This window comes from Capricornis sumatraensis, chromosome 12 (assembly GCF_032405125.1).
Source record: "Capricornis sumatraensis isolate serow.1 chromosome 12, serow.2, whole genome shotgun sequence".
NCBI classification, from domain to species: Eukaryota; Metazoa; Chordata; class Mammalia; order Artiodactyla; family Bovidae; genus Capricornis; species Capricornis sumatraensis.
In genome coordinates, this window is record NC_091080.1 from 21,394,371 (window position 1) to 21,455,318 (window position 60,948).

The 60,948-nt window shown below is 42.1% G+C and overlaps 2 protein-coding genes across 2 annotated transcripts; both read right to left on the minus strand.

Annotated features, from left to right (window-relative positions):
* Positions 1–359: 359 nt before the first annotated feature.
* On the minus strand, positions 360–2,417 carry LOC138089264 (kelch repeat and BTB domain-containing protein 7). Its single transcript, XM_068984695.1, has one exon. It carries the CDS (start codon positions 2,403–2,405, stop codon positions 360–362), a length of 2,046 nt encoding a protein of 681 aa, XP_068840796.1. The 5' UTR covers positions 2,406–2,417.
* A 17,793-nt stretch (positions 2,418–20,210) lies between these two features.
* On the minus strand, positions 20,211–60,179 carry MTRF1 (mitochondrial translation release factor 1). The gene is made up of 10 exons (XM_068984547.1): positions 60,147–60,179; positions 57,257–57,682; positions 52,010–52,101; positions 50,159–50,240; positions 48,625–48,732; positions 41,961–42,133; positions 38,400–38,517; positions 33,524–33,660; positions 26,834–26,932; positions 20,211–20,818 (listed from the first exon to the last, which is right to left on the minus strand). Exons 2-10 carry the CDS (start codon positions 57,672–57,674, stop codon positions 20,705–20,707), a joined length of 1,341 nt encoding a protein of 446 aa, XP_068840648.1. The 5' UTR covers positions 57,675–57,682; positions 60,147–60,179; the 3' UTR covers positions 20,211–20,704.
* Between the last annotated feature and the right edge of the window lie 769 nt (positions 60,180–60,948).

Consider the following 60,948-nt stretch of genomic DNA (forward strand, 5'->3'; position numbering starts at 1 on the left):
GAACAGAAGACTAAATTAGATAATCAAAATATAAACCGTGTAATTAATGAGAACAATTCACTAGTGCAACAAATTCTTGAACACAGAAAAAAACAAGCAAGCATTCTAATCAATTACATGGTTCATTTTTTTGGGGGGGTGGGGGCATATTTTAATCTCAACTTTCAGCACAGTAAATTATATAGCTGATTTCATGGACTGTTTACATTTTATAACATTACATTAGCAATTCAAACATTACCCTTTCTAAACCAAATATGCAATCCTAATCAAAGTTTTCTTTTTTCCCCAGAAAAAGGAAAGGACATCTTTTTAAGATATATTCATAGCAATAGAAACATCTTAGTATTTCAAAATATTTACAAAGAACCCTGCTGCTGATCCTGTGCATTTCGCTGAGGGGCTACCTGTACCCAGACTTCATCATCAGAAAAAGAACTTGAACTTCCTGACTCAGAGTCCAGTTCACTGAACCCATCTAAGTCCCATTCAGTACTAGACTCACTCCGTGCATCATCTTCCTCAGTGATGAAACTCTGACCAGGTTCAAGGCAGGAAGGATAAACACGAGCACAGAGGCAAATAAAGCCAGAGTCAAACTGCAGAAGACCTAACATGGTCCCTATATTAATCCACTGGTCTTCCCTTGTATCATATTCATACACAGTTACCCGGTTTTTTTTCCACTGAGGGGTTGTAGAAGTGATGAGGAGCAACTTTTGGCCATGATTGACAATCTGGTAGTTGTGGGTCTCCGAGTCCAGGGGAATATTGCTGATACGCCTCCATTCTCCCCGGGCTGGGTTATACACCTTCATGACTGGGATGTCACAGATGCAGTAGATCTCATCATTGAAGACACAGGCTTCCTGAAAGTCACTCCGTTTAAGAGAGGCACAGTTCAGCCACATATTATGGCTAGGATCATAGCAGAGCATGCGCTTACTGTTCACAGCATAAAGATAGTTCTGAACCACTATGAGTTCAAAGGAATAGAAGGAATGTGGTACAGGAGCCACTAAGGCCCACTGGTTCCTCTGAACACTGTAGCACTCCACTTCCTTTAATTTCACTCCAGTAATGGGGTCACGCCCACCCAGGATGTAGATGTAGCCATTGAGGTATGCCACGTCCATGCCCTCTCGGCAGAGCAGGCGGTCAGCAAGCTGCTGCCAACTATTCTGGGCTGGTTTATACACCCAGAGATCCTTCCTGGGCTGGGCAGCTAGATAGATGTCATGGTCTGGAGAGACACAGACAGCTGAAGAGGTGACAGTCTTAGTGTGAGCCAAACTGGTCAAAGGTGATGGCATTGTGTAAATGTCCCCCGAGTATGGGTCATAGCACAGAAAGGGATCTCTGGGATGGCCAAAGAAGATGACCATCTCCTTGGCACACATACCCAGCCTCTGGGGTGGATTTTCTGCTATGGACACAACAGAGCTACTGCTGCTGCTCTCTGGCTTGGGCACCAGAGACTTGCACAACATGTCACCATATCGCATCTGCAGGGCCCCTTCAACAAGGTCCAGACAGTACTTCTTTACAATGGGCTTGGTCAGCAGCTCTTCCACGTAGCCCCGATCTTCGTCAGAGAAGTGGGTCCAGCGGACACACTTGAAGACTTCTGCAGCGCTGGGACCCCGCTCCTTGGGAGCCGCCTCCAACCACTGCACCGCCACGTGACACACGGTCCGCTCACTCTCGATGTCTAGACTGTCCAGGCGCAGGACAGCTAGCAGCTGGGCCAGGGTCAGATCTGCCAGGGACTCTTCCCGAATCGAACCCATGCGGCTGAGCTGCTTGAAGTTGTGGGCTATAAAGGACTGGGCCTGTGATCGCAGCTTGTGATGGTCGAAGGCGTCGGCGAACTTGAGGATGGCCGTGCAGTTGGCCAGGTCAAGGCGGCGGGCTAGGAAGGAGGCACAGGCTTCCCGCACGTACTCCAGCTGCAGCATGTCGGAGGCCGCGTAAAGGCGCTGCACGTTGGCCTCACTTAATGACACGCGACCGGTGTAGCAGTAATCGACCAGCACCTCGAAGGACTCGGCGTCCACGTCGTGCATGGTCACGTTCGTCTGATGGCTCTCGTACATGCCGCCGGTGAACATGCTCTTGAAGTAGGGACACGCGGCCGCCAGCACGTTACGGTTGCAAGAAAAAAGGCGGCCCGTGCCAGGCCCGCTGCCGGGGGTGACCACCTCGATGGTCACATCGCAGAGCAGCCGCGCGTCGTAGAAGGACTTGAGCTGGGCCAGCAGGGCTGCAGAATGGCCCGTGTCCTTCAGCTCCTCCGGGCCCGTGAAAAAAGCCGAAACTGAGGGCTTGGAAATCCTCTTGGGACGCCTCCCGCCGCGGGGACTGGCGAGGCGGCGAGAGCGCGGAGCTTCTTCCCGGGACTGCATGGTGAAGAGGGCGGCGGGGAGAGAAGGACGAGAACCGGGCTCTGGCGCCTCCTCGCTCTCTTTTCGCTGACGCCGAGACCGCTGTGTCCCTGAAAAGACTGCCGCGCTGATTTAAGTCAGCCCCGCTCCGCGGTGCCGCCTCCCTTTATCGCGTAGACAGTGCCTGACTCACCCGGTTCCAGTTCCACGCCCTTTCTCCGCCTCAGCTCGCCCTCACAGGACCTACAAACTGGAACCAAGCGGTCCGCCACCGCCGCGCTGGCAATACCGGTAGGTGCCCAGGAGAACTACGGCTCCCAGGTTGCCTTTCGCGCCTCGAGGCATGCCGGGACCCCGCGGACTCTGCGGCTTAGGCTGCCTCACAGGAGCCGCTGTGCATGTTGGGATCAGTAGTTCCAGTAATATCGCGAGGCTTCTGGGGGTCTACTGCTTTAACTAACAGAATCAGCAAGTGTTTATTCCAGATTTGATGGTTTAGAGCTGTGGGTTTGAAGTCTAGAGTGGAAGTCCCGTTTTAATATTCATCAGTTGTGTAAATTTTCTGTCAGAACTTTTCCCTGTCTGGAAACTGGGGATAATAGTATTTCATAGGATTCTGGGAGAATGGAATGATCTAAATTTCATAGGACATAGGATGCTTCAATAAATACTTGTTGATTAGATCAATAATTGTTTACACTGTGACTAAAATACAAATATTGAGTAACTGTTGGCTTTTCATTTAGAATTTATGAAAAATGAGGCATCCACTTATTCGAAACCATGAGCAATTTCTACAAAGAAAACTTTGTGTTTACTGTTGCTTCTTGTAAGGCTCGGAGAACCGCGCTCTGAAAGGAACATTCAGGGACAGCCTCTAGTGGACTGACCAAGTTTATTATCCATTTACGCAGTTTTATAATTCTCAGGGACTAGAGCATAAGGCAGACTTGCACGTAACCATTCCAGATAAACATTACAGCATTCAAGCATAAAATACAGTTCCCACCACCTAAGACATAACATGACTTTGGCAAAACTCTAAAGGGAGTCTTATCGTGAAACAACAGTCCTTGCTCCCAGGAAACAGGTGGTCATAAGGAAGCCTTTGAATGCTTCAAGGCCGGGCGTACTGACCCTTCCTCATCCGTTCCCAGCCTCAGGCACTCGATGAATGCTCATAACCCTCCGTTATGCTCGTTCCAGCTCCCAACCTTCGTCATAAGTGGAGCAAATACATTTTCCGTGTCTGCTCAAAGCCTTCCAGCTCCTCCTTATTTCCTCCCTTTTTCCTTAAGAGCAAGGACTGCTGCAGCCACAGTTACTCCTGTTTTTTGGGCGGAGGTGACTCGGGCACATAACGTTCGGAATCCTACAAGAACAATAACAAACAGTAAACAGATCAACGCATAAGTAGCCATCGTATGGGGTACCCAATTTTTTGGATTTAGAAAGGAGGTACTAGTGGAAGAAGTCAGTGTTATATAACACAGGGGGAATGCTGCTGAAGGTAGATGTGATTTGTTGCTTCAATTTTTCTATATCTAGACTAATGTTTGATTTTGAACCTAAAAGATGTAACTTTATTTGCTCCCAAGGATATTCAGTGGCATTGTAGGGCATATTGGTCAAACAGAAAGTAGTGAAATTCCAGTGACACCGCAATTCAATTGTACCTGTAAAGCATGCAGATCATCCCCCGCATACATAAGGGCGGCTTGTAAGTCATCTAAGCGTGTTTGAATTTGCTGATCTATCTGAGCTTGCCGGGCCCAGAGATCATGAGAGTCCTTTTTTCCCGGCAAATCATGATTCTGAATAGAATTGTACAATGCCATTCCGGAAACTGTACCAACGGTTCCAACTGAAATAATACCCACTATAGCAGCTATGATCCAGCCCAGAAAGCATTTGCTTCTTTTTGGGGATTCTCTCAGAACAAAAGACAACAACATGAAACCTGACCAGGGTTCAGAGATCTGGACTGGAACCCACAAGTCAGTCCTTTGCCAGACTAAAAAAACACTGTCTTTAGTAACATTAATTGGCACACTATGATTTAAACAAGTATACAAACGACATTCAGTACAGGACAGAATTGAGCCATTACTCCTAAATTGTCCAATAGCAAAAAGATAGGGCGCATTTACACAAGCACTAACATAACCAGTATAATTATACTCAATAGTATAATTTTGTGGGATGGAAACATGTGCATAAGCATATGAGACACTAAACCGGGACAAGCAAGCAGGAATTTTCCAAAGATGCCAGTGTTCAGGCCCTAGGACAGGACTGATTATCTGGGGTCTGGGAAGTGAAAGACCTCCATTGTACCAGTTCAAAAGTTCATCACGTCGATGCCAGAGTCCTGTTTGTGTTCTGTTAAAATGTGATGCTGAAACATTATACCATTGGCATGTGTTATTATTTTCTGGAGATTCTGAGCAATTCACAAAGAGTCCATGAGGCTCCCAGTCTACAAAAGTCATGTTGGCGTGAACAGAGACTTTTCCAAACCTTCCTCTACAGTTGGACCAGTCCATTCCCGGCACAGACGATTTTTTCTTCCAAAATACATTGTCACAAGGAGGCTCAGAAGGCCTAAATAGATAGTGAGTGAAGTTGGCTATTTGTCCACGGTAGGTAGTCTCTGTCCAGATGAGAACAAAGGTCACGGTAGCAAACATTCCAAGACGGAAAGAGCCATTTGAGAAAGAGTAAGCCCACCATTGTGGATACAGACAGAGACACAAAGGGAGGGCACCAAAACAGATGGGGAGCACTGGATGTATTTGTTAAATTAACTGTTTTTCCTTCTTCTTTTACTCGTGGTTCTAGATCTGACCAGTGGGCAGGAAAATGTAAGCTATCATTTGTGAAAACCACAGGAGATGATTCTGTCCAATCCACCACTTATAAGAGGTGGGTTGGAGATATAAGCCCAATAGGCGTAATTACCACTTACCCCAGAAGCGCAGGTTAAAATGGCCATCATAGCCAGCAACAGTTTTTCCGGTGTTACCTCACTGTTGGTCATCAATAGAGTATCCTCAGCTCGTCTTGACAGATTTTTCATTTGCGCCCAGGTTGGAAAAGGCACATTATGCCAGGGACGTTTCATTTTCTTGCTGTCGTTCAATGTCATCTGTTGCAGTTTCTGTTTTATTGCTGTTACCGGTCGGGGGGTGTGGAGCAAGGCCTGTCCGTCTTCTGACTTTTCTGAGTGGGACCCACTGTTCGGTTCCATCATCTAAAATGACAAGACAATATCCCTTTCCTAGGAACTTAAGTGTCCCTGGCAGCCATTGATCAAGGCATTTAACCCAAATGGCAGTTTGTTCAGGCATACGCGAGGGTGAATCAGAAAAATGTCGCTCTGCTCGTGTTTCCTCACTGTGTAGAGGCAAATTAAAATAATTGATTGTTAGAAGGGCTATAGGTAAGATGGCTTTAGGTCCATAGGGGTCCCTTAGTTTATTCCCCCTGTTTTGTTTATGAAGAACGAGCTTGAGTGTACAGTGGGCCCGTTCAATGATGGCTTGGCCTTGAGGGTTGTACGGGATGCCAGTAAGATGGCAAATACCCCAGTGATGCATGAAATCATGAAAAGCATTGGCTGTAAAAGCAGGACCATTGTCCGTTTTAATGGAGGCAGGGATCCCCATCACTGAAAAACTCTGCAGAAGAGCTGTGGTGGCAGCTTTAGCGGTCTCAGTGGTGGAAGGAACTGCCCAGATGAAGCCAGAAAAGGTACCTATGACTACAAGTAACACTTTAAAAGGGGGCAGTTTGTAATGTGTACAATCAGCTTGCCATAATTCATTTGCTTGTAAGCCTCTAGGATTAGTTCCTTGGGGACTAGTGGGTAAATGAAAGGGGGCACATGTAGTACAGTCCGGAACAATTTTTCTAGCCATTTGTAACGGTATCTTATACTGAACGTGTAATCTATTAGCATTGGTATGGAAGAGCTGATGTTCCTGTTCGGGGGAAGAAAATATAGGGGCAATGAGGCGATCTGCCAAATCATTGCCTTGATTGAGGGGTCCTGGTAAATGGGAATGAGCATGAATGTGAGTAATGAAGAAGGGATGGAGTCTAGTGAGCCGTTACAAAGGATGGAAAAAGATGTGCTACATAGCGAGAATCAGTTAAAACATTCAATGGGGTTTTTATTAGAGTAAGTAAACATTATAAAGCAAATAATTCTGTTTTTTGAATGGATTGATAGGGACTTTTAATTTTTTTTTCCTTCAGGTTGGGACCTATTATGGCTGCCCATCCTGCCTTATTTCCATCTATGAAATAGTTAGGTGCATTTGTGAGAGGATGTTCAGAAATAATATTATTGATGGTAAAGGAAGTATTTTGCAAGAAATTCCATAATTTTCCTTTAGGTGGGTTGGCCAACAATTCCCCTGAATAGTCGGCAAGGGCTATCTGAATGGTAGTGGACACCTGAAGAGCATTGTCAATTTCTGTTTTTGCCAAAGGTAGGTAAATCTTAGTAGGATCATATCCAGTTATAGCGCGTAAACAAGAGCGTGCAAGGAAAATGATTTTCCCTATCAAGTCTATATAGGAAACAATGCATTTAGTCTGTTTGGAATGGATATACCCATTCAATGGGGTGATTATCCTGCACTATAATGGCAGTAGGAGATATCTTAGTACCAAAGACATATATCTGAAAAGGGGAATTGTAATTAATACGGTAAACAAATGCTTGTTGAATTCTATGTTCTACCAATTGTAATTCTTTCTCAGCCTCAGGAGTAAGTTGTCAGGGACTATTTAAATCAGAGGAACCTTCTAATAATTTGAATAAATTTTGTAAAGCATATGTGGGAATCCCCAAAGTAGGTTGTAGCCAATTAATATCCCCAAGAAGTTTCTGGAAATCATTAAGTGTTTGTAAATTACCCTGTCTGATAGTTTCTGTGGCTTTACAGTGGAGCGGTCCATAAGGTATCTAAGATATTTAAAAGGGGAGTGGTGTTGCAATTTATCTTCTGCTATTAGCAGTCCATGATTAGTTAAATTTGTTATGACCTCATTACCTAATAAACTCAGTTGAGATTCTGAGGGAGAAGCCAATAAAATGTCATCCATATAATGAATGACATGTGCTTCAGGAAATTGCTGTCTGATGGGTTGCAAAATTTTATCAACAACGAGTTGACAGACCGTGGGGGAGTTCATCATACCTTGGGGTAGGACCTTCCATTGATACTGTTGAACGGGAGATTGATTATTAATAGAAGGTATTGAGAAGGCAAAGCGTTGCCTGTCATCTGGATGTAAGGGTATAGTGAAAAAATCTTTTAAGTCAATAATCATAACAGCCTAGTCCTTAGGAACCATAGCAGGACTCGGGAGTCCTGGCTATAATGCTCCCATAGGAATCATTATAGTGTTGATATTCCTTAAATCTGTTAGCATTCTCCATTTACCTGATTTCGTTTTAATGACAAAAACTGGTGAATTTCACAGTGATTGAGTAGTTTCTGTTCTATTTTGTTGTAGTAGTTCAGCCACCAAAGTATGCAAAGCGGACAGTTTCTCTTTTGATAGGGGCCACTGAGCTGTCCAGATAGGTTTATCAGACTTCCATTCTAACTTCAGTGGCTTTATCTCAGTGACCCCTAAGAAAAAGTTTCATTCAATTGTATAGTCGCTTGAGCTTGTTGTAGAAAGTCTCTTCCCCACAAATTTAATGGTAATGGGGCAGTGTATGGTTTAATGTAAGCGACTAATTGATCAGGGCCCAGGGCTTGTAAGTAAGATGAACTAACATAAGTTTGGGCTGCATCTGCAGTTCTTACTCCCACCAACTTGTGTGAGGCTAAAACCGCAGGCCAGTCCGAAGGCCATTCCTCTGTTCTTATGATGGAGATATCCGCCCCAGTGTCTAACATTCCTTCAAAAGTTCTTCCTCTGATTTTTAATTTTAACATGGGCCTATTAATTTCTTTTATAACAGTTGAAAGGGCTGCAGTAACGTTAGTATTCCCAGAGCCACCTGTTCTGGTATCTTCCTTTCTATTAAGTGGGGGCACATAGGGTAATAGCAATAGCTGAGCAAATCTGTCACCCTTTTGTAAATACAAGTTGCGAGTCACATGTAACATCACTGCAATTTCACCCATGTAATCTTCATCAATGATTCCGGTATGTACAATTATCCTGCGCATGGTGTTGCTGCTTCGTCCCAACAGGAAGCCCACAGTATTTTTTGGTATAGGGCCAAAATATCCAGTTAAGATTTTCATAGGGTTATTTACCATTAATAATTCCATATCTCGGGGAGCAGGGATGTTTACACATGAGCTATGTCTGGTAGCCGCTGTTAATTCAGTAATATTTGGTTGTCCTCCTTGTTAACGGGGCTAGAGGAAAACCCCTGTCCTAGTTTCCCGAAGGAGGTGTCTGGACGGGTAAGGCATTGCCTTGTTTATCGAATTTAGAGCGGCATTCATTCAGTCAATGATTCCCCTTTTCACACCTTGGGCAGAGCCCGCGCGGCGGGGGTGGGGGGTGGGGGTGGGGCTTAGTTTTAATAGCCCCTCCTTTGTCAGGAGAAAAGCCTGTTTGTTGAGGCAGGCGACACTGCCTCCGCAGGTGTCTTGGCTTGCCGCAGTTAAAACATTTAGCTTTGGATTTTTGGGAAACATTTAAGGTTTCTAGAGCGGCTATTTTAGCTTTATGTTGAATTGTCCCCACATTCCTGCAAGCTTTCAAATATTCCATAACTCTTCCTTGCTCCCTAATGGATCTGATAATGGCCTGACAATCTTCATTAGCATTATCAAAAGCAAATTGTTTCAAAATGATTTCTCGCAGAGATGCATCCTTAATACTGCGATCAATGGCCTCCTTCAATTTACCAATAAACAGAGCATATCCTTCAGTTGAGTTCAGTTCAACCACTCAGTCGTGTCCGACTCTTTGCGACCCCATGAATCGCAGCTCGCCAGGCCTCCCTGTCCATCACCAACTCCCGGAGTTCACTCAGACTCAACGTCCATCGAGTCCGTGTTGCCATCCAGCCATCTCATCCTCTGTCATCCCCTTCTCCTCCTGCCCCCAATCCATCCCAGCATCAGAGTCTTTTCCAATGAGTCAACTCTTTGCATGAGGTGGCCAAAGTACTGGAGTTTCAGCTTTAGCATCATTCCTTCCAAAGAAATCCCAGGGTTGATTTCCTTCAGTTGGTCCCTGCAATATTTTTACAAAGGATCCATCAGAGGTAGAACTGTCGATTTTAGCCCATGCTCTGATAGCTACTTCCTTAATCCAGTACAACATGGGCAGGGGCACAAATTGTAATTGCGCAGCAGTTTCAGCCATAGCTCCGGTGCCGGTGAGAATTTCAAAATTTAGTCCAGCAGGGTTTCCCCTGCTTTGCTGTTCTTGCAAGATTAATTTGGCGTCATCTGTGACCCACATTTGCCACTGTAGTAGCTGTTGTGGAGTCATAACCATTTTAGCAACTGTAAAAAAAATCTGCATGAAGCCACTGATCCGCTTAGCCCCTAAGAAATTCCATACAGTAGGGTGAGGTAGGTCCATACAACGTACATGCCTTTTGGAATTGTGTGAGCAAACTGAAATCAGGTGATTGCCACTGATTATGTCCAGGTTGAGGATTATTAAATTGGACTGGAAAAGCCCATGCACAAAGAGGCATGTCCCGAGGAGGAATGCTAGGAAACGGGGGAGCAGCAGCAGCAACGGACAGCATCGCAGCGGGCGGAAAGGCCGGAGGAGGGGCAGGGGTTAGAGGCTTGTTAATATGAGCTCGCGAAAAGCAAAGTAAAAGTGGATCAGGGACTTCTGGTAAAGTTGATTTATTTAGCTGCTTTCGGCATCGAGGCAGCTTGTGACTCCTGTTTGTCCGTAATCTGCCCTAGCATTACATTTTTCTGATTTAAAACCTCTGATAGATCCTTCTCTTCCAATTCATATTCATGCAGGGATCGAACAGTTTCAACCTCTAAATCTCCTCCCAGGCCCTCTAGTTGATCCATGCTGCTGCCGCTAAGTCACTTTAGTCGTGTCCGACTCTGTGCGACCCCAGAGACGGCAGCCCACCAGGCTCCCCCGTCCCTGGTAAAAGAGACCAGGTTACCCATCATTGTGGGGGAATTTTTACCCCCTGTCTATAGGCTTTTAGAACATTGTGTTTTATTCTGGTCCAAGTTTGTAAATCCAAGGTTCCTTCCTCCGGGAACCACGGATAATATTTAACCACCGTCTGGTAACAGCTAGTTAACTGTTCTTCAGGTATATTTACCCCGTATTGTTTCAAGAAATGATGCATGAGATGAACAAAAGGAATCTTACTTGTCTGATGTCCCATCCTGCTTACCTCGCTTCTGCAGGAGTGCGGTCCTTGTTCAAAACCAGTCTGCTGCTTCGAGCCCCACGTTGGGCGCCAGTTGTAAGGCTCAGAAAACCGTGCTCTGCAAGGAACACTGTCCCTGGACAGCCTCTAGTGGACTGACAATGTTTATTATCCAGCTGCGCAGTTTTATAATTCTCAGGGAATAGAGCATCAGGCAGACTTGCACGTAGCCATTCCAGATAAACATTACAGCATTCAAGCATAAAATACAGTTCCTACCACCTAAGACATAATATCGGAGAAGGCGATGGCACCCCACTCCAGTACTCTTGCCTGGAAAATCCCAGGGATGGAGGAGCCTGGTAGGCTGCAGGCCATGGGGTCGCTAAGAGTTGGACACAACTGAGCAACTTCACTTTCACTTTTCACTTTCATGCATTGGAGAAGGAAATGGCAACCCACTCCAGTGTTCTTGCCTGGAGAATCCCAGGGACAGGGGAGCCTGTAGGCTGCCGTCTATGGGGTCACACAGAGTCGGACACGACTGAAGCGACTTAGCAACAAGACATAACGTGACTTTGGCAAAACTCTAAAGGGAGTCTTATCGTGAAACAACAGTCCTTGCTCGCAGGAAACAGGTGGTCATAAGGAAGCCTTTGAATGCTTCAAGGCCGGGCGTATTGATCCTTCGTCATCCGTTCCCAGCCTCAGGCACTCGATGAATGCTCATAACCCTCCGTTATGCTCGTTCCAGCTCCCAACCTTCGTCATAAGTGGAGCAAATACATTTTCCGTGTCTGCTCCAAGCCTTCCAGCTCCTCCACACTTCTTTTCAAAGGTTCTGAAGAGTATTACAGTATTTTCAGTACTAAATGATATGTAGGTTCACTAGGATATCTTAGACAAAGATGAGGTCCTAGAGAACAGCATTTCTGATGGTCTTAGATGGGCAAATCAGGCACATTCACAGGTACAGTGACATCTCACCTAATCAACACTTCATCAACTAGGGAGCAAAATTCTTTTCATAACTTCTTAATAAGAGGGTTACTCATATTTCTTCTTTCACATCCTTTCCAAAAATCAGTTGAAGATTCTATAATTGTCTTTACTAAGAAGTTCCAAAGAGTTCTAAATTAAACTATTTAAACAAACATACCTTGCGTTGTACAAAAACCCAAGACCCTCAAAACATGGTATTCATACATGCCTACACATTCCTTGAAATAATATAGTAGTTTATGCTGTACAAACCGTTTATATGTGACAGATCAACATTTAAATATTCAAAATCAAGCGCTTAGATTTTTTTAAAGTTAAGTTAGGGGTTAAAGTTAGAGAACTTTTACTTAAAAACCAGTCTGCTCCTGCTGCTAGTTTGCCTGCCATGTGTTACCATAACCTAGTGAATTAAATCTTTAGTGTTAGTACATGAATCGGTGAATAACACACAAAAGAATAACTAACTCTTAGTCAAACTGTCTTTCTTTTCTAATTAACTGATGAGGGTCTAATGGAAATACTCCAGGATAGAGACATTAAACTAAGTGGGGCTCTGGACCCCAATATCTCTTCTGTACCTTCCTTGGGTGTCTTTCAGGTACACCAGAGAGAATTAAGTTATTAGTAACAATGATTGCTTTCCCTCCTGCACGAACACCAGCTGGGAAAAAAAAAAAAACACTTAAAACAATTTTTAATTTCTATAAAATATACTTTACATAAAGGTTACCATTTTAACAATTTTTGAATTTTTCATTGCTTTGGCATTAAGTATATTCACCTTGTTTTGCCACCATCACTACCATCCAACTGTTTATATCTTGCAAAACTGCAACTTTGTACCCATTCATAATATCTCTGTCTTCCTCCCTAAAATCCCTGGTAACTACCATTCTACTTCAGGTCTCTGAATTGACTACTCTGTGTGCTCAATCAGTAAAAATTAAAAAAAACAAACAAACAAGATTACAGCTTTGCCCATCAAAAAGCAGTGAAAAACAAAATAAAAATGCAAGTCAGAGACTAGGAAAAACTATCTGTAATACATATTATACTCAACAAACATATGAAAAGCTGTTCAACTTTCAATGTTGTTCATCATCAGATGAATGCAAATTAAAGTCACAATGAGAAAACATTGCACACCCACTAGAATGGCTAAACTTAAGATCAATAATATTAAAAATAAGGATCAACAATACTGTCCAACAAAAACATTGTATGTAGGGCAATTATCCTTCAATTACAAATTTTTTTAAAAAGGTCAACAATTTAAATGTTGGTGATAATAGGGAGCCATTGGAACCCTCATATATTAATACTATGACTATAAATTGATATATCCGTTTTAAAACCTGTTCGGTAGTTTCTTTGAATGTTAAACGCCCAACAATTTCACACCTATGCATCTGCCCAAGAGAAATTAAAACACGCCTAGAGAGACTTGTGCAGGGGTTCCCCGGCGGCTCAGTGGTAGAGTCCACCTGCCAATGTGGGAGACATGAGTTCGATCCCTGAGCTTGCAGCAAAGCAACTAAGCCCATGCGCCACAACTACTGAGCCTGTGCTCTAGAGCCCAGGAGCCACAAGTGCTGAAGTCCAAGTGCCCGAGAGCCCGTGCTCCGCAACAAGAGAAGTCTGAGCACTGCAACTACAGAGCGGCTTCCACTTGCTGAAACAAGAAAAGCACGCTCAGCACAAAGACCCAGTACAGCCAAAAATAAATGAATGAAGTTATTTAAAAAAAAAAAGACTTGTCCAAAGATCTTCATAGAAGCTTTATCCATACTAGTCAAAACTGGGAATAATCCAAATATGCATCAATAGAATGAAAGAAATGAATTGTGGTATATTCATACAGTGCAATACTACTCAGAAGTAAAAAGAAACAATCTTTGATACCTGCAATTATAAATTGAATATCAAAAACTTTGAACAGAAGAAACTAGATATACAGGGAGTATATGCTCTATGACCATTTATGTGAAGTTCCAGAACAATGAAAATAAGTTCTGATGAATCAAAATCATGAAAGAGGCAGCCACTGTTGGGGGAGTGGGTGTAGGTAACAGATTGTTCTGTTGATTGGAAAGGAACACAAAGAAACTTTCAGGGGTGGTGGAAATGTTCTCTTCTTGATTGGGCTGGTAGTTACACAGGTGAATGCAACTGTCCAAAATAACTCAATTATAAATACAGTTATTACAAAATGAATACAGCCATGTAGCCTTCATTCAGGCCCGGAAATAGAAGATTACCAGCACCCCAGAAGCTCCACCCCTGCCAACGCATGTTTCCTAATCACTGTTGCCCCCCAACACTAGAGACAAATGATTTTAAAAACAATTTCTTTGTAGTAGTTTGGTGATCCTAGGTCCCTTGACTCAATTTGAAACTATCTCTAAGTTTTGTTTGTTTATTTAATATTTATTTATTTGGCTGGGCCAGGTCTTAGTTGCAGGATGTGGGATCCAGTTCCTCATATGAGTGAGTGCACAGTTGCTCAGTCGTATCCGACTCCTTGCAACCCTATGGACTGCATGCAGCCTGCCAGGTTCCTCTGTCCATGGCAAGAACACTGGAGTGGGTTGCCATTTCCTCCTCCAGGGGGGTCTTCCCCACCCAGGAATCAAACCAGTGTCTCCTACATTGGCAGGCAGGGTCTTTACCACTGAGCCACCTGGGAAGCCCCCTAGTTCCCTGCTGGTGCTGCTGCTGCTGCTAGGTCGCTTCAGTCGTGTCCGACTCTGTGTGACCCCATAGACGGCAGCCCACCAGGCTCCCCCGTCCCTGGGATTCTCCAGGCAAGAACACTGGCATAGGTTGCCATTTCCTTCTCTAATGCATGAAAGTGAAAAGTGAAAGTGAAGTTGCTCAGTCGTGTCCGACCCTCAGCGACACCATGGACTGCAGCCTGTCAGGCTCCTCCATCCACAGGATTTTCCAGGCAAGAGTACTGGAGTGGGGGTGCCATTGCCTTCTCCAAAACCCCAGCGGCTTGCATTAGGAGTGCGGAGTCTTAGCCACCGAAACAGCAGGGAAGTTCCAAAACGTACTTGTTAAATAAAGTTTGTTACTCCTTGCTATTTTAAAGGTGTTGATTATACGAGGCAATGAACTGTGGCTCCTTAGACTGTTTTACAGGAACCCTGATTTATCTTTGGCTGAAAGGCCCAGCAAGAGATGCAGGACACACTGGTTTGATCCCTGGGTCAGGAAGATCCCCTGGAGGAGGGCATGGTTAAAGGTCCATTCCTAATATTTTTTCTACTTACAGTGAAAAATGTCAAGTTTCCCTTTGTAGTTTGGGGACTAAAGGTCTATCTGCATGATGTAGGATTGTGAATTTAACTGAATCCCATTGTCCAAAAATAAAGTATAGAACAACTGAAAGTATTCATTATTAACTAACAGATGTCCCAGATCCTTGCTACTCCAAGTGGTGTCTGTGGGCCATCATGATAGTTGGTCATCACCTGGGAGCTTGTTGGAAATGCAGAATCACAGGCCCCAAACCTACTGAATCAGCATCTGCCTTATGGAAAGTTTCCCAAGTGACTGGTATAAACAGCAAGGTTTGAGAAAACATTAAGGCAGACTAATGAAAAACATTAAGGCAGACGATCTTCATTTTGCCTTGTTTCACATGATGTGTTAACACTTCAGTTCAGTTCATTCAGTCGCTCAGTCGTGTCTGACTCTTTGCGACCCCATGAATCACAGCATGCCAGGCCTCCCTGTCCATCACCATCTCCTGGAGTTCACCCAAACTCATGTCCATCGAGTCCGTGATGCCATCCAGCCATCTCATCCTCTGTCGTCCCCTTCTCCTGCCCCCAATCCCTCCCAACATCAGAGTCTTTTCCAATGAGTCAACTCTTCCCATGAGGTGGCCAAAGTACTGCAGTTTCAGCTTTAGCTTCATTCCTTCCAAAGAACACCCAGGGCTGACCTCTTTCAGAATGGACTGGTTGGATCTCCTTGCAGTCCAAGGGACTCTCAAGAGCCTTCTCCAACACCACAGTTCAAAAGCATCAATTCTTTGGTGCTCAGCTTTCTTCAGAGTCAAACTCTCACATCCATACATGACCACTGGAAAAACCATAGCCTTGACTAGATGGACCTTTGTTGGCAAAGTAATAGCGCTGCTTTTGAATATGCTATCTAAGTTGGTCATAACTTTCCTTTCAAGGAGTAAGCGTCTTTTAATTTCATGGCTGCAATCACCATCTGCAGTGATTTTGGAGCCCCGAAAAATAAAGTCTGACACTGTTTCCACTGTTTCCCCATCTATGTCCCATGAAGTGATGGGACCAGATGCCATGATCTTCGTTTTCTGAATGTTGAGCTTTGAGCCAACGTTTTCACTCTCCTCTTTCCCTTTCACCAAGAGGCTTTTCAGTTCCTCTTTACTTTCTGCCATAAGGGTGGTGTCATCTGCCTATCTGAAGTTATTGATATTTACATTTCCTTAAATAAACGTTTATCTGTTATGTAACATTCCTGAAAACAAAAATCTGTTTCTGGACTTCCCTGATGGTACAGTGGATAAGAATCCGCCTGTCAGTGCAGGGGACACAGGTTTGATCCCTGGTCCGAGAAGATCCCACATGCCATGGGGCAACTAAGCCCGTGCACCACATCTACTGAGCCCACAAGCCTAAAACCAATGAGAAGCCACTGCAATGAGAAGCCTGCACACCGCAAGAGTAGCCCCGCCGTCCCCTACTCCGTTCCCACTGCCTTTGCTCAGCAAAAAGACCCAGCACAGCCAAATAATAAATAAATAATTAATTAAAAAAGAATGCCAGCTAATAAATTTAGAAGGAATGAAAGTCTGAGAACATCACCATTTTGTAACTCCAAATGTAACAGATGCCTCAGGCAAAGCAAGAATCATTCCTTGAGGTTAAAGGAGATTAAAGGTCATGGGGTGCATCAGTTACATATTTGGGTTGTAACAAATTACCCTATTAGTGGCTGAAACCAAGAAACCATAATTGACTCGGTGTCTGAGGGTCATGTCCTGGAGCAGCGCTCTCCTGAAATCATAGTTAAGACTGTCCACAGTCATTTCAGGACACAATTAGGGGTGCACGGTCCACTTCCAAGCCCACTTGTGTGCCAGCTGGCAGGCTGTTGAGGACTGTTGGACCAATGGACTCGGTTTTGCCAAACAATGAGGCTCATTCCACAGGGCTGCTAATGACAGCATCTTGCTGCCAGCAGCACAAGTGACCCAAGAGAGAGGCAGAAACAGCCAGAAGCGAGTCTTTCTACAACCTCATATCAGGAGTGACAATCCCGCCACTTTCATCGTATTTTACCTGTTAAAAAGAGTCAGTAAATCTGGTCCACTTTCAAGGGGAGAAGATTACACAAGTGTGTGAAATGCCAGGAACAGGGATCTCTGGGGTCATTTCAGAAGCTGCCTTGCACAATGAGAAATCAAATGTTTATGATGACAAAGTATTACCCTGCAGATGATATACTCATTATTAAAGAAAGCATGGAGACCTTGCTCCATTTCCATTACTAGGCAGAGTCTGCCAGCTTCCAAACTTAGCATCACTAACAGCAGGCACTTCCTGATATTACACAGTATCACAATATCATCTATGAAGCAGTCTTACCAAACGTGTTTAATCTGAATTTAACTCATCTTTAGGAAAAGGAGTACGTCAAGGCTGTATATTGTCACCCTGCTTATTTAACTTATATGCAGAGTACATCAGAAGAAACGCTGGGCTGGAAGAAGCACAAGCTGGAATCAAGATTGCTGGGAAAATTATCAATAACCTCAGATATGCAGATGACACCACCCTTATGGCAGAAAGGGAAGAGGAACTAAAAAGCCTCTTCATGAAAGTGAAAGAGGAGAGTGAAAAAGTTGGCTTGAAGCTCAACATTCAGAAAACGAAGATCATGGCATCTGGTCCCATCACTTCATGGGACATAGATGGGGAAACAGTGGAAATAGTGTCAGACTTTATTTTTCGGGGCTCCAAAATCACTGCAGATGGTGATTGCAGCCATGAAATTTTTTTTGACACTTACTCCTTGGAAGGAAAGTTATGACCAACCTAGACAGCATATTCAAAAGCAGTGACATTACTTTGCCAACAAAGGTCTGTCTAGTCAAGGCTATAGTTTTTCCAGTGGTATATGTATGGATGTGAGAGTTTGACTCTGAAGAAAGCTGAGCGCCAAAGAATTGATGCTTTTGAACTGTGGTGTTGGAGAAGACTCTTGAGAGTCCCTTGGACTGCAAGGAGGTCCAACCAGTCCATTCTAAAGATCAGTCCTGGGTGTTCTTTGGAAGGAATGATGCTAAAGCTGAAACTCCAGTACTCCAGTACTTTGGCCACCTCATGGGAAGAGTTGACTCATTGGAAAAGACTCTGATGCTGGGAGGGATTGGGGGCAGGAGGAGAAGGGGATGACAGAGGATGAGATGGCTGGATGGCATCACCGACTCAATGGACATGAGTTTGGGTGAACCCCGGGAGTTGGTGGACAGAGAGGCCTGGCGGGCTGTAATTCATGGGGTCGCAAAGAGTCAGACACGACTGAGCGACTGAACTGAACTGAACTGAACTGAGACATAATTTTACATTAAGTAGGTAAATAAGTGTTAGTCGCTCAGTCGTGCTTGACTCTTTGCAACCCCATGGACTGCAGCTCACCAGGCTCCTCTGTCCATGAGATTTTCCAGGCAATGTTACTGGAGTGGGTTGCCATTATAGTACATTAAATTCTCCAGGCCAGAATACTGGAATGGGTAGACTTTCCCTTCTCCAGGGAATCTTTCCAACCCAGGGATTGAACCCAGGTCTCCCTCATTGCAGGTGAGACACTAGGGAAGCCCATAGAACATTTAGGGGATGAATGAAAGTTACCAACAGCATGAGCAAACAGCCACACAAATTTAGAATGTAGACTATTTTACAAAACAACCCTGTGGGACTCTTTAAAATGTCCATGTCATGTGAGGAAAAAATTGGGGGATAATTAAAAAACTAAAGAGATACTGGCAAATGTAATGTGTGAATCTTGGTTATATCCTGGATTGGACAAAACAAAGAAAAACAGCTAAAAAAACTTGGAGGGATAATTGAAGAAATTTTAATTTGTAATAGCTATTAGGTCATATAATACAATTATTATTATATTATTAATATACAATAGTTGCTCAGACCGTAAAGCGTCTGCCTACAATGTGGGATACCCAGGTTCAATACCTGAGTCAGGAAGATCCCCTGGAGAAGGAAGTGGCAACCCACTCCAGTATTCTTGCCTGGAAAATCCCATGGATGGAGGAGCCTGGTAGGTTACAGTCTATGGGGTTGTAAAGAACTGGACACGACTGAGCGACTTCACTTTATTAGGTCATATAATACAATTATTATATTATTAATAAACAATTAGTGTGTATTGTGGGCTTCCCTGATGGCTCAGAGAATAAAGAATCTGCCTGCAATGTAGGAGACCCAGATTGGAAAGAGCCCCTGGAGAATGGAATGGCTACCCACTCCTGCATTCTTGCCTGGAGAATCCCATGGACAGAGGAGCCTCGTGGGCTACAGTCCATGGGATCGCAGAGTTGGACACGACTGAGCGACTAGCATTTTCAATTTTCAGTGTGATAATGGAGTTCTAATTTTGTATGAGAATGCCCTTATTCTTAGGATGTCATAAAATATTTAGGAGTAGTGTTATAAGATCAGAAACTAACTTTTAAATAGTCCAGGGATTTCCCTAGTGGCCCAGTGGTTAAGACTCCATGCTGCCAATGCAGGGGGCTTGGGTTTGATCCTTAGTTGAGGAACTGATTCCATATGCTGTGAAATGCATCCAAAAGATAAAATTAAAAAAAAATAATAACAAACTTTTAAATAGTTCAACAACCACTGTATGTGTATGAATCAGAGAAAGAGAAAAAACAAATATGACAAGATATTAACAATCGTTGAATCTAGACAATTCATTGAACTGATTATTTAAATTTATTTGTAAAACTTTCTGAGTACTTGATTTTCAAAATAAAAACTTCAGAAAAAATTTTCCTCTCATCATTATTTCCAAATAATTCAATTGGTCTTAAAACTCTATTTTAACCAGTCTTTTCTGGCATATAGTTTCTTTCTGAGGAACTGTCTAAAATAACAACCGCTCTCTTTTTCACTCAAAAAACTTCCCAAGAATGATTACTCTGAATTAGGGTTGGTGACATATTTTGGTTCCCTGTTCAGCTGGAAGCTCTCTAAGGTAAGGACTAGGTTTTACATGTCACAGCACAAAACCGACCCCAGTGAATTACTCATATTATACCACATTTGTGAATGTTTATTAAGTCAGAACAATAAGAAACAGAAGCCAGAGAGTCTGCTTTAAATATTGACTTGTAGTTTGCACAGTACAGAGTTCATTCAGCTCTCACAGAGCTCGACCATCTGTATACTAACGCTCATCATTATCGACTTATATTCTTCACAACTTTTATTTATTTTTTTTATTTAAAAGTAGTAGTTTAAGTCCTAACACTGACTTGAATAACGGTACGTTGTCTTTAAGGAAGTTTATAAGTTTATATCACTAGATTTTACCGTGGGCAAAGTCCTGAAGTAACAGATTTAAAATGTATTTAAATTAATTTATAAACTGTTAAAAAAAAAGGTATATACAGAGAACAAATGATCTGCTCTAAATCACAGTCAGTTCTCAATACTTTCTCTTTCCGATGATGCATACTTCGGTTCTACATGAAGAGTTGGACTGTACTTTACAGGAAACCTAAAATAAAACTCTTAGGTCAAGAAATATGACTTGATTCATTAAAAAAATATTTTTGTGAGTACTGTGTATTTTTAGCTGCACTTTATCAACTTTCATAAAGGCTTCCTTGCTTTGGTCTGCTTCTTGATATAGGCCCATTTCATTTCTGTAATAATAAATTATAAACCTGACTTTATTTGACTAATTTAAGGTTTTCATCCAAAAATTCAGTAATGGCTTCTTCATCCGCTGAATGAAGTAGTCTCTGAATTAGCTGATCCAAGCACTTCTCCCCACATAAAAATTCCTGGTAAAAGACAGTTATCATGAAAACTTGATTACTAGAAATAAAGCAGAAACACAACAAAGAATTAAGCATTTATGCATTTTGTTTCTTTAAAATCATTATTTAATAGCAACAAAAGATTACTAATCTACAATGTAATGAACACAGTTGCTAACTTGGGAGGATTCCCTAGTTAATACTGACTTTTTATGTAAAAAGTGAATCCTTAAATAGTTTAAATTAGCATTTTTAAATTAGCCAATCTTCCAAATTCAAATTATTTAATCCAGAAGTGCTTTATAATAGTTCTGTTTTTTCTTAAATTAGGAACACACTGGCTTTAAAATATGGAAGTCCTGTGTATTGAAAAATATTTATGCTGAAATATTTGGGGGACAAGTGTCTTGAGTCCTACAACTTGCTTTCTAGTGGTTCAGCTGCAACACAAGTGTATACATAGAGAGAAAGAGGAAGTGGAGGCACAAGAGAAGGCAAGAATAGCAAAATGTTAACAAAGGTTGCATCTAGGTCTAGGAATATGTATATGAGCTAACTGTTAAACATGTGTGCTTGAACTTTCAAAATAAAAAGCTGAAGAAAAAAAGCCCCTCTTTTATTAAACCTCCAAATAATTCCACTGGGTGGAAACTGTTTCAGTTAAGACTTCCCAGCAGTCTTCCCTGAAGTTTCTCTAAGAAATGAGTAAAATACTATGAGCACCTTTCTTGTGTTATAAAGCTTCTGTGTAACAGAGTTGTTGGGATTAGTGATTTAGCAGAGCCTCCTCTCTTGGAAACGTTCAAAATCCAGACATTCACTTAACAGAAATATTTTAATGTGGACATGTGGAGCACAGACCATGCAAAGTTTAGATGCAGGCATGAACCACTCTTATGTTTAGTCTTTCCTGAGTAGTCTTGAAGTTAAATTTCAGATTAAGTGTACACATATATCTCTCAAATTAAACTGTAGGAGGAAAGATATGCCTTACTATCTTTGTATTCTACAAAACACTAGCATATAATAAAATGTCTATTAAACTTGAAATTTTAAAACTGATTTATATACCATTTTGAACATAATTTGAAAATTGCTTATAAAATTAGTGTGCCCTGTAAGCTCAATTATTATGATTATTGCCAGTGTGATTTCATCATCTGAAAATTATGTTAAAAGGGTCATTACTCTTGATAATCACATCACATTTAGAGTTCAATTGGATTAACCAGAGTGCTAGTACTACAAAGATCAAAGATGAGGGAGCTGTAGTTTCCAGCTTTCAGAAGCTTACAATCTAGTGGGAGAGTTAGATAACACATAAGCATAATACAGTGTAAGAAAATTTTTTAAAAAGGAAGAAAATTTTGAATTAGATCTTAAAAAGAGAATAGTATTTCTCCAAACAGAGACAAACAGAGCACTTCAGGCAAAAGAACGAGTATGAAGAGAGGTAGGGAAATAGTACAATGAACACCCAGGGCAAGAGTAAATATCCAGTGTAATTGGAATACAGGACAGGAGATAGGCTGGTGCTAAGGAATCTGCACAGGGACTTTCAGAAACATAATAAAAATACAAAATAATATATTACATGATGGTGGTGGTGTTTAGTAGCTAAGTCGTGTCCGACTCTTTCGTGACCCCATGGACTGTAGCTCTCCAGGCCCCTCCGTCCATGGGATTTCTTAGGCAAGAATACTGGAGTGGGTTGTCATTTCTTGACCCACAGAATCTTCCTGGCCCAGGGATCGAACCCACGTCTCCTGTATAAATTATGTGGGAATTCATACTGAGATAGGCCTGGGGGCTGGGACCCTCTGCTGCAGTGCTGCGATGCTTGCAGCACTGCACACACCTCTCCAACAAAATACAAAGAAACTGTATGGGCCTAAAAATAACTTGCCTGCGTGCGTGGGCAGCTGGGGCAAATTCTGGACCCAAAAGATACAAAGAGACCAAAAAACCCAACTGTGAATTTTTGAGGGGCTTGGAGCAAAAAAAAAAGGTTGGGACTGTACATAACACCATACCACCACCTAAGGGGTGGGCAAAACACCTAAGCCACCCCTACCCTCACCCCACATAAAAAACAAGCTCATCCCTGCATCCAGAAGAGAGTACGTAAGGGAACCTGTTATTTGTTCCTGCCGCAACTGTGTTGCAGCAGGGGCCTGAATGAAGCCTTACCTGAATTCCTAGTCTGGCGTCTACTCAATTTCTATTGATAGGGAAGGCCAAGAACCCCAGTCACTAACAATAGCATCAGGATTCTCTGTATCCCGTTCTCCCAGTTTTGCTCCTTTCACTACATCAGCTGTGGGGTGTCCCTGCTGGTCCAGTGGTTAAGAATCCCCGTCCCAAAGCAGGGGACATGGGTCAATCCCTGGTGGGGGAACTACGATCCCACATGCCCCAGGGCAACTAAACCCACATGCTCTGGAGCCCACAAGAAGATCCCGGTGCTATAACTAAGGCTTGACACAGCCAAATAAATAAATGCATATATTAAAAAAAAAAAAGATCAATATATCAGCTTCCAGTGTTCCCTCACTGAAGACTGCTTCTTGCCATGGCTGGAAATACGGCTTCTAACCTCTTGTAAGCTTTACATATTTCAGCTTCATCCACAAGAGAGAAGGAGTATTTTCGTGTCTTAATTTAAAAATCCTGGGAAGCAGCTCATTGACTGGGGCTTGTCTGGACTTCCTTACCAAACAAATCAATTATTGTCTTGGGTCAAGATCATAATCTTGGAAGAACAGGGCCCTTCATGAGGGACTCCGTGCACGGAAAAGGGAGGAGGTCTGGCTGTAGAATGGCGGGGACGGCTGAGCAGAGACCCTCAGGCGCCCACTTTCTTTCCTCTCCACTCCTCCATTCAGTCCTACAGCAGCTGCCCTGGAGCTAAGGCCTTTATCACTTTTCCTGTGTCATCTGTTGGGTTGGCCCAGAAGTTCGTTTGGGTTTTTCCATAAGATGTTATGGGTTTTTTCCATATGGAAAAACCCGAACAAACGTTTGGGCCAACCAATACAACTCTTCAGTTCCTAAATCATGCAGTCTGAATAGTTTCTTTCTCTGTCCTGTGTACAGATTTTAATTTTTTTTTTTTGAAGGACAGGACCAGTACCATTTTATTTAGTGTTGTAGGAAAGTTTAGGTTACTTCTTAAAAACAAAAGCAAAGAAATTCAAAATTCCCAAAATGACAAGGCAGGAGATAAGAATTCTCTAATCCAAAAAATGCCGGGTGAGCTTCCAGTCAGAGGGAGGAAGAGGTCACTTCGGTAGCTCACACAACAGATGCTGAGAAACCACAGGGTAGAAACTGGAGGTTAAGCTCTCCACTAGCCTCAGGCAACAGATCCTTCAGCCCTGAGAGGGACCATTTGTAAGTGAATAGGTCTAACAGAGAAGGGGTTCCGGTAGGGAAGATCCTGCCCAATTTTACATCAAGTTGCTCCTAGCCTTCAGTCTGGCAGGTGGCTGAGGGTCGTGGACCCTCCTCCCTCTGTGCCCCTCTGAGTTCCCACTGGCAGCAGAGCTGGAAGCCACACATGTGTGCCACTCACTGCCCACACACCCTCCGCTCCAGGTCAGTGGCTGTTCGTGTGGCGAACGGCAGAATGGCAGACTTTCCTGCTCCTCCATTTCGCTACCTGGGAAGGCTGATACACAAGAAACACTGTGACTTTCCTGTTTCAGATACACAGCAGGATGTCTGTCAAAGTCCAAGACTACCCACTCCAGTGTTCTGGCCTGGAGAATTCCACGGACTGTACAGTCCATGGCCTCGCAAAGAATCCGACACAACTGAGTGATTTTCACAGTTCTCTTTACAGGGATATAAATAAATCTCGTAGTACTACAAAAATACAAGTCGTCTGAGACGTTTACAGTGGTACCCAGGACTGTATGTGGGAGGGTATAAATAAAACAGCTATCAATAATTAAAAGCGAATTAGTTCAATCAAGTTACAGGATCACCCTCCAGATTAAAGGGCTCTGATATTAACTGATGTGGCAGCAAACGTGATCCTGAGAAGGAATCCTGCTGCCCGTCATCTTGCCTCTTAACTTCAATACCAGAACGAGCACAGAGGGAGTTCTGTTTAGTAACTGCTCTCACCGCAAGACCTGCCCACCCCCTTGGTCTGGGACATTCTCCCCCAGGAGAGATGTCAGGATTTGATGAGATTCTGTCTCAGCTGGGACCAAAAAAATGAGTAATGTGGAAAACATCCTAATATCAGGTTACCAACAATGAAATTACCTTAAGAGCCTGAGTAGTTTAGTCGCTAAGTCATGGACGTAGTGATCCCATGGACTGTAGCCCCACCAGGCTCCTCTGTCCATGGGATTCTCCAGGCAAGAATCCTGCAGTGGGTTGACATTCCCTTCTCCACAGATTTTAATGTTTTACCTCAACAATGTTTTTTTCATACCATTTTCAAACCTTTTCCCTTCACTAATATGGAGCATTTTCTTTCTTTCCCTTTAACTTGGTTAGTGATTAGTAGAGCATACCAATATGACTGTCCTTGTTCTTTCTGAGGCTAGCATGCTAGTTTAGTTAGTAATAACATATTAGTATTTAGGACAAAGTCACATATTTTATAACTGTAAAAACCAGTTAACCTCTGTTTCATGACTGAATACACGGCTGAGCACCTATGTGCCCTTCTAAAAAAGATTACAGGCCACAACAATGTGGCTGTCTCATGGTAAACCATCACCACTATAAGAGAAACAACTGAAAAATTATGTTGTAACTAGAACAATATGGCCAAACACGTTTGGGTATTACTACTGTGTGTTTCCTGAGGAAAGGGAAGTTGGTAAATATTTTCTCCTTTTCAACAGGCTATTATGTTCCTATGCAAGATGGCCTGAAATTGCTGAGAAGACAGAGGAAGTGGCATAAGACACACAGAAACTTCTAAATATGTTAAAACCATAGATATTTCTTCTGTAAAATCAGGATTTTAATTCTGTGTAGAACATGAGACAGAATCAAGTGAAAGAAGCCCGAGGTATCACATGGTAGCAAGGACAAGGATCAAAACCTTCTACCTCCTGCCTTTTCCGCATAGTCCTTTATGGGAACCAGTTTATGTGGAAGAAAAAAAATTTTTTTTCTGTGCTGTCATTAATGGATTACTGTCAATGATCCTGGTGACATGGGATTTAGTTAGGTTAATGTTCAAATCAAACTGACAGGGTCTTTTCCCTGAAAGCATCATTGTAACACCTGAATCTAATGATACACATTGTGGAAGGCAGAATTCTAAGACGCCCCTTGGCGTCCACACCTTGGCAAAATCCCCTTCCTTAAGAGCAGGCAGAAGCTGTGATGATGATCACTCCAGTGATCAGATGACTAATTAGTGATGCTTTTCCAGGTGGGGCTGACCTAAGCAGGCAATCCCTTAAAAAGGCCATTTCTGCAGTGGGAGAGGGTCCATTGAAGGGACTAGACCGCAAGCAACTGCGGGCAGCCTTTGGGAGCTGAGAGCGGCACACAGCTGATGCCCAGCAAGAAGATGGGGGCTTCAATCCTAAAATTCAAGGAAATAGAATGCTGCCAGCAACCACATGAGCTCAGAAGAGGACTCCAAGCTCTAGAAAGGCAGGCCGGCTGGCCAGCACCTTGATTTCAGCTTTGTGAGACCTAGAGCAGAAAACTCAGCTCTGTCATACCTGGATTTCTGACATACAGTAACTGAGATGATAAACAGGCATTTTTTCAAGGCAATAAATTTGCTGTTACTTGTTATATGGCAATAGAAAACTGATAGACATATACTGAAAATTCATTAATACACGTGATTGCATAACAGAATTTTGAATTTAAAAGACAGCTTTTTCATATTGGCATAAAGAGTGTATTTCTTATCAGCAAACTAAGAAAAATGTTTGCAAATTTGGGATACTAACATAAACTCAGTTACATGGTAATATTTCAAAGATTACTCTAGAATTTGACTGTACTTTCTTCAAAAATCAAAGGCATATGAAACATACTCAGTGTTATTACCTTAATATTACGCACTTCATATGCTATCCTGTGGTCAGTGACTCTATCCTGGGTGAAATTATATGTCCGGATTCTCTCTGACTGGGCTCGTGTTCCCACCTGTGCCATAACAAAAAACAATTCATATTTTACCTGTATCATTATCTTTATCACAATGGAAAAAGTGCTTGCAAATTACTTTTCTATTTTAACAGTATAATTATTTTCTAAATTCAAAGATACAAGGTGACCAGGAATAAGAATGGGCAGAACTTACTGTTGAAGACTACAGTTTTGCAAAGCTTAGTTATGGGATAAGAATGAATGTTTCTTTGGTACCTCAAACCCCAAATATTTAAAACCAAATTATCTTTTCTATATCAGTCAGTTCTTCCTGTGGTTTCTGTAAATGACCCCACAATGTTCCTTTTGATCTAAGTAGGGAACTTGACATCCTATACACTTTGACAGACATAACATGGGGGCTGACTATCTGGCAGGCTTGGATAGAGACACTGAAAGGAACTTCAACTCATCTCACTTCTCCCCAATTCCAAATTTTATTTCATCCTGGCCTTGCCATTTTTATTGCCATTCAAGGGCTCATTACTTCCACTACATTCCTGTAAAAGTTAATCTTCCATTTCCCTGTTTACGTCGCATTGCCCTGCTTAGGTTTCCTAAAGCACAGTGTTTGGGGTTGTTTTGTCAATTTCCTTCTTTGGCTCCTTGACTACTAAGCACTCACAACTCAACTCAGCATTCAATTGTACTTCATCATGTGGCCAACTTTCCCGATGTTATTTCTGAGAATATGTGAACCTCAAAAGAATTGATGCTTCTGAACTGTGGTGTTGGAGAAGACTCTTGAGAGTCCCTTGGACTGCGAGGAGATCCAACCAGTCCATTCTGAAGGAGATCAGCCCTGGGTGTTCTTTGGAAGGGCTGATGGTAAAGCTGAAACTCCAGTACTTTGGCCACCTCATGCAAAGAGTTGACTCATTGGAAAAGACTCTGCTGCTGGGATGGATTGGGGGCAGGAGGAGAAGGGGACGACAGAGGATGAGATGGCTGGATGGCGTCACCGACTCGACGGACATGAGTCCGAGTGAATTCCGGGAGTTGGTGATGGACAGGAAGGCCTGGCGTGCTGCGATTCATGGGGTCACAGAGAGTCGGACACGACTGAGCGACTGAACTGAACTGAACTGCTGCCATTCCATTATTATGTGCAAGTCTGTTAACTCAGCTAAAACATCACCTCAAGGAATGCGCTTCCTAGCACTCTTGTACCATCTTGACTTTTCTGGTCCCAACATGAAAAATATATTATCTTCCTCCTTTGAAACCCCACGCACTTGGAATCTTCTTCACGGCACACCAGTCTACCTTATGCGGTGGTTATTCATAGTCTCGTCTGCTCACCTGCCCTCCCTCCCTCACATACAAGGCACACAATACTCTGTCTCACTCACTTTCACTTTTGATTTCACAATTTATTGTATTATTAATTTTTTACTGAAGCATAGTTGCTATGCAATATAAGGTACAAGTATATCACTTTCACTTAAAAAAAAAAAGACATTCCTACAACTTACAAAGCAAACAGTATGAAACTAAACTCTTAAGTATGGCTGAGCATCTGGGAAATTATTGAAAGATTCCAAAGCCTAACCTAAGAAATACTAAATTATGGGTAATATATTCTTAAAACTCCTGAAAGATGATGCTGTGAAAGTGCTGCACTCAATATGCCAGCAAATTTGGAAAACTCAGCAGTGGCCACAGGACTGGAAAAGGTTAGTTTTCATTCAATTCCAAAGAAAGGCAATGCCAAAGAATGCTCAAACTACCGCACAATTGCACTCATCTCACATGCTAGTAAAGTAATGCTCAAAATTCAAAGTAATGCTCAAATTTCTGAAGCCAGGCTTCAGAAACATGTGAACCGTGAACTTCCTGATGTTCAAGCTGGTTTTAGAAAAGGCAGAGGAACCAGAGATCAAATTGCCAACATCTGCTGGATCATGGAAAAAGCAAGAGAGTGCCAGAAAAACATCTATTTCTGCTTTGTTGACTATGCCAAAGCCTTTGACTGTGTGGATCACAATAAACTGTGGAAAATTCTGAAAGAGATGGGAATACCAGACCACCTGACCTGCCTCTTGAGAAATCTGTATGCAGGTCAGGAAGCAGCAGTTAGAACTGGACATGAAACAACAGACTGGTTCCAAATAGGAAAAGGAGTACATCAAGGCTGTATATTGTCACCCTGCTTATTTAACTTATATGCAGAGTACATCATGAGAAACGCTGGGCTGGAAGAAACACAAGCTGGAATCAAGATTGCTGGGAGAAATATCAATAACCTCAGATATGCAGATGACACCACCCTTATGACAGAAAGTGAGGAGGAACTAAAAAGCCTCTTGATGAAAGTGAAAGAGGAGAGTGAAAAAGTTGGCCTAAAGCTCAACATTCAGAAAATGAAGATCATGGCATCCGGTCCCATCACTTCATGGGAAATAGATGGGGAAACAGTGGAAACAGTGTCAGACTTTATTTTTTTGGGCTCCAAAATCACTGCAGATGGTGATTGCAGTCATGAAATTAAAAGATGCTTACTCCTTGGAAGAAAAGTTATGACCAACCTAGATAGTATATTCAAAAGCAGAGACATTACTTTGCCGACTAAGGTCCATCTAGTCAAGGCTATGGTTTTTCCAGTGGTCATGTATGGATGTGAGAGTTGGACTGTGAAGAAAGCTGAGCGCCAAAGAATTAATGCTTTTGAACTGTGGTGTTGGAGAAGACTCTTGAGAGTTCCTTGGATTGCAAAGCGATCCAACCAGTCCATTCTGAAGGAGATCAACCCTGGGATTTCTTTGGAAGGAATGATGCTAAAGCTGAAACTGCAGTACTTTGGCCACCTCATGGGAAGAGCTGACTCATTGGAAAAGACTCTGATGCTGGGAGGGATTGGGGGCAGGAGAAGAAGGGGATGACAGAGGATGAGATGGCTGGATGGCATCACTGACTTGATGGACGTGAGTCTGAGTGAACTCTGGGAGTTGGTGATGGACAGGGAAGCCTGGCGTGCTGTGATTCACGGGGTCGTAAAGAGTCGGACACGACTGAGCGACTGAACTGAACTGATTCTTAAAACATTCCTCAAGCCATCCGTTCTGCAACCAGCCAGGTCTGGAAACCACTATCCCAAAGTATCATATTAATGCCTAGGATCCCACCCAGATCAGTTATATCAGAATCTCAGCATCTGCAAAGCTCTTCAGGTGCCAGGTGGAGCCAGGGTTCAGAACTTGGGACAATGCCTCCCATAGAAAAGCTCCAATATATACTGGCAGAGGAAAAACTCCTAAGCATTAGAAACATCTACTAAAAAACTTCACACAGATGGACAAAGGGAGGCAAGAAGGTCTTTTCTGGCCTTTCAAACCAAACTACTGAAGTAGATACAACCCCCCAAATCTGCAAGAAAGGCCAATTGCCAGTACTTACTCTGAAAATTACTGTGTGATGCCAAAATGTCAACTGGCAAGTAAAACCTAATGTCTGGGACTTCCCTGGTGGTCTAATGGGTAAGACTCTGCTCTCAACTCAGGGGGCTCAGGTTCGATCCTTGGTCAGGGAACTACTTTCTACATACTGCAACTAAGAACCAGTGCCACCAAATAAATAAATAAATATTTTTTTAAAAAAACCCTAATATGCAGATGACACCACCCTTATGGCAAAAAGTGAAGAGGAACTAAAAAGCCTCTTGATGACAGTGAAAGAGGAGAGTGAAAAAGTTGGCTTAAAGCTCAACATTCCGAAAACAAAGATCATGGCATCTGGTCCCATCACTTCATGGGAAATAGATGGGGAAACAGTGGAAAGAGTGTCAGACTTTATCTTTTGGGATTCCAAAATCACTGCAGATGGTGATTGCAACCATGAAATTAAAAGGCGCTTACTCCTTGGAAGGAAAATTATGACTAAACTAGATAGCATATTGAAAAGCAGAGACATTACTTTGCCAACAAAAGTCAGTCTAGTCAAGGCTATGGTTTTTCCAGTGGTGGTGTATGGATGTGAGAGTTGTGCCGGGAGCCAGCACGGGCCATCCCACCCATGACAAGGTCATGCAGAAGAGACCTGATAAGCAAGGCTTCAGGACAGGAGGGGCTCCCTAGACCAGCTCGAACATCTACCCCAAAACCAGAATCTGTCTGTCCTACTATTTTGTGCCTTTCACCAACTCTCCTCACATTAACAGGGGGCTATCCCTGACCACCTTTCTCTGGAGAAAATCAACTTAGGGCTCTAGCTAATAAGTCTCCTGGACATGAGAGGAATATTTTCAAATCTAACCCCCTCTGTTAGCATTCTAGCTTGCTTGACAGGTTTATCCAGACTCTTGTAGCTATACATGTGATTGTTCACAGCCTCCCAACTGTGAGAGGCACGGGAAGCCTAAAACATAGAGCCTTTCGAAGAGTTAAAAGTTATTAGAGTAGTGCTGGTGTAGGATTTCATTATTGGGCCAATGCTTGTTGCTAAGTTCCCATATCTCTTATCCACTGTGCACCTGGGAGTGCATTAGTTAACATGGTTGAAATGTAAGAAAAACAAGTGTATCCCTGAAATTAACCACATCAGACTTTTGAGCTAATTGGTTCTTTCTTGTAACTCACTGCACCTTTACTCTGTGAGAAATGTAACTCTGTTTGGCATTTTCTGAGGCTGACATAGATTAGAAATATAAAGAAAAAACACTGAGAAAAAATAAGTTTTCTGGTTGAGCAGCCTTTATCAAAAGAGGGTCATAAAATGTTCACAGGCCTCCGAGGCCAGAAGATAATGTACACAACATCATTTATGGGAAAGGTTTGCAGAAAAAATCCTGGTTTCGATAAGGGCAAAACTGCTGGAATGTTTGGGCTGACTCTGTATGACCTTGCATCTTTCATTTCCCTCTATGTACAAACTGAGGTATAAAAGTCCTTTTTGAAAATAAAAACAAGGGGCCTCGCTCACCAAAGAAGCTTGGTCACCCCATGTCTTTTTTTTTCTCTCTCTTACTCTCTTTTTCAGGCTGATCCCTTGGAACATAGAGGCTCCCTGCGTTCACTTATCTGCCCAGGTTTCTAAGACCTGAACGGGAAGACGTTCTGTGTCTTCACTCCCTCAGGAGACCAGGAGGGCACCTGTGGCCTCCGTGAACAAGGCAAACTCCTTGTCCCAGGGTTTTATTGGCTTTCTATGTAAACCAAGGAATATCAGCCTCTTTCTCTCTTCTATTTTCTTATCTACAACATTCTTTCTTTCTCTCTCTCTCTCTCTAAATCATTCTCTTTGCTGACACCGTCACACTTCGGATAGCCTGGATCCAAGCCGGTGCAGGACCCCGGCAGAGCTGGACTGTGAAGAAAGCTGAGTGCCGAAGAATTGATGCTTTTGAACTGTGGTGTTGGAGAAGACTCTTGAGAGTCCCTTGGACGGCAAGGAGATCCAACCAGTTCATTCTAAAGGAGATCAGTCCTGGGTGTTCTTTGGAAGGACTGATACTAAAGCTGAAACTCCAGTACTTTGGCCACCTCATGCGAAGAGTTGACTCATTGGAAAAGACTCTGATGCTGGGAGGGATTGGGGGCAGGAGGAGAAGGGGATGACAGAGGATGAGGTGACTGGATGGCATCACCGACTCGATGGACCTGAGTTTGAGTGAACTCCGGGAGATGGTGATGGACAGGGAGGCCTGGCTGAGCGACTGAACTGAACTGAACTGAAAAAACCCTAATGTCTTTCATGAAATGTGGCAGAGCTGTTAGTGTTTAAGATTGATATATTATTTATCCTGTCACTTTTACTATCTGCAAGTTAGTAAGGGAAATAAATGAAAAGGGGAAAAGTGTGAAAGACTAGGACATCTACATTAAAAGAATAAGTGATGTTTAGTTTTATACAATTTCAGTATCTTAACAGGCCACAAAATCTCCCATATTTACTGAAGTATAACTACCTGCAAATAACACAGAAACACAGTTATTCCTGGGTCCCACTGTCTCTTCCAGTTTCTCTCAAAGACAAACTTTATTTTTTCAGAAGTTAAAATCATACAACACTTGCTTTACTTAAAACAATGACATTTATTCATTTTGCTTAAAACTTATCTACGTATATTTTTGTATAAATAATAATATAAATATACATAGTACAAAATTTTAAAAGTAGAAAAGAGCATAAACAAAAAATAAATCTCTTTTCTATTCTTTGTTCCCAGACACATCAGAAGAATGTGTTCCCAGACACATCACTATTACCAGTTTTTTGCATGCCATATATTTTTGATTCCACATAAAATTATAATAAAAGCAAGGTTTTAAGTTAAAAACCTGAAAAGTCTCTTAATTTCTAGAGAATTGTCTTTTACACTGATTTCCTCTTAAAGATAACTATGATATAAACACAGAACACAACTGGGAAATAATTTTTAGTTTATATGTATCTCCTCTCCTTATTTGCAAACTGGCATGTCTGAGTTTAGCCATAACCAACCGGTATTAAATTACTGCTATTTACAAATGAACATGTTTTCCAGTGCTCCAAGGTACTTCCATTAGATTAAGAATATTGACTCCATTTTCCTACACAAGATGATGGGTTTCTGTACAGAGCCATTAAGTTATCTCATTCAATAAATCTTACCTGCAGTTTTCTTGCACTTCGTTGCTGACACTTGTCTTTCTCAATAATCTGCTGGTAGAGTCTAGCTCTCAACACACGCAGAGCTATTTCTTTGTTTTTTATCTGTGATCGTTCTTGCTGGCATTCCACTACAAGTCCTGAAAAATAACAGGGATCAGAGGTAAAGAGTGTGTGCGCATGTGCTCAGTCGCTCAGACGCGTCTGATTCTTTGTGTGATGACACAGACTGCAGTCCGCCCAGCTCCTCCATCCATGGGATTTCCCAGGTAAGGATGCTGGAGCAGGTTGCCACTTCCTGCTCCAAGAGATCTTCCTGACTCAGGGATTAAACAGGTACCTCCTGCATTGCTGGCAGATTCTTTACCACTGAGCTACCTGGGAAACCCCGAGGTATCTATTATATCACAATAAAACTGATAAAGAAGATAGAACTGAGGAATGCTTTAAAGGGGGAAAGGTTAATCAGGAAAAGAATGAAAAACATTTTAAATGAAGTACACACCAGAAACTACACATGAGTTATGATGGTAATTGCTTTAGATGGCTCTTTAGATTCTGATATCTAAATAAGGTGTTTCAACTTATAATACAAATACACATTTATTGAAAAAAAATCTGCATTTATATAGACCCAGGTCATTCTAACAAAATGTGGTCCACTGGAGGAGGGAATGGCAACACTCCAGTATTCTTGGCAAAAGGATATGACACCGGAAGATGAGTCCCCCAGGTCAGAAGGTGTCCAATATGCTACTGGGGGAGAGCAGAGGGCAATTACTAATAAGCTCCAGAAAGAAAGAAGAGACTGAACCAAAGGGGAAACGATGTTCAATTGTGAATGTGTCTGGTGCTGAAAGTAAAGTCTGATGCTGTAAAGAACAATATTGCATAGGAACCTGGAATGTTAGGTCCATGAATCAAGGTAAATTGGACATGGCCAAGCAGGAAATGGCAAGAGTGGATGTCAACATCTTAGCAATTAGTGAACTAAAATGGACAGGAATGTGCGAATTTAATTCAGATGACCATTATAACTACTACTGTGGGCAAGAATCCCTTAGAAGAAATGGAGTCGCCCTCATAGTCAGCAAAACATTCTGAAATGCAGTACTTGGGTGTAATCTTGAAATGACAGAATGGTTTCGGTTGGTTTCCAAGGCAAATCATTCAGCATCACAGTAATCCAAGTCTATACCCCCAACCTCTAATGCCAAAGAAGCTGAAGTTGAACGGTTCTATGAAGACCAACAAGACTTTATAGAACAACACCAAAAAAGTCTTTTTTATCATAGGGGACTGGAATGCAAAGTAGGCAGTCAAGAGATACCTAGAATATAGAAAATTTGGCCTTGGAGGAATACAAAATGAAGCAGGATCAATGCTAACAGAGTTTTCTCAAGAGAACACACTGGTCATAACAAACACCCTCTTCCAACAACACAAGAGACAACTCTACACATGGACGTCACCAGATGGTCAATACCGAAATCAGATCGATTATATTCTTTGCAGCTGAAGATGGAGAAGCCCTATACAGTCAGCAAAAACAAGGACTGGAGCTGACAGTGGCTCAGATCATGAGCTCCTTATTGCAAAATTCGGACTTAAATTGAAGAAAGTAGAAAAAACCACTAGGCCATTCAGATATGACCTAAATCAAATCCCTTATGATCATACATGGAGGTGACCAATACATTCAAGGGATTAGATCTGGCAGACAGAGTGCCTGAAGAACTATGGATGGAGGTTCATAACATTCTGCAGAAGGTGGTGATCAAAACTATCCCAAAGGAAAAGAAATACAAGAAGGCAAGTAGTTGTCTGAGGAGGCTTTACAAATAGCTGAGAAAAGAATAGAAGTGAAAAGCAAGGGAGAAAGGGAAAGATACACCCAAGTGAATGCAGAGTTCCAGAGAATACCAAGGAGAGATAAAAGCCTTCTTAAGTAAACAGTACAAAGAAACACAGGAAAACAATAGAATAGGGAACACAAGGAGAATTCTTCAAGGAAACTGGAGATATCAAGGGAACCTTTCATGCAAGGATCCTCACAACAAAGGACAGAAAAGGTGGACCTAAAAGCAGCAGCAGAGATTAGAAAGAAGTGGCAAAAATACACAGAACTATATAAAAAAGGCTTTAATGACCTGGAAAACCATGATGGTACGGTCACTCACCTAGAATCAGACATCCTGGAGTGTGAAGTCAATTGAGCCTTAGGAAACATTACTATGAAAAAGCTAGTGGAGGAGATGGAATTCCAGCTGAACTAGTTCAAATCCTAAAAGATGATGCCGTGAAAGTGCTGCACTCAATATGCCAGCAAATTTGGAAAACTCAGCAGTGGCCACAGGATTGGAAAAGGTCAGTTTTCATTCTAATCCCAAAGAAAGGCAATGCCAAACAATGCTCAAAGTACCGCACAATTGTACTCATCTCACACGCTAGTAAAGTAATGCTCAAAATTCTCCAAGCCAGGCTTCAGCAATATGTGAACTGTGAACTTCCAGATGTTCAAGCTGGTTTTAGAAAAGGCAGAGGAACCAGAGATCAAATTGCCAACATTCCTTGGATCACAGGGAAAGTAAGGGAATTCCACCTGTATGCAGGTCAAGAAGCAATAGTTAGAACTGGACACGGAACAATGGACTGGTTCGAAATCGGGAAAGGAGTATGTCAAGGCTGTATATTGTCACCCTGCTTATTTAACTTCTATGTGGAGTGCATCATGTGAAATGCTGGACTGGATGAATCACAAGCTGGAATCAAGATTGCTGGGAGAAATATCAATAACCTCAGAATTGCAGATGACATCACCCTTATGGCAGAAAGTGAAGAGGAAATAAAGAGCCTCTTGATGAGGGTAAAAGAGGAGAGTGAAAAAGTTGACTTGAAACTCAACATTCAAAAAACTAAGATCATGGCATCCAACACCATCATTTCATGGCAAACAGAAGGGGAAAAATTGGAAACAGTGACAGACTTTATTTTCTTGGGCTCCAAAATCACTGCACAGTGACTATAGCCATGAAATTAAAACACTCTAGCTCCTTGGAAGGAAAGCTATGACAAACCTAGACAGTGTATTAAAAAGCAAAGACATCACTTTGCCAACCAAGGTCTGTAGAGTCAAAGATTATGGTTTTTCCAGTAGTCATGTACAGATGTGAGAGTTGGACTAAAAAGACTGAGCGCCAAAGAATTGATGCTTTTGAACTGTGGTGTTGAAAAAGACTCTTGAGAGTCTCATGGACTGCAGGAGATCAAAGCAGTCTATCCTAAAGGAAATCAGTCCTGAATATTCATTGGAAGGACTGTTGTTGAAGCTGAAGCTCTAGTACTTTGGCCACCTGATGGGAAAAGTTGACTCACTGGAAAAGATCCTGATGCTGGAAAGGATTGAAGGCAGGAGGAGAAGGGGACAACAGAGGATGAGATGGTTGGATGGCATCACTGACACAATGGACATAAGTTTGAGCAAACTCTGGGAGATAGCAAAGGGCAGGGAAGCCAGGCGGGCTGCAGTCCATGGGGTTTTAAAGAGTCGGACACGACTTAGTGACTAAACAACAACGAAATGCAGTTGAAACCCATGTTGTTTAAGGGTCAATTGTATACTCCACATAGGGAAGAATATACATAATGTAAAAGAATATATATGTACCACGCAGCTTAAATAGAATATTGCTGAAAGTGAAAGTCCCTCAGTCGTGTCTGACTCTTTGCGACGCCATGGACTATATAGTCCATGGAATTCTCCAGGCCAGAATACTGGAGTGGGTAGCCTTTCCTTTCTCCAGGGGATCTTCCCAACCCAGGGACCAAACCTAGGTCTCCCATACTGTAGGCGGATTCTTTACCAGCTGAGCCACAAAGAATATTTCTAAATGCCCTTTAAACCTCCCATTTGCCCCCTTCCAAGCCAGAAGCTACGTCATGCCTCCCAGAAGTAACGGCTACCTAAAATTTTAAAATAACTGTTTCCATGTATTTCTTTATATTTTAACATATAGGTATAGATCCTTAAGACCTTTTATGAAGCACTATAATGAGGACGCCCAGAGACTGGAGCTGACCATTTGGGGACTAGACACAGAAAGTCTATATAACAACTACATTTTCAAGTCCCCTCCCTCAGTCTGTAGGAGGCAGGAGGTACAGTCTTTAGAGAATGAAATAAGGAAAGTTCCAGACTTGAGTCTTCAAAGGTACAAAGGAAGGCAAGCATGAGGCACAAGACTGAAAAGAAAGATTAAGTGAAAGTTTGCTTATTGAATGGGGAGACCTTGACTTTACCGTCAGGTGCGTCCTGGGCGAGCCTTCTTAGGAGAAAACTACCCAGGAGAAAAAGTTCTACAAATGCTGACATTTCAGGGGCCCTAATAAAAAAGCTGATCCACTCCCCGACTGTTGAAACTTATTACTGGATAAGTGGCGCCCATGCACTGAGAGTGTTTAGAACCTCACTCTTAAATGTATATACACAGCCAAGGAGGGACTTTGTCCCAACAGAAGGGAATATGAACACACTGGGGACTTTGAACCCATGACCCAGTGTCACCTTTTTTTTAAAGAAAATCTTTTATGTATTTATTTATTTAGGTATTTATCCAGCAGCTCTGGGTCTTACTTGCAGCACGAGGGATCTTTCATCGTGGCATGCAGCATCTTAGTTGTGGCACGTGGGATCTAGTTCCCTGCCTAGGGATTGAACTCGGGCCCTCTGCAATGGGAGTGTGGAGTCTTAGCCACTGGACCACCAGGGAAGTCCCTCCAGTGTCATCGACACTAACCTAAAACTCTTTCTAAATGCGGGACAGTTTTATAAGATGTGAAAAAAAGAGTTAAAAGTACAAAGGCAAAAGGACTAGCTTACCTGTGGGGATGTGGACAAGTCTGACAGCACTATCAGTTGTATTAACATGCTGCCCTCCTGCGCCTTTGGCTCGGAATGTATCTATTCGTAAGTCCTTAGGGTCCACTTTCACGTCGACCTAGAACCAAAAGTATAGCATGAGTAAATTCCATACTGAACAAATACTTAAATATTAAATTGATCCCAAGGTCTTTCACATAAACTGTACTGTTTTAAATCACAGCCATTTGACTAAGAGGTGAAATAACATAAGAAAGAAAGAACCATAAACACCCTATTCCAACAGATGCTATTTTAAACACTGATTTATGAGACCGCTGAGTTGTACAATCTTTCAAAAGCTTTATTGTCTATCATCCCACAAAGCTATATTAGATACAAAATATATTTTTTAAAAAAGGCAGAAGACATGAATAGACATTTTTCCAAAGAAGACACTCAAGTGGCCAACAGGCACATGAAAAGATGCTCCAAATCATTAATCATCAGAGAAACGCAAACCAAAACCACAGTGAGGTATCACCTTGCATCTGTCAGAATGGCTATCATCAGAAAGAATGGCTATCATCCAACGTCAGGGACCATATGGAAAAAGGGAAACCCCGGTACACTGTTGGTGGGAATGTAAATTGGTGCATCACTGTGGAAAGTAGCATGGAGGTTTCTCAAAAAACTAAAAATAGAACCAACATATCCAGCAATTCCACTCCTAGGTATATATCTGAAAATAAAAACCTTAACTCAAAGAGATATATTCACCCCAGTGTTCACAGCAGTATTGTTTATAACAGCCAAGATATGGAAGCAATGTAAGTATCCATGAATGGATAAAGATGTCACACACACACACAACACACACACACACACACACACACACACTGGAATACTGCTCAGCCAGAAAAAATGAAATTTTGCAATTTGCAGTAAAATAAATGAACTTGGAGGGTAGTGTGCTTAGTGAAATAAGTCGAACAGAGAAAGACAAATATGTATAGTATCACATATATGGAGTCTAAAAATTAAAACACACTAGTCAATATATAAGCCTTTGGAGAAGGCAGTGGCAACCCACTCCAGTACTCTTGCCTGGAAAATCCCATGGGCGGAGGAGCCTGGCAGGCTGCAGTCCATGGGGTCGCTAAGAGTTGGACACGACTGGGCGACTTCACTTTCACTTTTCACTTTCCTGCACTGGAGAAGGAAATGGCAACCCACTCCAGTGTTCTTGCCTGGAGAATCCCAGGGACGGGGGAGCCTGGTGGGCTTGCCATCTATGGGGTCGCAAAGAGTCAGACACGACTGACGCGACTTAGCAGCAGCAGCAGTGAATATAACAAAAAAAGAAATGGACTCAAACTCATGGTTACCAGTGAGGAGAGGAAAAGTGGGAGGAGAAGAATAGATGTGGGGGAGTAAGAAGTACACACTCTTATGTATAAAATACATGAACTATAAGGAGATACTGTACAGCACAGGAAAGAAAGCCAATACTTTATGATAACTATAAATGGTGTACAACCTTTCAAAATAGTGAATCACTATGTTGTACACCTGAAACATAATATTGTAAGTCAACTACACCTCAATTTTTTCAAAAAGAAAAATAATAGTGATTATATCTTATTGAATTTAAAAAATAAATCCATAAGTCTATAATGAAGTCACAAACATACACAATTCAATATATGAGTTTACAATGAGGTAAAATAAAAATGGAAAGAGAAAGAGAAGAAAGGAGGGAGAAGGCAGTGGGGAGGAAAGTTCTTCACAGTAAAGAATGCCAGTTAATACACGCAGAAGGAATGATGAGATTAGAAAATCATCATTTTGAAACACCAAACTAAATAACTAATTCAGGCAAAGATCACTACTGGACGTTAAAGACCACGGACGAAAAGTTGTTGGGAATAGGATATATTCCTTATATTACTATATTATTATATTACTTAGATTATTCCCTTATTATAAAGGGAGAAATACACTTTCACAATCAGGATTTTTTTTGTGGTCACCAACTTCACTAAATGCTCAAAGTGATCCTCACTAAAAGTGGGGGAATCTGATATTCTATGACTTGTGATGAGACGCAACATGAATGTAACGACACCTGCGAAGTATTCTTGCTCTAAATGTACAATCTGAATAGAATGGAATATTTAAATACAACTTTTCATAGAATGCAGGAGATAAAGGAACAAGTTAAAGAGTGTTATAAGGAAACAGTCAGACGAATCCAGAATGTGGAACATTCTGCAAGACTCTTCAACATGTCAGTGTCATTAAAAAAACAACAAAGGTTGGAAGACTGTTCCAAGCATAAAGAGTTATAACAACAAACTGCAATAAGTGAAACTTGATAGCATCCTGGTTTAAGAAAATAGCTATAAAGATACTTTTTGATGCTGAGGAAACTATCAACTGGAGTAAGTATTAATTGTGACATTGTGATTTATGGTAAGAAATATATATTGTTCAGCTCTCAGCAGAGAGCTCCTAAAACCCTTGGATATTTTCTTAAGTGATAAGAGTGACAAAGGTGTCCTTTGTTATTCATAACAAGCCCCTTTGAACCACATTTGACTTTATGTTAATAAGGTGACATGTGGAAAATCCTGGATAACCACAGCATGCGGACTGATGGCCAGAGGAACCAAACACAGGACTAGAGGCCTGGAGCTTTCAGCTCCACCCCAATCTCCAGGGAGGGGAGAGGGGCTGGAGGTTGAATTAATCCCCAAAGTCTATTGATGTAACCAATCATGTCTATGTATGGAAGATTCCATAAAAGTCCCCCAAGCACAGAGCTCAGAGCGCTTCCAAGCTGGTGAACACGCGAAGCTGCAAGGTAGGGTGGCGAGCCTGGAGAGGGTATGGAAGCCCTACACCTCTTCGTGTCCTCTGAGTTTTTTCCATCTGGCCCTTCCTGAGTTATATTTTTTGTAATAAAGCAGTAGTCTAGTAAGTGTGGGCTTCCCAGGTGGCTCAGTGGTAAAGAATCCGCCTGCCAATGCAGGAGACTTGAGTTCTATCCCTTGGTTGGGAAGATCCCCTGGAGAAAGGCATGGCAACCCACACCACAGTACTCTTGCCTGGAGAATTCCACAGACAGAGCTCCGTGGGGTCACAGAGAGTCAGACACGACTCCGTGCACGCGCTGGTAAGGACACTGTTTTCCTCTGTTCTGCGAGCCCCTTTAGTAAATTACTGAGACTAAGGAGGGGGTCACGGGACCCTCCGGATGCAGGAACACAAGAGACAGCCTGGTCTCGCGTCTGTCTCTGACGTGGGAGGGGCAGCTGTCCTATGGGGCTGAGTCCAGCTTGCAGAACCTGAGCCACTTCCCCAGGGAGACGGTGTCAGACGTGAGCTGAGCTGAACTGTAGGACGGTCACTCGTTGTCCACAAAGAATGGAGGGACTGCTTCGTGGGGGGAAAGAAGTACACACGTTTAGGGTGCAGAAGCATTCTGTAAATAGACAGAACGCACAGGAGCTTTTCCTGGACAGTGAAACTCCGGGGGATCTTCACGGATAATGGTACGGGGTTCCTGCAGGGGGTTACCTCATCTGGGTGGGGAAGGACGATCACCGACATCGTTCCCGTGTGAATACGCTGCATCCGGGATGACAGCCCCACCTCGGGGATTCGCTGAACCCGGTGAATCCCACCTTCGTACTTCAAGTGCTTATAGACGTTATCACCGGAAATTCGGGCCGCCGCGTGATGTAGCCCACCTATGAAAAAACATGTTCCAGCGTGATAATAAATTCTACTTTGGAAGGGATCAAGACCTTAAGTGGCCTCCATGAAAGGCCTCTGTGAAAACAGAGCCTGAGATGAGAACAGAAAGTAGGTCCCAAAGACGTTTCCCAGCCTAAGTGTGTGCATGTGTAACAGGGAACATGCCAAACGATGGCTTATGGTTATCTCTGGAGAACAGAACAGCAGCATGTTTTTCATCTTAAGTGTTTTGGTTGCAAAGTTTTATATGATGAACAAATTTCACTTTTATAAAAATAGTATTAGAAAAAAAAGAATCCTGGGACATTTTCTGCATTGAACCTATGCGATCTTAGGCTAATTTGATGCCATATATGAGTGCTCAATAACAGCAATTTGATAATGATGAATAATTCTGTAGGTCCTCCCAAGCTTTCAAGAATCTATTGAAATTTAATTTTTGCTTGTCTATGAAGCAGGAAAATAAGCACAAGGCCTAAGCTAGCTTCTTATTGAACATATTGTTTACAAAAAATCTTTTTATTGTAAAATAATATACAGATGTAGAAAACCACACGAATCAAATGCATGGTTCAAGATTAAGAAAAAGAACTTTATCAGGCACCTGCAAAGCCCTCCCATAGATTCGCCTTTCCTACAATACCCTCCCTTTCTCAGGTAACCAGTATTTTTTATTCCCTTTGCTACTATAATTTTATTACCTAATGTGCTGCCCTAGGCACTACAGGTAGTCTTGTCCATTTAAAAAAGTTGATACGTCTTTCAAATCTCAGTGTCTAAGTTCATCACCCATCTCAAGTGATCCATTGAGGAACCAGGGCTGTTGACATACAGAAATTTCCCACAGCTTGGTTTTGCTGACTGCATACTCTTGGCATGCTTCCATCTCTTTTCTGCCCTCTGTTCTGGCTCCTACTGGGCAGCTGGATCCAGAAACTAGATTGAACTCTGGCAAGACAACAGGAGACAGACAATGTCTGGCTGTCTCTGTTTTTATGGTTTTGACAATGTTTGATGCTTCATGTAGCACAGAGGTTGTAAAAGGGTGATAGTCCAACTCTATGGGCTTCCCTTGTGGCTCAGCTGGTAAAGAATCCACCTGCAATGCAGGAGACCTGGGTCCAATCCCTGGGTTGGGAAGATCCCCTGGAGAAGGGAAAGGCTACCCACTCCAGTATTCTGGCCTGGAGAATTCCAGGGACTGTATAGTCCATGGGGTCACAAAGAGTTGGACATGACTGAGTGACTTAAAAAAAAAAGACCTAGAGTCAGCCATTTCTCCAAGAAGCCCTGGTTCCTTTCTAAGGAAAATAATATTTCAATGTTTTCAATATTTGGGAACTAGGGATATTCACTAATACTGGTTGGTCATTGTTTCCAGACCTTTTCAATGGACAGAGATAGGAAATCCCTTATGAGTTTACAGAGATGTTGAGAAACAATTCCTTATCAGTTTCTTGCATTTCTGCACATCTTGTAAACAAGGAACTGCCTGCCCTTTTTTTTTTTAAGGGTATTTGTTTAGTAAACAGCTTTGGAGATAATGTCTCCCTCTAGAGCAAAGGACCGTTCAGTTCAGTCCCTCAGTCATCTCCAACTCTTTGAGACCCATGAATCACAGCACGCCAGGCCTCCCTGTCCATCACCAACTCCTGGAGTTCACTCAGACTCACGTCCATCGAGTCAGTGATGTCATCCAGCCATCTCATCCTCTATTGTCCCCTTCTCCTCCTGCCCCCAATCCCTCCCAGCATCAGAGTCTTTTCCAATGAGTCAACTCTTTGCATGAGGTGGCCAAAGTACTGGAGTTTCAGCTTTAGCATCATTCCTTCCAAAGAAATCCCAGGGCTGATCTCCTTCAGAATGGACGGGTTGGATCTCCTTGCAGTCCAAGGGACTCTCCAGAGTTTTCTCCAACACCACAGTTCAAAAGCATCAATTCTTCGGTGCTCAGCCTTCTTCACAGTCCAACTCTCACATCCATACATGACCACAGGGAAAACCATAGCCTTGACAAGTGCCTGGTCGGGAAGATCCCACACGCCGTGGAGCGGCTAAGCCTGTGCGCCACAGCTGCTGAGCCTGTGCTCTAGAGCCGGGGAGCCACAACTGCTGAGGCCCACACCCCCTAGAGCCCATGCTGTGCAACAAGAGAAGCTGCCGCAACTACAGAGGAGCCCCTGCTCACCTCAACCAGAGAAAAGCCACACGGCCCACCCAGCACAGCCAAGGAAAAGATTCCACCTTCTGATGCAGGGACATGGGTTTGATCCCTGATCGGGAACTAAGATCCTACACGCGGCAGGGCAACTAAGCCTGCATGCATGGCAATGGAGACTCAGCAAAATAAAATGCACTTGAGAACCCCAAGCTCAGGATTCTTCTTGTGTTTTGAAACCCACCATGTGGGCAGGTGTCATCTGACCTTCTTCCAGTTGCCTTTGGGGACATGGAGCTCATGAAACCAGCACAAAAATGCTGATATTCTGATTGCTGCTACTACCATGAGTCATAAACCATCCTTTGTCTCTGACCCATGAAACTGACTTGCTAAATTCCTGTCTTGCAAGTAGGATAAAATCTCAGACAACTTGTTCTTGATAACTGATACTTTTAATATAAATTAAAGATCACAGTGTCTTCTCTAATACTCCTGTATCACTTGCTTTCCATACTGAGAATCTTGGTTCCCAAAGACAGAGAGGATACCACAATCAGAGTATCTCATAATTACTCTTCTATTTTGTCCCATATTTCATAAACAAGTTTCAGAATGCCAGTATTAGTTCTGCCACCAGTATGATTACTAAAAACATTATAAAACCTTTTTGCATGTGCTCTTCCCATTCTCCTCCCCATTCTGCAAATGATTATACTGTCAGATCTAACAGTCCTTATATACTGTACTTATTCCTCTTAGTCCTCAATGAGACCTAGTTCTATAGATAATCATGTATTTAATACTCCCCTTTAGGGAAAGTGAAAGTGTTAGTCGCTCAGTCATGTCTGACTCTTTGCAACTCCATGGACTGCAGCCCACCAGGCTCCTCTGTCCATGGGATTCTCCAGGCAAGAATACTGAAGTGGATTGCCATTTTCTACTGCAGGGGATCTTCCCAGCCCAGGGATAGAACTCAGGTTTCCAGCATTGCTGGCAGATTCTTTACTGTCTGAGCCACCAGGAAAGCCTGGGAGAAAGACTGGCAGTATAAATTTCTGGCATGTACAAACTTTCACAAGATGACCCACTCTTTATTCAAGGGGTTTTAGGTCTACAAACTGGCTCAAGTCTGGGAACTGACTAAGGGGCCATGACTTCTGTTTTTATGACACAGGTTAGACTTTTGTTCACTTGACCTAGAACTTTTCTGCTTATACAGATCAAATAAGAATTTCGCAGGCTTCCATTCTTTACTCCCAGGGACACATGTCAACCAGCCAATGCCCTGTCTGCATAAGTCAGCCTATTCCAGTTGCTCCTTTCACTCTGCTGTCCATTACGGTAACCACGCCCATATTGCCTTTGGCCTCTGAGTGCCAACACTGCTACCCTGAGATCCAAATACTCCAATGGCCCTTGGGTTTCCCAATTCGTCTACTAGAGTTCCCACTGTGAGGTCTTGGCTGCAGGTGAAAGCTACCAGAGAGCTCTTCAGTGACGCCAGGGCTCCCTTCATAAATTTATTGCTCAACAGTTGTGGTGAAAAGTATGATATCTGGACACATTAAATTAACCACCACATTATTTTTATTTAGCTAGTTTTTTTATGCCTCGACGTGTGGCCTGCAGGATCTTAGTTCACCAACCAGAGATCGAACCCAGGCCCCCGGCCCTGGGAGCACAGCATCCTAACCACTGGACCGCCAGGGCAGTCCCAACCACCACATCACTTTAATGACCTCTCCCTGAATCTAGCTGGTGAGCAGAAAATGACAAAACATAATTATAAACATTAATCGGTTGGGAGGGAAGAGAGAACATAATAAATTTCATTTGTTGTTGTTGTTCAGTCACCAAGTCGTGTCTGACTCTTTTGCAACCCCGTGGACTGGCAGCCTGCCAGGCTCCTCTGTCCATGGTGGGACTTTCCAGGCAAGAATACTAGAGTGGGTTGCTATCTCCTTCTCCAGGGGAGCTTCCCAACCCAGGGACTGAACCTGAGTCTCCTGCATTGGTAAGTGGATTCTTTACCACTTAGCCACTCAGGGAAGCCCCCTTTAATATGAAAGACATTTTTCTCAACCCCCTAGAAATCAGGAATACAGAATGACAGTGATGACCTACACTGCATGTCAAGGGCCACCACCCTGCAAAGACTAATCTTGTAATCACGTAGTATTGACTACTTGTGTAATGGTTGAGGATTTTCCCTATCTGTCCCAAGATCACAAAACTAAAAGACTTGAAGTCATTTGATATGTGAATTTTTACATTTAAGTATATTTTTTCCCAATCTTGCTATGTGAATCTCTGGGAGTTCCCTATATTTCAATTAAACATTCAGTTCAGTTCAGTCACTCAGTCGTGTCCGACTCTTTGCAACCCCATGAACTGCAGCAGGCCAGGCCTCCCTGTCCATCACCAACTCCTGGAGTCCACCCAAACCCATGTCCATCGAGTCGGTGATACCATCCAGCCATCTCATCTTCTGTCGTCCCCTTCTCCTCCTGCCCCCAATCCCTCCCAAGTATGTACATATACATATATATATGCTGTGCTAAGTCTCTTTAGTCATGTCCAACTCTTTGCGACCCTATGGACTGTAGCCAACCAGGCTCTCCTGTCCACGGGATTTTCCTGGCAAGAATACTGGAGTGGGTTGCCATGCTCTCCTCCAGGGGATCTTCCTGACCCAGGGACCAAGCCTGAATCTCTAAAGTCTTCTATATTGGCAAGCAAGCTCTTTACCACTAGTGCCACCTGGGAAGCCCCATACATATACTTTAACATACATATTTTGTAAGATAGATACTTTTTCCCCATCTCTATTTTAGTCTTTCCCTATCTATATCTTTGTCTTCTGCTCATTACAGTAAATAAATTAAATTATATTTTATAATTTTAATGGATAAAGGTTTATTCTTAGGTTTTAATTTTAAAGGTATATGAGTAGAGTATTAAATTTTTTTTCCTTTTTTTTTTTGTTTTTGGTGGCGGGTGAGACATGGATCTTAGTTCCCCCACTAGGGATTGAAGCTAGGCCCACAGCAATGAAAGCAGAGAGTCCTAACCACTGGACTGCCATGGAATTCCCAATTTTTTTGTTTTTGATAAAAGGATTTTTACCTTTTTTTTTCTTCTGTTTTGTATACATTAATCTGTTTCTTTTTTTAAAGATTTATTTATTTTGTCATGGCTGTGCTGGGTCTTTGCTGCAGGGCACAGGCCTTCTCCAGCTGTAGGGAGCAGGGCATACTCTCTAGTTGCGGTGCTGGGCCTCTCACTGCTGTGGCTTCTCTTGCTGTAGAGACAGGCTCTACATGCCGGCTTCAGGAGCTGCGGCCTGTGGGCTCAAGAGCACAGGCTCAGTACTTGCGGTACACGGGCTTAGTTGCTCCGTGGTACGTGGGATCTTCCCAGACCAGGTATTGAAACCATGTCTTAACCACTGAGCCACCAGGAAAGCTCAACTTCGTACTTTTTAAAATGTGTTTTATTTTATTTTGCTAGGGAGTCAGTGTATCTAAATATAAGACCTCCCAACCACTGTTTGTCTGCTCTGTGTCCCTGGAGCAGAATCTCTCCTCCCGATGTCAAGTGCAATTCCCTTTCATTGCTGAAAGTTGAATTCAAAATATGCATCTCAGAGATGACACTCTTTTCTAATGCTGTTTCTGATTCTCGCAACTCTCTCCTCTCCTGCATCCACAATATATACTGTCCCCATTCTTTTTCCTGTTTGCCTAACTCCTTTTTTTCTTTTGCCAACTAGTCTATTTTTCTAAATGTGGCCATTCTCCATGGTTTGGTACCCTCTCTATAGACTCTCCCTCACTTATTCTCTCTCAGCATCAGACATCATCTCTGTTTTGTGCTGTGCTTAGTTGCTCAGTCATGTCCGACACTTTATGACCCCACGGACTGTAGCCCGCCAGGCTCCTCTGTCCGTAGGGATTCTCCAGGCAACAGTCCTGGAGTGGGTTGCCATGTCCTCCTCCACGGGATCTTCCCAACCCAGGAATCAAACCAGGGTCTCTCCTGCACTGCACGTGGATTCTTTACCAGCTGAGCAACCAGGGAAGCACCCATCTCTGTTCTAATTCACATATTCCTTCCTAAGAGGACGCTTCTCTCTCTCCCATTCTCTTCTTCTATAGCGAGAATTCTACTCTGGTAAGCCACTGTAATTGATAAGTCCATGTCACAATATTTAGTAGATATAGACCACATGTTTTAAAAAACAAGACAACATGGTTCTAATCAAAAGCAGAGAAAAAATAATTTTCAGCATCATCTATGGACAAAATCCTCAAACACACCTACCATAATCAGCTGGTGTATAATTCAGAAGTTCAAATCTCCAGTGTTTGTAGCTTGAATAATTTTGGTACATATCAAATATTTCTCGGGTAAATTGTTGGCAGATATCACCTAAAAGAAAATTTAAAAATATTCAGTCAGTATACATTTTCCAAAGAAAGACATACAGATGAACAATAGGCACATAAAAAGATGTTCAACATCACTAATTATTAGAGAAATGCAAATCAAAACTACAAAGGAGGTATTGATTCACACTGGTCAGAATGGCCACCATTAAAAAGCCTACGAATAACAAATGCTGGAGAACGTGTGGAGAGAAAGGAATCCTCCAGCATTGCTGGTGGGAATGTAAACTGGTAGAGTCACTATGGAAAACAGTATGGAGGTTTCTTAAAAAACTGAAAATAGATTGCCATATGACTCAGCAATCCTATTCCTGGGCATATATCTGGGGAAAACTCTTAATACAAAAAGACACATGCACCTCAGTGTTCACTGCAGCATTACTGGCCAAAACATGGAAACAACCTAAATGTCCACTGACAGATGAATGGGTAAAGAAGGCCTGGCATCCACGTGCAGTGGAACACTACTCAGCCTTAGCAAAGAACAAAGTAACGCCGTCTGCGCAGCAATATGGACGGACCTAGAGATTATCTCACAAAATGAAGTGAGTCAGAAAAGGAAGAAAGACAAATTTCAAGTGATATCACTTCTATGGGGAATCGAAACTATGACTCAAATGAACTTATTTATGAAACAGAAACAGACTTATAGATACAGACATCAAATTTATGTTTACCAAAGGGGATAGGGGATGCTGCTGCTGCTGCTGCTGCTGCTGCGTTGCTTCAGTCATGTCCGACTCTGTGCAACTGCATAGATGGCAGCCCATGGGATTTTCCAGGCAAGAGTACTGGAGTGGGTTGCCATTGCCTTCTCCAATGCATGGAAGTGAAAAAGTGAAAGTGAAGTCGCTCAGTCATGTCCGACTCTTCATGACCCCATGGACTGCAGCCTACCAGGCTCCTCCGTCCATGGGATTTTCCAGGCAAGAGTACTGGAGTGGGTTGCCATTGCCTTCTCCAGGATAGGGGATGAGGAGGGATAAATGAGGAGTCTGGAATTAGCAGATATATAATACTATATACATAATGGATCAACAACAACGTTCTACTGTATAGCACACTAGAATTGAATATATTCAATATCCTATAATAAACCAAATTTAAAAAATATGAAAAAGAATATATATATAGGTGTAACTGAATCACTGTATGCTAGAAACTAAGACAACACTATAAATCAACTATATTTCAATAAAACATAAAATTCTGCTTTTTCTAGGAGAAGAAATCCCAGGAAATTTTAGGGAAGTCCTCCTTAAGTATTGATACAAGGCCCCTTAGGAGTTAAGAAGTAACTACTTCCAAAGGGAAACACATTTAACAAACTTTTAAAGTTATAGTGTGTCAGATCAAGGTAATGTTCAAGTATTTTTTAAGATCATTTACAATAAAATTATTTTATTAACCTCCAGTCGTTCTTCCAGATGTCACTTCTAAAATAACATCATTTTTGTCATATTTCTCCTTTGGCAGTAGACTCTGGAAAAGCTGAAAAGGGGGAAAAATCAGTATTAGTGTGTATAGTTTCCATGGTATGCTGTTATTACTTGAACTTAGACAAGAGATTCCCAAATATTAATAAAATCAGTAACTAATAAAATCACAGATCATCCCAAAAGAGGTCTGTCTTTAATAAGTACACCAATTAGGCCTAAGATAAGCAATCAGTTTATGTTAAACAATGAAGTTACTTGTTGGGATAGTTTCTACAATGCTATCAGATTATCTCAATTTTCTAAAATGCAGAAGTTCAGATCAAAGTCCAGTGTTCCATTCAGTTTTCTTCAGATTCTGCTTCTAGTAGTCCTGAACAGTAGCTTCTTTCATCTAATGAAAGAAAGCTTTCAAAGTCTTCATTTGGAGAAAATGAGGACTTTTTATATATGATTACATGTTCTCTCCAGCAATAAATGCCAGTGCCAGGCCATGCCCTGTCTTCTCAGCAGAGTTGCTGTTTAAAGAGTAGATTGAGGACTCCCAAGATAAGGCTCAAATATTTTCTCAGTGTAATAAGAAAAAGAGGGACATTCTAATAAAGAAAGTAACCAATTTCCCTCTTAGGAAGTAGTTTTCTTTTTATTATTACTAAAAGGTCTTTCAAATCAAATTGAAATTACCCATGTACCATGACTCTTCCTACTGACAGTTTTTGAAATAGTCCATCTCTACTAGAAACGATTTGGCCTGATGGAGAGAATATCAGACTAGGAGTCAGACGTCTGACTTCTGTCTTGGACTAGCTGTTTACATTAGGGATAAAAAATATTGATACCTCCACCACATCCTCCTCAACCCTTCAAAAAGCCCCTCCAGAGATTATTATCATACTAAGTGAAGTAAGCCAGACAGAGAAAAACATATATCATATACTGTTGCTTATCTGTGGAATCCTAAAAAAAAAAAAAGGATACAAATAAACTTATTTACAAAAACAGAAATAGATGCACAGACATAGAAAACAAACTTAGGGTCATCAAAGGGAAAAGGGGGAGGGATAAATTATGAGTTTAGGATGAACATATATACATATCTATTGCTATATATAAAATAAACAACAAGGGCCTACTGTATGAAACAGGGAATTATACTGAAAATTTTGTCATAACCCATAATGAAAAAGAAGCTGAGAAAGAAGATATGTGTTTGTGTGTGTGTGTGTGTGTGTGTGTGTGTGTGTACGTAACAGAATAACTGTACTGTACACCTGAAACTAACACAACATTGTAAATCAACTATACTTCAATTAAAAACAAAAGCCTGTCTACTGGGTTCCTAGAGTAGGGAAGCCTGAAGGTAGGGGGACGACAGACATGGCCGGGAATATAAGGCGCAGGGCTGGGTCTCCCTTTTCTTTTGGACAAGCCATCCACTGAGCTAGAAAGGGCCAAAGACTTACATTAACCCATTGTCTCTACAGTCTTGGACTCGTTCCATATTTAACCTAAGCAGCATGAACCGCTCCCTTTTCCTAAGACTTGAAAACCCTGGCCTCCTCCCATTGTTGAAGTAGATTCAGCTTTGGAATACTTTTGTCTGGAGGTAGGGGGCTTGTTCTTTTCTTTGCCATCACAATCTCTTCACCTCAATCTCATTCTGTCGTAAATCACAGCACTAAACCCAACATTATCAATCATCCTAAGAGAAGACTTAATAAAACTGGTGTTCAGAAAGTACTTTAAGCACCAAAACATAATCTAGCAACAACTGTATCCCTTTATATTCACAGTATTGGGTTTAGTTTACCTCTTCAAACATACCTCACTGTATAACATGTTGATTTTCTGAGCAATGGTTTGCCTCTCTTCCAATGCAAGTTCTTGTAGCTGTTTTTCATCTTGTTTATTTAGACCTACAAACCATCAAATAATAGTAAAAATGTGTAAATACTCACAAAGAAACTCTTAAATAGCTACCTAGTCTCTATCTACTAGGTTTTATCTAATAGCAAAAATGTTTAAATACTCACCAAGAAACTCTTAAATAGCTACCTAATCTCAATCTACTAAATTTTATCTTGTGAAGGCAAGGGATTATAAAAAAGAACTATTACAACAATAGTTAGAGAATATCAATGAAGTATTTGCTGCTGCTGCTGCATTGCTTCAGTCGTGTCCGACTCTGTGCGACCCCATAGACGGCAGCCCACCAGGCTCCGCCGTTCCTGGGATTCTCCAGGCAAGAACACTGGAGTGGGTTGTCATTTCCTTCTCCAATGAATGAAAGTGAAAAGTGAAAGTGAAGTCGCTCAGTCGTGTCTGACCCTTAGCGACCCCATGGACTGCAGCCTACCAGGCTCCTCCATCTATGGGAATTTCCAAGCAAGAGTACTGGAGTAGGTTGCCATTTCCTTCTCCAAAGTATATGCTAAGTATGTCCAAAAAACTTGTGTGAAAACAAGTAAAATCTTGCTCCAAAGAGCTGGTGATATGAATGTCTATAAGTAAATATAAAAATCGGTGATGACATCTTCATGACCCAAATAAGCTAAGTTTTAGAGTAAACTGGGGTGATTACTTGTCTAAAGGTGGCAATAATTGGTTAGCACACTGAGTAATCTAACATGGCTAGAACCTCCACTTTTTTAAGTAAAAAATAAGAACTCTTAAAATTTTGAACGTTCTTAAAAATGCTCATCCTTAGTAAACATTTTTTAAAAACACCACATGGGTCAAAAACCCACACATCTTGGCAACCTCTGCTTTATGGAAAGAGTGGTTCTTTTCACATTTCAAAGCCGAAAATTAAATCCTGGAACTCACAAAACAAGCTGTCAGTGAGACAGTGGCCAAACAGGGTGAATCCTATGACCTTTGACCCCACTGCATTAGATGCCTAGAGACTCCATTTGTCAGTGGTGATGTGTGCTAAATGAGGTAGACGTTTTTGATTCTTAATAATTAAAAAAAATTAGAAATGAAGACTCATAAAAGAGAGAAGGCTCTTTAAAAACCTTCTCTAGTCATGGAAGTCATCGGGTTCTGGTGCAATTCTATGCCTCATTCCGTCTTTCAACATTTAACACTGGCTCTAGTTGCTGGGGACCCAAGGATGAATAAGACATGGTTCAGGCCTCAAGGGGCTCAGTCTGCTGGCAAAGATGGACACATTCACCTGGTTACAGTAGGTAGTAAAAGTAGTGCCACTGAGGCCTACAGGGTGGTCTAACCCAGACTTTGACCCTTAAGGAAGATTCCTAAATAAGGTACCATCTGAACTGAATCTCTTCCTTTTGTGTGTGTGATCTTAGCTCCCTGACCAGGGAGCAAACCCACACTGCCTGCACTGGAAGGTGAAGTCTCAACCCCTGGACCGCCAGGGAAGCCCCTGACCTCAATTTCTAATTATAAATGACCTGCTGCAGAATTGCACTATCACAGCTGGCCTCGCCGTGTGCACGTAAGCCTCAGACGGTAGCCAGCTGCCATGACTCAATGTGTCAGCGGGGTCAAAGGTATACCAGAAACACCTGATTCATTACTGAACTGTAAAATCCAACCTAATTCAATTTCACCAGATTCAATTCAATGTCAACAGATTCAAGAGTCTATTATACCCTGTGACGGGTGCTGCAGGAAATAAAAATAAGTCACAGGCCCTGTACTTGAGGCTCAGGGAAAGGCACTGAAGTTAAGACAGATACATAAGAGATTAGAATACAAAACAGAGAAAGGTAATCATACTTGCTTTACAGAGCGGAGTGAAGCCAAAGTATGATATTCAAGCCATTACTTTGTAAGTGGACTGAATTTCAAGAAGATGAAATTGGTGGGTTAAGAATGCAAGCAAAGACATGGGATGGTCTGAGTATCTTCAGGAAATGGCAAATTGGTCTATTTTGGTTGGAAGATAGAACATGCAAAGGGAATTCAGGCTAATAGAGAGGTGGGGGTCACTCAGCAGGGACTCTTAAATGTCAAGCCATACAATCTATATTTACAGGCAATGGGATTTACTGAAAATTCACAGCAGGAAAGTAGTATAGTTAAGGTTGTACTTAAGCTGGGAACCCGTCATAGCTCAGTTGGGAATGAATCTGCCTGTAATGCAGGAGACCCCGGTTTGATTCCTGGGTCAGGAAGATCCACTGGAGAAGGGATAGGCTACCCAACTCCAGTATCCTTGGGCTTCCCTTGTGGCTCAGCTGGTAAAGAATCTGCCTTCAATGTGGGAGACCTGGGTTCGATCCCTGGGTTGGGAAGATCCCCTGGAGAAGCAAAAGGCTACCTACTCCAGTATTCTGGCCTGGAGAATTCCATGGACTGCATAGTCCATGGGGTCACTAAGAGTTGGACAGGACTGAGCAATCACTCACTAGGCTGGAAAAGCTTGGAGATGAGACTACAAGTTGGGAATTTATTGTAAGTATCTTTGATGAGCTATAACGAAGATATAAAGTAGTGGAAAGAACAGGAGAAGACTCACACAAGATATATTACAGACGTAGACTCTATATTGGACTTTGAATCCTTGGGCAGTGAATAAGAGTAGCAGCTGTGGAATCTCATTGATTGGGTTCAAATCCTTGCTCCTCTCTGGATCAGCTAAGTGACCTTTGGCATTTTAACCTTTTGGTTTCATCTATAAAGTGGGAATATTAATAAAAATTCCTACCTCATAAGGTCATTGTGAGCATTCAAATGAGATTAATATTTGCAGAATACTTAGCTTAGTGCCTGGCTCATAATAAGACTTAGTAAATGTAGCTATTATCACTATTATAAAATAGCAGAATTGTAGTAGAAACTTTAGAAGCAATCTACTAATTGAATCTACTAATATTGCAAGATACAAACATGGCTGACAGAGTTTGTGTCAGTTTAATTTGGAAGACATTTAGTAAGCTCCTATTATGTGCAATAGGGTTCGATTCCTGAGTTGGGAAGATTCCCTGGAGAGGGGAATGGCAACCCACTCCAGTATTCTTGCCTGGAAAATTCCATGGACAGAGGAGCCTGGTGGGCTACAGTCCATGGGGTTGCAAGGAGTCGGACACGACTGAGTGACTAACATGCATAATATGTGCAGGCAACTTTCCCAAATAATTACAAATTTGAGAGGAATTATGCAAAAGAGTAAAAAAATAATACTCATTAAAAGAGGTGAGAAGGGCTTCCCTGGTGGTCCAGTGGTTAAGAATCCGCCTTCCAACGCAGGGGGCACGGGTTAATCCCTGGTCTGGGAAGATCCCACACACTGCGGGGCAACTAAGCTTGTGCATAACTACTGCAGCCCGCAAGCCCTAGGGCTTGTGCTCCACAAAAAGAGAAGCCACTGCAATGAGAAGCCCACTCACCGCAACTAGAGAGTGGTCCCGGAACCAGAGAAAGACTGCACACAGCAAGAAACACCCAGTGCAGCCAACAATAAAATAAATACAGAAAAAAATTAAAAACATACGCATATGAAAAAAAAAAGAGGTAAGAAACTCACAGGACCACTAATAGAAGGCAGAAAAAGGTAAGGGTTTGGACATCCAGGACTTTACAGGTGTAACTGTGATTGGCTGCAATACTGCTTAACATCTCTAAGGCTTAATGAAACACGATGATACACAGAATAAAGCTTATAAACTAAACTAAAAGTTAATAGCAAAGTAAGTGTTGAATCCCAGGTAAAGCCATTATACTTGTTTCTCAACTTCTATATATTTCGGAAACTGTTTATAAAAGAAAAATGTTAAGACAATAATATTAAGAGATACTAAAATTGAAAATTAACACCTCTCACATTATGTATATAAAATTAACTCAAATAGATCAATGACCTAAATATAAGGGCTAAAAATATAAAACTCTTGGAATAAAACACAGATCTGAATCTTTGTGACTGTGGGTTTCTTAGATATGGTACCAAAACACAAACAACAGGGAAAAAAAAAATTAAAATTAAAAATGGTGGTGCTTCAAGGGACAACCCACAAAATGGAAGAAAAATTTTGCAAATAATCTATCTGGTAAGGAACTTGTATCTGTAACATAAAGAACTCTTACAACTCAATAATAAAAAAGACAACTCAATTAAAAAATGGGCAAAGGATTTAAACAGTCATTTATCCAAAGGTGACATACAATAGGTACATTCATCAGAGAAATGAAAGCCAAAATCTCAGTAAGATACCATTTCACACACTAGGATGGCTAGAATTACAAAGGTGGATCACAAAGGTTGGAGAGGATGTGGAGAAACCAGAACTCTCATACATGGGTGATGGAATGTAAAATGGTACAGCCACCTGTCAGGCAGCTCCTCAAAAGATTAAACATGGAGTTACCATACAGCAATGTATGTCCACACAAAAACCTGTACACAAGTATTTGTAAGAGAATTGTTCATAATAACCAAAAAGTGGAAACAACTCAATAACCAACAACTGATGAATGGATAAATGAAATGCGAGATATCTATACAATGAGACAAAATTCATCAGTAAAAAGAAATGAAGCTCAGAAACATGCTACAATGAAACTGAACCTTAAACATATCCTAAGGGAAAGAGGCCAATCTTAGCTTATGAAAGAAGCTAACATATTGGATGACTCCATTTACATAAAATGCCTGAAATAAGTAACTGGGTAGAGACAGAAAGTAAGGCTGGTAGGGATGGTGGGATTGGGATGAAATGGCTGAAGGGTGCAGGGTTTCCTCTGAAGGTGATGAAACAATACATGAGCCCTCTGATGGGGTAAATATTGTATTTTTTTGTCCATGGTATGTAGCATCTAGGACAGTGCTCAACAAAGATCTATTCAATAAATTAAAGCTTCTGAAAAGGTCAGTATCCAGTCTCCCGGACCTTCACAGCATCTTGGCGAGTACTGTGAGGACCTCAGTCTCATGCAGGAGTTACTCTTCAGAAGCTGTCAGACACCAGACTACAGTACAGAGTCCTGTCCTTTCCAATTGTAGGGCTTATTACTTGTTGGTTTTTTAAGAGCTCGAGTTCAATACAGCTTTAACTTAAAGAATCAGTCCTGTACTTGTACACACACACATCTTTTACCTACTTTTACACATGGATTCTAATTCTTCAATGGCTTGTTCAGCCTCCTGAATTTCTTTGTAAATGACCACAAGCGGGGCCAGCTCGGCATGCCGTCGCGTCAAGGACCTCCGGTCCCCTTCACTGGCAGAGACGTGATGCAAACGATGATCAAGTGTTTGGTACTCCTTATTCAGGCCCTCCATGTATTTTTGTAGTGCTTTATGTTTCCAGAGCATGCTGGTATCTTGATGACAGTATCTCCTGGAGCAATTCTTATTTGACAGACGATGGAGAACGTGATTCCTGTTTCGCCTAAAGACCCACAGCCTTGTGTCAAGAGGGATCTGTGTAAGCTGATGAGAATGGTGACGGATGTGACACTGGAGGTGACCGTTAAGAGACAGATGTCTAAAAAGCCAAGCAAATAGGTGACGATTCATCTCCGCATCTGAAACAAAATAAGCGCAAGTTGAAAAATATCAACTCCACAGATAGAAAAACTGGGAGGAACCTCAAGCAATCTAGCTCAGTTCACTGCCTCAGCCAGATCCAAACACAGTCCCCAAATTCAATAACCCACAAAGGAAAACGATTCTTCAAATCTCTGAATCAAACAAAATAAATGAAGATAGCACTGTTTTCCACCCACTCATCATATATAATTAACTAAGGCAAATGCATAAGAGTATAATGAATAAATATATCAACAGAATAAGTTGTTATCACCTATTTCTTACATCCAGAATCTAAAATTGAGTGTGTGAATAAGCATAAGTACAAAATAACCATGCAAGCTTAGGTGTCTCACATATTACCAGATTTCTAAATTTGACGGAAATACTATTTCCTTGTCTAATACTTTAATTTTAGGTACCCAGATGCCCAAGCCAAGTAACTTAATCATAATTATTCATTCTACCCGTTTCAGGCAGAGTTGAGGCGAATGCAAGTTGCCTGTTCAGAGCTCAGTGTTTTTCATTCCCAACTATGCAATCTCTCTTCAGAGATGCTTCCCTTTTAGCTGAGATTCAAAGGATAAAAACTTTACATATTAATAGTAAAAATGTGGAAATTTGGCTTAAAAAAAGACAATGAAGCTAATTATACTAAATGAAAAAAGCAGACTCAAAAACAATATTTTATCAATTAGGTTTTCAAAATTTCTACAGTATATGGAATACATGGATTTATGGGGACATAAGCCCTCATAATTGAGGAAGACTTTTATTTTGAAAAAAGAAAACTAGATAAAAATATACACCAAAATGTTAATACTATGGTCTCTAGTTGTGAGATTATGGATACTTTTTCTTTTTCCCTTACTTTTTAGTGTTTTCTGAATTTCCTATACATACAGCACATAGTATTTTTGCAGTCAAGGGAAAAACTACTTAAAAAATTACAAGTTAGGTGAATTTGGCTGCGTCCAATAACTATCTGTTCTTCCCTCTAACAGAGATAACCAAAAGAGCTAACAAATGTACACAATTGTGATTACTGAATAAGAAAGAGAGAAGATAAAGTGTTCTGAGAAAAATACTTTGCCCCTAGAATCCTGAGGTTCGAATTTGAAGTAAGGGTCAAAACTTATCAGAATCAACCTTTATTATCTCCAGTGTTCCTACTATGCTAGGTGTATTAACATATTAGTTCAGTTGATCATTGCAGGTCGGCTAACTTGGATATCATTACTTCCTAAGAAATAGAATGGTCTCTAAAATACTCAAAATCTGCTAACAAAATGTAACTTAATCACACTCTAAAGAGGGCACCAGTGTCCAGTAGCCACAAACGCTAGTCCTCCAGCAGGAGTTACTACTCGTCTTCACATTGAGACAGGCTGAGGGCTGGGGCCTGGGACCCGCTGGTGCAGGGCTACTGTGCCTGCACCTGGACAAACATCTCCAGGAGCAACAAAACACAAAGGAACTATAAGGGACTCAACTGCGTGCATGCGCAGTTGGGGCAAATTCTAGACACCTAGATACAAAGAGGCCAAAAAGCCCACCTGCCACCTCTCAAGAGCCTGAAGAGCTGGGCGTAAAAGCATGGTCCTGAGCATGACCCCTCAAAGGGAGGGACAAACCACTTAAGCTACCCCTCCTTCCGACCCCAGACAAGAACAAGCTCGCCTCTGTCTCCCCACCCCCAGCAAGTGAGCAAGCAAGCAAACTTGTTCTGGCTCACCCCTGCTGTAGCAGGGGCCTCAATAAAGCGTTGTTTCAAATTCCTGACTAGCCTCTGAACACTTTCTAGTGATTAAGGAGGCCAAGAACCCTGATGGGTAGTAACATCTAGTCTCCATCACAGGTGTGTCCATTTGAAAGAGGACAGAGAAAAAACGGCAAAAAGATTTTTGTTGAAACACTTCTAGCTAGACTTCCTTTTTAGGAACAGTTAGTAGAAGGGAGAGGACAGAGGATGAAATGGCTGGATGGCATCATCGACTCAATGGGCAGGAGTCTGGGCAAACTCCCAAAGATAGTGAAGGGCAGGGAAGCCTGGTGAAGAGTCGGACACCATTAAGCGGCTGAACAAGTAAAAATACCTCTCTAGGTCATGAACTTCAATGTTAAGTAAACCCTAAGACCTTCACCCTCTAGGGTTATCTATACTTGAGAATTGCAAGTCTTCTCTTCACCCCTCACCCCCTCGTCCCATACACACAAATAGTTAACAAGATTAATCTGAAATTCTAGGAACTCTCAGCCTCGGCAAATCAGTAGCGACACTAAGCCCGCAAGAGAGTACCACGTGTAAGTTACGCTGAGTTACTCGGTATCAGGAATGATCCCATAGGGAGGCACCAGGGGGGAAAAAAGCTAGAGAAAGAAAATAAGACTTTTAAGATCAGAAAAGAGACATGAACTGTGAGTAGTAAAAAAAACATTAAGGACACTAGTTTTCCTTACTGAAGTCGGAACCTTCTTTGATCCACTACATTTCAGCCCATCGGTCACCGGATCCCTTTCACCTCCGGGTTCACCGTCTGGGTTAGAGCCCGACCCCGCCTCCTCGGGCGTCTCCACTCCTCTGCGGGAGAGGAGTTCTTGAGTGTGCGCAACATAAGCTAACAGAGCAAACAGGAGAGAAAACGATACAGCAAGAAAACTTCCCCCGAGACGGCCGTGGGCTTGCTCATCTGGAGTCAGAACCCAAAGTGTGGCTTGCCAGGGGAGGGAGAGGTGAGATGTGCGGGAAACGCGGGCTCGCGTGTTGAATGAACGACTCCCGGGAGCGCCGGCCGGGGAGTCCTGGGAGTTGTAGTTTATATCGGACAGGCGCTCCGCCCCCAACCCCCTAGGCCGAAGCTGCAGCTTCGGTTTTCCCAGTTCCAGGCAAGCTCAAAAGGGAAGCTCTCTACAGTTCTGATTAAGAGCTGAAGATATACAAAAATTTCCTTACATGTGGAGCCACTAGAGCAGGGATTCCTGATTTTTTTTTTTTTATAAATGAGGATTCGAAAGTTTACAGGATTCTGAACGTTAATAGCTGTACTTTTCAGCTTTCCTTGCCTGAGAAAATGCCTAATGGCTAGTTGCGACTGTAAATGTATATCTTTAAAAAAATCATAGCAGTGCTCAGATAGCAAGTTGTATTCCACTCTTTGTGACCCCCATGGACTATAGGCCTCCAGACTCCCATGTCCATGGGATTCTCCAGGCAACAATACTGGAGTGGGTTGCCATTTCCTCCTCCAGGAGGTCTTCCCTT

What these genes read in the sequence shown, in the direction of transcription:
- LOC138089264 (XM_068984695.1), bottom strand. Translation starts at nt 2,405, where the DNA reads ATGCAGTCCCGGGAAGAAGCTCCGCGCTCTCGCCGCCTCGCCAGTCCC.
- MTRF1 (XM_068984547.1), bottom strand. Translation starts at nt 57,674, where the DNA reads ATGAATCGTCACCTATTTGCTTGGCTTTTTAGACATCTGTCTCTTAAC. An exon ending in TCAACATGTTATACAGTGAG is followed by an intron (nt 50,241 to 52,009) that starts GTATGTTTGAAG and finishes CCCCCTTTTCAG; the next exon opens with CTTTTCCAGAGTCTACTGCC. An exon ending in GAAGTGCAAGAAAACTGCAG is followed by an intron (nt 26,933 to 33,523) that starts GTAAGATTTATT and finishes GTTATGGCACAG; the next exon opens with GTGGGAACACGAGCCCAGTC.